The sequence below is a fragment of the Panthera uncia genome, chromosome A2, assembly GCF_023721935.1.
Source record: "Panthera uncia isolate 11264 chromosome A2, Puncia_PCG_1.0, whole genome shotgun sequence".
Classification (NCBI taxonomy): Eukaryota; Metazoa; Chordata; class Mammalia; order Carnivora; family Felidae; genus Panthera; species Panthera uncia.
This window is the reverse complement of record NC_064816.1, coordinates 10,821,912-10,886,405: the sequence shown is the minus strand read 5'-3', so window position 1 is coordinate 10,886,405 and position 64,494 is coordinate 10,821,912. Positions and strand designations below refer to the sequence as shown.

The following is a 64,494-nucleotide window of genomic DNA, read 5'->3' as shown; positions in this document are numbered from 1 at the left end:
TGAATACTGGGCAACGCTGCATGCTGAAACAGCGGAAGGACATTATGAAGGACAGAATGCAGGATTTGCACTGGATTCTACAGGGAACAAGGACATGAGATTGCAATCACTTGACGGGTCTCCAGAGCACCCCTCCCTGCTTCTCACCTGCTCTGCTTGGCTGTTGATGATGACCAGGTGAGCACCCTTCTCTGTACAGTGATCCTTGGCTTTGAACCAGCTCAGTTCTTGTGTGGAAAATTGATAGCAGGAGCCCTGAAATGCCGTCCAGTTTTCATGGCAGGGCTCGCAGGAGGATTCTGGAGAAGGGGAGGGACATCAGCTCTGTTGAGGCTACAGGCTGCACTGGCCTCCAGAGGTGAAATGATCCAAACCTGTTCATCTGTGCCTCTTTGCCAAAATGAGCACAGTAGCTTCCCATGTGTTCATGCAAGAGCCGGGCCTTGCCAGATGGCAGAGTGATACATGCAGGGGGCCTCACACTTTATGTTGACATCCACCTTGGCAGAGGATCGATTAAAACAACCCAACACCCGCTCGCGTGTTATAAGAACCACTACCATCAGCAGTGCTGAAGACAACAGCAGTCCTCTTCCAACTCCCATTTCCCCCCACCCAGCCCACCCTGCCTCCTTACCGTTGCCTGCCCGCACAGCTTCTGTTTGCCGGAACACCTCTCCCCACACGATGTCCCGCTCGTGCCCAGCATCTGCCAGACCCTGCACAACTAAGAGGCCCACAGAGAAAGGCAGATCAAGACCTGGTGGTGCGTGTGGGAAGGAAGCCCTCTGTTTCATTCAGTACTCACATTGGATGTCCATTTGCTTGAGGTCTTCCTGCATCTTGTTGGAGAACAGCAGTACTAGGAGAGACACGTGCTGATGTGCTCTAGACCTTTCAGCACCCGGTTCTTTTCCCACTCCCCAAACTGCAGGCTAAGACGAGGAGGGCAGGTTCCCTCTAAAATCGTGAAGTCCAGTGATGCAGTCCAGTCACCCCCTTACTGACCCATCTCTGCCCCAGCCCTGTAGGGCCTGCTTCTCAAGACTTGGTCCATGTGATTACCCATTTCCCACTGGCTCACCACCTTACCCTCAGCCAGGACCACACCTAGGATGAGGTCGAACAGAAGCAGCATCAGAGTCATTGCCAGGCAGAAAAACTTCCAGGGGTCATCCTGGGGCAGCCTTTGGTTCCTCTGTGCTGCGGGGAATGCGGCAAGTATGAGGCAGTGCACATGGTCTGCCAGGATCATGCCAGGAATGTGGAGGGATGAGGGATGGGCCTGAACCATGCCCTGGAGTGGAAAGCAAGGAGCAGTCGCTGGTACTGAGGGCACCTACTCCTGCCCTGGGCCTCTTGACTCACCCGGTTTCCCCCGGATGGGCGGATATTTTCCTTCCATGGTGTGAGGTCTTGTGCGTGTGTTCACCTGTGGCCGCAGCTCCTTCTGGTCTAGCTACCCACAGCCCTTCTGGTTATTGTTGAAGACACGCCCATCCTATACTAGGAAATGCCACCCCCCACGTAAACCATCAGATGTTTCCTTCCTGGCTCAGTAAGGCCCCCAAGGTCTCTAGATGGCTTATCACCAATTCACGCCACCGGGAGATGGCATTAGCATCTTGGAAAAGGTGTTCTGTCCCAAGTATTCTCTGCAGCTGTCATTTCTCTCTCGGTTCAGGGGACAGTAGCCGCCCCAGAAGTCTGCTTCGAAGTTTGTGGTGCATTTGCACCTTTAGGCTTCTGGTTCCATTTGTTTCAAAAAATCCCCCATTTTCTCAGAGATAAAATTGTAGTAATTTCAGCACTGGAGTTACGTTTATGCTCTCTCAGAGCACACAGCCACTCCTTTCCCACACGTTGGCTTTGTGACATTACATCTTAAATGGAGAATGCGATGGGGTAAGAAGAGGCAAGCTCATGTTGATGGAGAGGCTTCTATTTACCAAACCCACTGTTAGGAAACGTTCGTACATCGTGCCATTTCACGTGTCTTTTTCTCTCTGAGTGCCATTATGATTTTTCTCCTTTTCTTTGGTTTTCAGCAGGTTGCCTAGAGTGTGTGTGTGTGTGTGTGTGTCTCCATATGCTGTTTGGAGTTCACCCAGCTAGGATTTTCTGAGTTCCTTCAATCTGTGCTTTGTTTGTCTTTCATGATTTTTATAAAGTTTTCAGAGCCCCACACCTCCTACTCATTTACTCTGATGACATGTAATACACTCCCCTAACCTATCAACCTCAGTTTCCCTATTTATAAAATGGGAATAAGTTTCCCCCACCGATCAGGGATGTTCTCTGCTTAGAGATCATGGTATCTGGTGATTCACAAGCCTCCCATACATACAGCTACGGGTATTTTGAGAGGCACAGTAATACTCCTAGACTTGGCCAAGCAGGATGCCTACCTGGGTCCTGAACAACAGGGGGGGTCTCAGTTTCAAGAGCATTCCTCAAGGGAAGTCCTCCTCTGCTATCCGGGGTCAGACAAGACTGTCAGTGGCTTCCAGAAAGAACACTCCAGGCCCCCAGGACCACAGTGAGTTCAAGTGGGTCTTGGCCATAGGAAAGAATTGTCTCAAACTTTTCACTCCCCTCTGGTGCCTGTCACCTGCCAGGGACAACCCTGGTCCCCACGTCTATTTTGGGGGGCACTCTTAAACCTCAAACACCACAAAAACACTACATCCATGAGTTTTATTACAGGATGTTCAACTCCAGACTTGAGAACTGCACTCTGGCCAGTGGGAGTGGCTCAGTCAATAAACTCCACACCAGGCATCTATTGAGTCTCTACCAAGTGCCAGCAACTGTTACAGGTGCTGGGGACACAGAGATATATCGCATCCAGTCCCAGACCCAGCAAGGATGAGCCATCGTGCTCTGGGGCAAGGCCGTGAGGGCGACATCTGCTGGTCACCGTGGGAAATGTGGTCCCTGGCGCTGGAAGGGTGATGAAATAGGCCTTCTCTGGGCTGATAGCAGAGGGAGGGGAATTCCTGCCAGAGGGACGGAAACCAGTAATGTAGAGAATGGGACACTGTGTGGTTGGGTTACGTCCACATGCTGGGAGAGCTTGGGGGAGATAAGCTATGGGCCTGAAAGCTGGGCAATGGGGTTTGGAATGGATCCTGCAAAGGACAGGACATGCCCCTGCACTGTCTTGGAGAAGGGCCCTAAGGCCCACCTGTCCCCACCTGTTATGTTTGACCACTGGTAGTGACTAGGTGAGCACCCCCCTGTGCAAGGGAGACTTGCCTGACTCCAGAAAAGTTGTCTGAGGAGAAGTAGTAGCAGGAGCCCCCAAACACAGGCCAGGCATTCGTCTGGGCTCACAGGTGGATTCTGGAGAAAGGGCAGGTTCCCCTAAGGGCTGAATATTGGACATGTCTCCTTCAATTCTACCACCCTCATTTTGCATCTCTAGGCTAAAATGAGATGGGAGCATTTTCAATTTCTTGAATGTACCAGACTCTCACCCCAGGTCCCACCACATCCCTCATGCCTCCCTCCCATCTGCCTCAACTAACTGGTCTCAGATCACCTGCCACCTCCTCCAGGAAGCCTTTCGTGATTACCCCACTCCTGGCTGGGTCTGGTGCCTCTCTGACTCCTCGCTTCCCCGGAGATCCCCTATCATACAGTCTTGTCCTTACCTGGTTATGGGTCGCTGTCTCCCATGACACTGTGACATCATGAGGGCAGGGACAGTGCCTCACTGGTTCCATGCTGTGTTCCCAACATCAAAAATGATTCCTGCACATAGTAAATGTTCAATAAAAATGCATTAAAGAAAACAGTGAAGGAAGGCATGCAGTGAGTGTTGTGAGACCCCACAGTGCAGGCGGCAAAGGAGGGACGGGCCATCTGAGCTGAACTCGGAAGGATGAAAAGTCTCCCGCACACGGTGCCAGGGACGGAACAGCAGGCAGAGGAACCAGCAGAGCCAAGGCATGGAGAAGTGTCCAGAAGGAGCTCAGAGGAGGCTGGGGAGTCAGACTGGAGCCAAAATGTGAAGGGACTTGGAGGCACTGCAGGACCGACCCTCTAGGGCCCAGGAGGAGAGAGTGGGCTGGAAGGAGGTGCCAGCCTGGACTGAGGTCCAGCCAACACTCTCCTCTAAGCTCTATCCCACTGGGACAGCAGAAGAGCCAGAATGTGGGGGGAATCTGGGGGATTTTCTGGCACAACTCAAATCGGGAAAGGCATCAGAGAAACACACGGTCAACCTAGAAATGAGCTCAGGACGAAGAAGAAATCTCTTTTACTGCTGCTTCTGGATGGCCAGAGAGGTCAGGATACCAGGCTAACATCGCACACGGGAGTCAATACCAAGCCCCAGGAGGAGTGGAGACCAAGGTCTCAGTTCAGCTGCATGTTGCAGCCCTGCCTGGAGAGGGCGCTGTGGCCCCGGACAAGTGGTTTGGCCTCTCTGGGCCTCACCTGCTCTTCTGTGAAATGGGGCTGAATGAGGATAACAGACAGCAAGTGTGCAGAGCTTGGCACCTAGTAGGTGCTTGGTCGACATGAGCCCCTCTCCCCGCTCAGCGCCCATTTCAAATGTTTTCTTGAACGATGGGCACCCTGCTTTCGTTTGTCTCACAGGTATTTCCTGCGCACCTGCTGTGTGCCCGGCATGAGTGTGTGGCCACCGGAGATAAATGACCAGTAACCAAAGTCGCTTTGAGCCACAGCCTTGCAGCTCTGCTCAGCCGTTCTCCAGGACAGGCCCGTGCATTTCTGGGTCTCGCCACCGGGTCTGAGCAGGGGTGACCGAGGAGCATTGTTCAAGTGGCTCTGTCCCCCAGACGACCATCAGCCCTTGCTGGTGTCAGTCTTTGCTCACAGCTGCAGACGGAGAGGTGGCTCAGACCCAGCCTGTCCCCAAGAGTAGCGCCCTGCACCTGCTTCCCTCCACCGCACCGCGCCCTGTGTCTGCCACCTGAGCCCAGACACAAGTACAGGACGGCGCCCTCTAGTGTTGGTGGTGAGTTCACTGTCAGTGGCTTTCCTTCCTGGCTCCTTGTACCTCGATGGCTCTCAGGGAGGTCGGGGGGCTGTGGCGTCCTGGGAGTCGGGTGTATCATCATGGCATTTATCTCCCAGATTTGAATGACCTCAGCGCCCGCTTATCTCCCCCTCCTGTCCAGTTGCTCTTAGAGGTGGAGCTCGGGTCCAGTCACTTTCCATCTGTAGCACAAACCAGGGACACCGTGAGTGTTTATAGGACAAAACTCCCACTGCGGATTGCCCAGTGAAGTCAAGCTGAAGAAGTCTTCAAATCCTTGGTCATCGTCTTGCTTAAGAAGTCCCCCCTCATCCCCTCACGGTGCATGGGGGGAGGAAGCCTCATGCTTGATCTGCTCTTTGATAACTGGGTAAAGTCGGAACAGGGCACACCAGCTGCTTAGTTTGATAAGCATGTCCGGCCTCGGTACCCAAAGACTGTGCACGAGGTAACTCTTATCTCCAGCTCAGAGGAAGTCCAGCCCCAGCCAGCATGTGTCCAACAGCTGTGTATGCAATGCCTGAGCCCTTCGCCAGGGAGCCCACCGTGACTGACATACCTGCTCCTGTGAACATTACAGTAGAAGGGCGAGGGTGCATGATGGATAACTGAATGGAGACGAGAGGGTGAGGAGTTTGAGGGAAGGAAGGCGGTTGGCTGTAGGAGCCCAAAAACCAATCCACAGAGAGTAGGGAGGGTAGAGGTGGGCATAGGGGAGCGGGTTCGTGGATAAAGTGACATTTCAGCTGCAACATTTGTTCCAGGGGCAGAATGAGAGGAAAGGTACACCAGGCAGAAGGAGCAGCGTGTCCAAAGGACCTGAGGCAAAAAGATCATTGTCCATCCAAGGAACAGAGTAAGGCCAACATGACATAGTCTTGGGCAGCAAGAGGGGTGAGTGGCTCAAAATGGCCTAAAATGGCAGGTGGGGATCAGATTACTGAGTACATTACCCCATAACCCCAACAGGCATTAGACGACACACAGTTTACAAGAGGGAGACTGGCTGTGATGTCAGTGAATTTCAGATAAATTGGGGAATAGCCATTCACACCTCAGGGGGACCTTGCAGCACACGGACTTCCCATAGGGTTGTAGTGAGAGGCTAGTTTGTTCTCTCAGCCAGTTTTATTGAACACCTATTAGGTGCCCGGCTGGGGGGACACAATGCTAAGCAAGTTCAGATTGGTCCTGCCTCTCAGGGCTGCCAGTATAGTGGGGAAGGAGGGGCGGTGTTGGCCAGGTAATACCCATAACTGCAGTGAGCCTGCTGCAGAAGTAGAATTGTCAGCCGCCCTCGGAGCTCTGGACACCCCCACCCGCATGGTCAGCAGCGCAGAGCGATCACAGCGGCCACGCTCGGCAGCAGGTGCTTTGCACGCTTGGGTTCTGCTGCCCGGGGCCCCAGTGTGCATGTTGTAGCATTCGGCTCTTTGCAGCTCTGGGAATCCTGTGGCTTGGGGGAAGAGAATGTCACCTCAGTTGCCACTTCTGTCTCTTGATGTTAATCAAATGGCCAGCTTTGGGCTTGAGTCTAAGTCGGAAAACTATCTGGGGACCAGTTCTCCAGAGGGGGGTGAATCCCTGGCCCTGTCTCCACCTTAGCCCTGGGCTGTGCATCAGATCTCATCTGCCTGCAGTGCTGTGGCTGATCCACAGGGACTCTTTAATTTCCACAAATGAAGTGGAGGGTGGGGAATTGTGAGCCAACTTTTAATGAGTCCTTAAGTGTCACTGAAAATCCCATGGCTTGTTCACTAACAAAACTTGGAATTGGTTTCTAGGGATTATTATGCCAGCAGTTTGGCAGATTGTGCTGGGTGCATGTGCCATTGGGCTCCTTAATGCCAGTCATGTCTATGATACTTTTAATCTATCTGTGTTCTCAAGGAAGCATGCCAAGGAGCCCCGACTGAAGGCACAGAGAATGTTGGGGTGGGGCTGGAGATGGCCAGTTTAGATGAATTCCAGTTGCTGGTTAAGGAGATCCCCTGACATCACCTCTGTTGAATTCCCTGGGAACTTGTTTTCCTTTGTTTTCTTCTTGTTCTATAATTTCTTGATTTCATTTGTTAAACAGAGATGGGGCGCCTGGGTGACTCAGTCAGCTGAGCATCCACCTTCGGTTCAGGTCATGATCTCGGGGTTTGTGGGTTTGAGCCCTGCTTGGGGCTCTGTGCTGACAGCTCAGAGCCTGGAGCCTGTTTCAGATTCGGTGTCTCCCTCTCTCTCTGCCCCTCCCTCCCCATGCTCGCTCGCTCTCTCTCTCTCTCTCTCTCTCTCTCTCAAAAATAAATAAACATTAAAAAAATAAGAAATAAAATAAAATAAAAATGAAAAACAGAGACCAGCTGACCACCAGTGCAAATTGTTCATTTGTCTTCAGGTTCTTAAACACAGAGTAACAGGCAAGAGGATACTTGTGTATTAACATGGATAGCTTCCTGCTTTAGGGCACAGACTCCCATCAGACTGCCATGGGTTCAAATCCTGACCTTGCCACTTTCTGGCTGTGTAAACTTGGTGAAGTAAATTTGACCTCTCTGAGCCTTCTACTGCAGGTGGGAAAGGAAAGCTTAATGGCACCTGTCTCATAGTCCTCAATGAATGTTGGGGAGTGTCAGCACAAAATGAACAAACCTTTTAGAATCTCTACAAGTTAAGAGAGTTTTCTTCGAGCCCAAGTTAGGACAGCTGTCTGGGAAACACAACCTTCACAGAGAGTGCTCCTGAGAATGAACAGTTATTCCAGGGTTGCATCCTTTTTTGTATCTTGCAAAGGCCCAAAAGATTATGGATTATACATTAGCACTAAATGCAGTGCACAGCACATAGGCAGGAATCATGAGTTTTATTGTAAAGGAACACAGGGAACAGGAACATTGATCGATGTCTCAAGGACAAGATGGTTTTCCTTTAAGCCACTCATTCACGAAGCAGATGCACAATGTGTGACTGTGGGCCATAAATCAGGCAAAGTTTATGTACAGTGATGCTGACTTACAAAGAAATCAAGGGGTGCCTGAGTGGCTCAGTGGGTTGAGCGTCCAACTCGTGATTGGGGCTCAGGTCATGATATCACGGTTTGTGAGATGGAACCCCATGTCGGACTCTGTGCTGATAACTCAGAGCCTGCTTTGATTCTCTCTCTCTTTGCCCCTCCCCTGCTCGTGCACTCTCTCTCTCTCTTCCAAAATAAATAAACATCTTAAAAAAAGAAAGAAAGAAATCAAAAATGGCTTCCCTTGCATGTCAGGCCTAAGAGAGTTTTTCTCCCATCAAGAATATTGTTTTATCATTTATTAGAGTCCTGTAGGTATCTGAGCCAACCAACCACCCCATGTCTTGAGGACTCATCCATTCACTTATTCAACCAACATTGACTGAGTGCTTTCTCTGTTGCAGGCTAGGGAACTCAAGCACAGAACAAGCCAGATGAGGTCCCTGCCCTCCTGGCATCTATCTTGAAGTGGGAAGAACATAATTCACAAGAATAGGAGCAAATAATCAAAGAGTTACACATTTATATTCATGTCTTAAAGGGAATGAAAAGCATGCTGTGATCTTAAAGCACTGTGTTCTAGGCATTGAACTGAATGCCTCCCGTGTTTATGAGATTGTTGCTCTCCACATCTGATGAGTGACTGAGACTTGCAGGTCCCAGGAGAGGAAGATTTTTCTCATGACTAAAGTCCAAAAAGGAAATGGTCCACCCAGGGGGAAAGGAGGGCTTCAAATAGAGGTCTGGAACACCCACCATGTGAGTGGGGAAATGACTCCCCCATTAGACATGGAAGGAGTGACAGTCTCCTAAATTCCTTTCTGACTGGATGGAGATTCAGTTGTCAGGGACAGAAATGTAAATTTTAGCCAGATAAATAAATAAATAAATAAACCCCCCAAAAACCCAAAAAACCAGAAATTCATTGACTCCTGTCCGAGGACATGCAAAGATTGGGGGAGGCGACCTCAGGACTCTGATCATGGCATCACAGCTCTCTTCTTTGAAATTTCCACATGTGGTTTTATTTCTTTCTGTCTTTGGACAGATAAGCCTCATTCCAATTACTCTAGATGGTGGAGCCCACAGAGGGGAAAGAGGGCTTCTCTCTCCCACCACCCACATGCTTTTGTTTTAGGGCAAAAACCAGTACTTACTGTTCCTTCTCTTGTGGAATAGCCACACCTAATTTATTTTTTTTTAAGGAATAAAAATTTATTGAGAATTCCTGGGATGGTGGTTAGCCCTTCCCAACCTAGAGGGAGGAAACAACACTGTAGGAAATCACTCAGAAATTACACTGTCCCAACACCTTTGGCCAACATAGGAAGGAGCAAAACTCATTCTCTCAAAAATTGGTCAGGCTCTGTTCATCCAAGAAGGGTTGGGTGGATAGATGCAGAAGGGACCATCACATGATACTGGGGGTAGCATGGGGGTGTGCTAGACCCCAAGCCTCATCAAGGATAAGAAATGAGCCTGGTGACCAGAAACTCCACCCCCCAGAGAAGAAGTGGATCGTTTTTGAGGAGGCAGCTTGGGGTCCAGCCACACCTAAAGGTTTTGAGACTTGTGTAGTAGGTGTGAATGAGTGAGGTAACCTTTGACAAAATTACATTCCCCTCACCCCCAACCCCTGGCCACCACAAATCTATTCCTTTTCTATGACTTCATGTTTTTTTACATTTCGTGTATGAGTGAGGTCATATACAACATTTGCCTTTCCCTGACTTATTTTACTAAGCATAATGCCTTCAAGGTCATTTATGTTGTGATAGAAGACAGGACTTCCTTCTTTTTATGGCTGAGTAATATTCCATCATATATGATGAGGGAACATAAGGCAAACTGAGGGCAAAGTACAAGCTAGCACACTGCCCCCACCACCACCACCACCGGGAATATGTGTGACACTCCTGGCTACCCAAGAGCAAAGGAAAGGGGTTCATGTGCTTGCCGTGGTGATGTGGGAAACTAAGGCAAATGAAAAATCAAATTTCCTTACCACCTACAGCCCATTGACAAGTCTTTGAAACGGGCAAAGTGACCTCCCTCTAGGAGCTCAGCTGCCTCTATGATGACACTTTGCTGGGGCAAAAGGGAATCTTGGCTTAACATTATCCTGACCCCCCAGGATCCTGTGAGTCTCCTTTAACATATAAAAATTCCTTTGCTAACCTCCTTTATTTTTCATCCCCAAGTATATGTTGGCAACCATACTCCAAGCTTATGGCCCCCTGATACACATCTGAAGGGTCTCATGACTGAGGTTTTACTAAACAATAATAAATGGTGTTTCGGTAGCAACAGCTAGCCCCTCAAGGTCCTAGAAACCTTGCTTCCAAAATTCCTTAGAGACTTACTCTATCCCTGATGCCCTCCCAACCTGAAGGTATATAACCAGTTACCCGTCACAACCCCAGTGCAGCTCTTTCTGCCCACGGGTTCTGTAAATGTGCTTTAATAAAATCACCTTTTTGCACCAAAGGTGTCTTCAAGAATTCTTTCTTGGCCATTGGCTCTGGACACCCACCATCACCCCAAAACCCCATCAGTATACATGGGAATATATGTACACTCCACTACACATTATATCTAGGTTGTTTCAGTGTCCTGGCCACTGTGAGTGATGAAGCAATGACCACACAGGTTCAGATGTCATTATGTGATCGTGATTTCACTTCCTCCAGATAAATTCCCAGAAGCAAGATTTCTGGATCACCTGGTAGTTCTAGTTTTAATATCTTAAGGAACCTCCATACTGTTTTCCAGAGTGACTGCAGCGATTTCCAATCCCGCCAAGGGTGCACAAGGGTTCTCCTTTGTCCACATCCTCGAGAGTCACTGTGATCTCTTACCTTTTTGACAATAGCCTTTCTAACATGTGTGAGGTGACATTTCAATGTGGTTTTTAAATTAATTTATTTTTTTTTAATTTTTTAATATTTATTTATTTTTCAGCAAGAAAGAGACACAGAGCACAAGCAGGGGAGGGGCAGAGAGAGAGGGAGACACAGAATCCAAAGCAGGCTCTAGGCTCTGAGCTGTCAGCACAGAGCCCAACGCAGGGCTCCAACCCACGAACCGTGAGATCAAGACCTGAGCCGAAGTCGGACGCTTAACCGACGGAGCCACCCAGGCGCCCTTAATTTATTTTTTAAATTGATGTATAGTTGACATACAGAGTTACAATCGGTTCAGGCATACGGCATGGTGATAGGACAAGTCTGTACATCAATGTGGTTCTGGTTTGCATTCCCCTGTTGATTAGTGATGATGAGAATCTTTTCATGTACCTACTGAGCAGCATCTTCAGGTCTGGGAGGTGTGGGGAGAGAGCGAATGCATGGTCCTCAGCCTCCAGCCTGGCTCCAGGATTCTCTGAACCCTCAAACCCCACCAGATCCGAAGTCTGCCTCCCCCTTCCAGCCCAGATATCTGACACCCAAGGATCAGGGGGAATTGGCCCAGCCCCCACCACTCACTGTCCCAGACCGGGTCTCTCCACCCCGTCCTCTGCTTGGCCTGTGTTCCCCATTCAGGAAGCCAGAAACTTCCCCCAGTGAGCTCAGCTGCACTGCCAGTAGCTGACACGGGGGAGCTTGGGGGTGGTAAGGCCGGCCTCAGGGGGAGGAGGACAGCCTTGCTGCCACTGCCAGGGGCCAGATCCAGGTCTGCTGGCCTGTGAGCTGCTCTTCTGTTTCTAGAAGTTCTCCTCTCCTCCCTTAGTCTTCTCATTAGTGCTTCCAGACACTTCCCCAAGCCCATCCTCTACCCTCCACACACCATGATGCCCTTCTTCCTACAGGTGGCCATGGTGTATGAATAAGAACACCATTCCGTGTGCCAGTCCTTGAAGTAAACACTGCCCTTGAGTCTTCTCGGAAACTGCTTCCAGCAGCCTCTGAGGTGGGTTCATCTAGAGTCCCCACCACACAAATGATGAAACTGAGGCTCAGAGTTTAGTTCCCTCACCCACAGCCAAGTCCTCTCTTCAGGGGCATAGCTGGGATTTGAACCAGCTGCGCCTGACCTCAGGGCCTGTGTTCTCACTGTCACGCTGCCTGCCTCCGTTCTGACCCGTGTTCTGACCCTGTTCACTCCCCGCTCTTTGTTAGGGAAGCTCTCAATCCTGCTGGGTCCGGCTCCAACTTCCAGGGGTGGATCACAGGAAGTACCTCCCAAGCTGGGGATCAAGAGGAGGGTACAGCTCCCCCCTGCCTCCCACCCCATCCTGACAGCAGTCAGGCTGTCCCAACCCGATGGCCATCTTTTCTTCCCCCAATCTCTCCCCCAGCTTGGTGGGCTCCTTCATTTGTGGGAGGGACACTGGGGGCACCTGGGTCACTCCAGTCAACCTGGGTCCCAGCAGGCCAGTCTTTTCTCCTTTGTTGGAATAATGCTGAGGAAAGTGACCATCAGAGGATCAGAGTCTCTGTCAGGCAAAGAACAAAGGAATTTGTTCCCATCATCCTGAGGGAAATTCATTCAAGGGAGGACAGGCAGCAGAGAAGAGTTGCCTGTTCCCCACAGATACACTCTCACCAGAGGATTTCCAGGTTCGCCCTCTGACTCACTAGGTAGTGAATTTTCTGATGCTCATTTTCTTCCTGATAAGGCAGAAGAGATGGGCACATCCACCTGGCCTCCTTCTGCCTGGATGCTGGATCCTAGACTAAAGCATGACTTATGGAAATGATTTAAAATTCTCCACACACAACTGAGCCTTCCATACAAAGGAATGTTAGGGGCAGAGGCTAATGGGGTCAAAGGAGAAGAGCCATAAACCTATAATCCAGCTTGTCTGGGTGGAGTAAAGGTGTACATTGACCAAGTCTTATCTCACTTGTTTCCTGCAGCCTGGCTGGAGGTGATGAGGGAGTATGAAGCAGGCTGAGGGCAAAATACAGGCTGGCATACACACTCCCAGGTGGGATCTATGTGATATTCCTCAGACACTCCCGGCTACCCAAGAACAAAGGAAAGGGGTTTAAGTGCTTACCATGGTGCTGGGAAAACTAAGGCAAATGAAAAACTAAACTCCCTTACTGCCTACAGCCCATTGACAAGTCCTTGAAACCAGCAAAGTGACCTCCCTCTAGGAGTTCAGCTGCCTCGATGATGACACTTTGCTGGGGGCAAAAGAGAACCTCCGTTTAACATTATCCCAACCTCAATGATCCTGTAAGTCAACTTCCTTTATCTCAACTGCCCCAGGATATATGCTGGCAATCATACTCCAAGCTTATGGCCCCTGATATACATATAAAGGGTCTCATGACTGAGGTTGTATTAAATGGTAATTGGTGGCACTTCCCTAGCAACAGCTAGGTCCTGGAAAGGTTGCTTCCAAAATTCCTTAGAGACTTACTCTATCCCTGACCCCCTCCCAACCAGAGGGTATATAATGAGGTACCCATCAGGACCCGAATGCAGCTCTTCCTGCCCATGGGTCCTGTCCCCCATGCTTTAATAAAATCACCTTTTTTGCACCAAAGAAGTCTTCCAGAATTCTTTCTTGGCCGTCAGCTCCAGACCCCATGAGCCCCCCATCACCCCGAAACCTCATTAGAGGTTTGGCTCCCTGGGCCAGGAGCTTCAGTGCAGCCCTCAGACACAGCAGGTGCCCTGAGCTGCCCCCACTACTCTCAGTCATTCTCCTTTGTCCTTGAAAGGAAACTGCTGCCGCCCTTCAGACCTCCCACATTTCTCTTCTTTCCCGAATCAGCACAGAGACAGAGCTGTAGATGGTTTATCATGAAATAAAATGTGGGAAAGAGAATCTAGGCATCTAGGTGAGAAGGGAATAGCGGTAAGCTGCCTCCCCAAAAGTGATCTTCTTTCCAAGGTCATGGACACTCCCTGGGCTGCTCCCGGGCGCCATGCTTCCTGTCCTCGTGTCAGTTTAGCCTCCAATGTCCTATAGCCTCCTCCCAAATGTGGTCATTCTTGAGATTCCTTTAGAGTTAATGGAAAGGTCACTTCCCAACACTTTTATTTACTTTTCATTTAAATTTTGAAGTTAAGAATTGGATTCAACAGGAAGGGAAAAGAAAAATCAGGATTGTTGAGTGGTTTCTATTTCCTATGGTCCTGGGGCTATCAGAGCTTTATAACCCTCTTTGAGGCTCCTAAGCTAGGGTTCTGCTGGCACTTAAATCCCAATGTCACTGTGTTTAAAATTAGTTTTCTTGGGGCACCTGGGTGGCTCAGTCGGTTGAGTGTCTGACTTCGGCTCAGGTCATGATCTCGCAGTCTGTGAGTTCAAGCCCCAGCCTGTTTCAGATTCTGTGTCTCCCTCTCTCTCTGCCCCTCCCCCACTCATGCCCTGTCTCTCTCTCTCTCTGTCAAAAATAAATAAACATTAAAAAAATTTTTTTAAAAATTAGTTTTCTTTCCTTAATGCCATTCTGCCTGGCCAACCTTAAAAATGACATCTTTAAAATAGAGAGACCAACCAAAAAACAGATTCTTAACTATGGAGAACAAACTGGTAGCCACCAGAGGGGATTAAGGAGTGCACTTGCGATGAGCACGGAAACAAGTGTTGAATCACTGTATTGCACACCTGAAAGTAATATAACACTGTATGGTAAGTATAGTGGAATTGAAAACAATTTTTTAATGTTCATTTATTTAGGAGAGAGCACAAGTTGGGGAGAGACAGAGAGAGAGGGAGCCCATCTGAAGTGGGCTCTGTGCTGACAGCAGAGGGCCCAATGCAGGGCTCGAACTCACAAATCTCAAGATCATGACCTGAGCTGACCTCGGAAGCTCAACCCACTGAGCCACCCAGGTGCCCCCCTTCCAAAATTAATTTTTAAATGACCTCTTCAAAGAAACCTGTGAGAATCACATGACCACATTTTTATACTGACCTTCAATTCTTATACTCATGCATAAATATTTACACACTAGTTACAGAAGTATGTTGATATTACATACATGCCCTATGCTTCTCTGTAGACATCATAACTTTTTACCATCTACATAATATTGGCTCATCATCCACCCTTGACCTATCCAAAAGGTATATATGGGAAAAAGAAAAGAATTTTAAAAGAATACACAGTGGATAGAAAATATGAAAAGTCGGGGCAATAAACTTTTTAAAATATTTATTTATTTTTGAGAGAGAGAGAGAGAGCACAAGCAGGGAGGAGCAGAGAGAGAGGGAGACACAGAATCGGAAGCAGGCTCCAGGCTCTGAGCTGTCAGCACAGAGCCCGAGGTGGGGCTCAAACCCATAGACCGCAAAATCATGATGTGAGCTGAAGCCAGATGCTCAACCAACTGAGCCACCCAGGCACCCCAGTGGCAATAAACTTCTAATGTAAGAATTACTCCTAATGTATGAGTAAATGTAATTGGGTTAGAATCACCAGTTAAAACAGAGTTTTTAGATTTGATTTAAATAAGAAACAAATGTCTTGGGGTTCCTGGCTGGCTCAGTCAGTGGAGCATGCGACTCTTGATCTCAGGGTTGTGAGTGCAAGTCCCATGTTGGGTGTAGAGATTCCTTAAAAATAAAATCTTAAAAAAAAAAAAGAAAGAAATGTCTTACAGTGCGGTGTATACAAGACACTCAACTAAAACATAAGAATACGGAAAGGTTTAGAAAAAAGGGAATGGAAAGTGACTACTCACTAGGAACAGGGTTTTCTTTTAAGGTGATGAAAATGTTCTGGAACTAGATACAAGCAATAGTTGTTCAACATGGTGAACTTGCTGAGTGCCACAGAACCGTTCATTTCAAAATTGTTAATTTTATATGAATATCACCTCATATTTTAGAAAATAGACAAAAGATATAGCCAACAAATATTAAACCTGGGGTGGCAATCCTATCATCAATATCTGATACAATTAAAGGGAAAAGTATCTTATGTCACAAAGATGCTATTTTTAAGGGGTCAAAAAGATTGTCAGTAGACATAAACTCATCATACGTAAAGCAGTAAATGGTAATCCACAGTGGCATCAATTCCAATACTTGGAGCTTTTTTTGTCTTAAAAATTGACAACTAAAGCAGACAAGACTCAGACTAAGGAATCTATTATCTAAATACTGCATCTTTGAACTATGGAACACCTGTGTGGCTCAGTTGGTTAAGTGTCTGACTCTTGGTCGAGGCTCAGGTCATGATCTCACCTTTCCTGAATTCGAGCCCCAAATGAGGCTCTGCGCTGAGGGTGGAGTCTGCTCGACTCTCTCTCCCTCCCTCTTTCTCTCTGCCCCTCCCCCACTCATGCTCAAGCTCTAAATGAATGAATGAATGAATGAATGAATAAAAACTTGTTTTTAAAAAAAGTTTGAGCTATAAAATAGAGAGAGAAATGTACACCCAGGGAGGGAAAGACTCATTTTCTTCAAGCACATGGGGAATATTTCTAGAAATTAATCATGTATTTGGCCCAAAAAACACTCAATGAATTCCAAAGTAATCTCTTTATGTGTTCAACTGCATTGCAGTAAGATTAAATGACAAAAAAAAAAAAAAAAAAAAAAAACAGCTTTAAAAAGGCACTTGTCTGCAGACCAAGTCAATGAAGCCACTTTTTGGATCAGCAAAGGAGCAGGTCTGGAGTGAAAATGAAGAATTTGGTTTAGACACAGTGAGTCTGAGATGGCTCATAACTTCCAAGTGGGGATGATCACTGAGTTGCCATCCATTTACCAGAGTTTTATTGAATTAATCAATGTCTCTGTTCTCTGTCCCAAAGCACACTGGAAATGGCAAACATCCTGTTACTACACTCTGTTAGTTTCACTTAAAATTTTGCTTCAGGGGTACCTGGGTAGGTCAGTTGGTTAAGCGGCCAACTTCAGCTTAGATCTCATGGTTCATGAGTTTGAGCCCTGCATCAGGCTCTGTGCTGACAGTGCAGAGCCTGCTTGGGATTTTCTCTCTCTCCCTCTCTCTCTCTGCCCCTCCCCCACTTGTGTGAGTGCACTCTTTCTCTCAAAATAAATAAATAAACTTTAAAAATAAAAAAACCCAAAAGTTTGCTTCATTAGGAAATAATCCAGATTTACTAGTTTTCTTGGTGCCCTGAGGGTTTCGTTTTTATTTGGTTTCCTTTCTCTTTTCCATATCTTTGTATTTGATATTATATTACATTTAAATATTTATTTTGGTTTAGTAACACATGAACCTGATTAAAAATAAATCAGAGTGGGTGAATGAATAGATAATACATCCTACAACGGAATATTATTCCGCACTAAAAACAAGCAAGCCATCTAGTCAAGAAAAGACACGAAGGAAGTTTAAATGCCTTTTACTAAGTACAAGAAGCCAGCATGAAAAGTCTACATACAATATGATTCCAACTGCCGTACATCCTGGAAAAGGCAAAACTACGGAAAAAGCAAAAATATCAGTAGTTGCCAGGGGCTGAAGGGAGGAAGAAATGAAGAGGCAGAGCACAGGGGTGTTTTAAGGCAGTAAACTACTCCGTATGATACTATAATAATGGATACATGTCATTATTGTAATAGGTCAACTTATAAGATATCAGAAAGCTTATTGTATATAAGTTCGGCTTAAACTCACCTTTCATGAATAATTGAGATAAAAGCTTATGTAGTTCCCTATTAGGATTATCGGAAATTACTAACCGCCCTATCTCGCTTCCGTAACTTCGCCTGCTTGCTAAATGGATAACTTAGGTTACAAAACGCTCCCCTATCCCTTCTACCAACATCTGGCCTAGGCAAAGACCAACATGTAAAAAGTCTCCAACTCACTGCCTCATGGTATCTTAGGTGTCTAACTATGATTGGTCATTTTAAACCCTCTTAGGACAAAGAACTTTAAATTGATAGGTTCCCACCAAAACTAAGGTCTGTATGTCACAATACAATTGGCTACCATGAAATGTTGTAAATTGTAATTGGTAACTAAATAATGATGTATTCTGACTTGCTAAAATCCATATAAGCTCACTGCTACCTTTGTTCGGGGCCATTCTCTGCACTTTTCTCCTTAAGATCAGGAGATCAGGTTTGGCCCGGCCGTGAATAAAATCTTGCCCCGCTTCTATTCGGCGTCTGGTGGTGTTTTTCGACAGCACCCTGTTTCAATTATCCATTTGTCAAAATCCACCGAATACACAACACCAAGATAATAATGATGTGTCAATGTAGGTCCCTCCTTTGGAACAAATGTAGCACTCTGATGTGAGATATGATGGTGGGGAAGGCTGTGTGTGTAAGGAGCAGGGGGTATATGGAAGGAGGGCTGGCAGGCAGTCTGGAGACCCCTTACCAGTTGTTGAATTTAGAGACTATTGGGAAAATTTAGAGTTTTAGTATGCTTTTCTTTGTTTTATTCTCTATCTGTTCATTGGAGATCTGGAGTGACCATAGATTTGATTTTGGGAGAATGCGCAATCAGCATGGGCGCGTGCCTGTGGTCAGCTGGAAAGGCTATCAAGGTCTTGTGCTCACACACCCTTCACCCCACCCCCACCCCTACTCCCACCCCTCCACCCCACCCCTACTCCCACCCCTCCACCCCACCCCACCCCTACTCCCACCCCTCCACCGCTCCCTGCGTTCCGCAGGTCCCGAGCGCCCCCTGCTGGCTGTCAGTGGCGCTCTAGCAGAGGAGACCACACAGCTCTAGTCCTGGGAATCCGCCAGGGGGCGTGTATAGGGTCGGGGTGGATCCCAAGCCAGGGGGAGCTGGCGGGTCACTGGGGGCCCGCGCTCAGCGGCTCCACCCGCAGCCAAAGCCCGCCCTCGGCGCGCAGGATGAGCTCCGGCTTCCTGCGCGGCTCCTCCTTGTCGGGCAGGACCCGAAAGCGCAGCAGCGTGAGCGCCAGGACCACCTTTATCTCGGTCAGGGCGAACGTCTGCCCGATGCAGTTCCTGCGGGCGGCAGTGGGCACTCACTCGCTAGGGACCCCAGCAGGTCCCGTCGCGCCCCGAACCTGGCCCGGGACCGCCAGCCCCGCCCGCAGGGATACCGGAGGGGACTAACCGTGCCCGGGACCCCCATACGGGGGTCCCTGAGCTTGGCTCAGATCCCAGCCCTGAGCTCCCAGACAGAGGGAAGGGGCTCTGAGCACACCGCGGAGCCCTCCTTGGACCCAGCCACCCCGCACTGCCCAGGCCTTTACCCCCAACCTCTGGAGGAGGGGAGAGAAGGAGAACCATCCTCAACACCCCCTTTCCCGCCCCCACAGCCACGTCTGGGATCTCAGGCCCAGGCCCCTGCCCTCAGCACCTCATCCCCTCCTCAGATGCCCGCTGCGCTCACCTGGGCCCCGCGGAGAAGGGAATAAAAGCCAGGGAAGACCTTTCCTTGATGTTTTCTGGGTCAAAGCGGAAAGGATTGTATACCTGGGGGCGGAGAGAGGTGGGACTGTTGGATGGGGTTTCCCAGGACAGCCGGCTTTGGAGACACAGATGTGCTTTTCATGGAGGGAGCGATTTGCCAGGTCAGAACCCTAAGCCCTCCCTTAGGTCCCGCTAGGGAAGTGGCCAAGGATGAGGGTGGGTGGAGGGGAGGGAGGGGGAGGCAGCACCTCAGGGTCTGGCCACACGGATGGATTGTGGTGGGTCCCGAAAATACTAACGAGGCAGATAACACCTGTGGGAGGGGAGGGGCCAGTCAGGAAGGGTTTCACCCTGCCTGATGGGTCCCTCCTCCTGCCCACGAGGCTCCTCCCCCTGGTGTTGTGGGCACCTTTGGGGATGACCCGGCCATCTGGGAGCACGACGTCCTGGGTACAGCAGCGGGAGACGACTGTGACCGGGGGGTGCAACCGCAGACTCTCCTTGATGCACATGGTCAGGAAAGGCAACTGGGCCAGGTCGTCCCTAAGGACCCCTCCCCCCCGCCCCCGCAACAGTTATCCAGGGAGCAAAAACAGAGACCCTTACCCCCCACCCCCACCCCCGTTCTCTACTGCCCCATGAGATCATCTCTCCCTGTAACAAAATAAATTCCAGATGGATCAAATATCTCCAAACCCATTAAGTTGTGCGCCTTAAAGATGTACAGCTTTTTAATGTGTCCATCACACCTCGATAAAGTGATATTTGGAAAAGAAGGGCAGTGTCACAGAAATAGGAGAGGAAATTTAGCTGGGTATTTTTAGAAGGTTTTCTGTGCAAAGCACAACACCCAAAATCCAACAATAAAAAGGTTTACGATTTTGCATAAAAATTAAATATTGTTTACTGCAAGAGAGCAAAATCAAAAGGCAATGAGTAGGAAACAAAAGAAACAGATCCAATGTTTTATTTCTCATGGTATTAGAGATCCTAGCTAATGCAATTAGACAAGAAAAAAAGAGAGTAAGGCAATCTGAAATGTGGGGGTAAGTGTGTCATTGTTGGCAGATAGTGATTCTATGCTTAGAATACACCAGAAATCTTTTATAAACCTTGAAGATCCAGTAAGGGGGAGTGGGGGTGAATTCTTTTTCTTTAATCCCCTTCAATTTGTGTGGTGATGTAAATTTTAATGATATAGTTAACTGGCTCAAAACTGGAAAATTATAAAACACCATTCTTACGACTCAACTCACTCATTTCCCATCCCAAAATAACCTCATGCCTAGGTTATTTTTTTTTTTAATGTATCCTTCCAGAGCTACTTTTTTGCATTAAAAAAAAAAATTATACAGTAGCATACTATATACTATACACACTGCTCTTTATCTTTTTCAGGCAACAGCACAGCAATCTCTTCTTGTATATTTCCTGGGACTTTTGTCAAAAATAAGGGCTTCCTTATTCTGGAGCTATAAGATAATTTCCCACAGTTTTCTCTAAAGCATTTAAGGCACTTTTATTTTTTATTTTAAATTTGATTCCATCCTGGGGCACCTGCGTGGCTCAGTAGGTTAAGCATCCAACTTCGGCTCAGGTCACGATCTCATGGTTTGTGAGTTTGAGCCCCACACCAGGCTCTGTGCTGACAACTCAGAGCCTAGAGCCTGCTTCAGATTCTGTGTCTCCCTCTCCTCTCTGCTTCTCCCCCACTCATGCTCTCTCTTTCTCTCTCTCTCTCAAAAATAAATAAACATTAAAAATTTTTAAATATTTGATTCCATCCTGATGTTGTCATGTTACAATACATGAGAAGCAGGTTGAATTAACTTTTTTCTGGATAGCTCCCCAGTTGTTCCAAAAGCTTTTATTAAAAACATGTTTTTGGATACAAGACTCCATACTTAGTATTTACTATGTTCACTGGCACAAAATGTATATGCATATGAAAAAAATTGTTTTTCTATGTTGAAATAACAACTAATTAGAAAAAATAAAGGAAGAAGAAGAAGAAGAAGAAGAAGAAGAAATAAATACCTGGATTAAACTTAGATATGAAATCTCTATATTCCAAATGAATTTATAAATTTCTCTCAATCCCAATAAAAGATATGATTCACCATAGCAATGAAAGTATCTTAGGGTTGTGGTGCCTGGGTGGCTCAGTCATTTAAGTGTCCATCTTTGGCTGAGGTCATGATCTCAGTGCTCGTGAGTTCAAGTCCCACATCAGGCTCTCTGCTGTCAGCACAGAGCTCACTTCAGATCCTCTGCCTCCCCCTCCCCCACTAGAGCATGCACTTGCTCACTCTCTCTCTCTCTCTCTCTCTCTCAAAAATAAACATTAAAAAATATATCTTAGGGTTAATTTAACCAAAAATGTATAAGATCTCTAAGAAAAATTTTGGACTTTATTAAAAGACTAAAGAGTATTTCAGTATCCAAAAATGGGGTATTTCTTCCACATTCTAGAATGGTATGCATTCATATTATGAAGTAATCTGTTTTCCACAAGTCAATCATATATTCAAGTCAACCTATAGAATATGTTCAATTCAAATGAAAATCTACCTGGTAGTTTTAAGAACTTGATAAACTTAATCCAAAACGTTTCCAAAAGAATAGAAGATCATGAAGTGCTAGGTCATTTTAAAAATGAAATATTAAAGAGGCACCTGGGTGGCTTGGTCGGTTAAACGGCCAATTTCAGCTCAGGTCATGATCTCACGGTTTATGAGTTTGAGCCCCACATCAGGCTCTGTGCTGACAGTTTAGAGCCTGGATCCTGCTTCAGATTTTGTGTCTCCCTCTCTGTCCCTTCCTTGCTCTCTCTCTCTCTCTCTCTCTCTCTCAAAAATAAACACTAAAGAAAAAATATTTAGTGAAATATTAAAGAAGAGGAACTCACTCTACCAGGTATTAAGACTTATTACAGGGGCGCCTGGGTGGCTCAGTCGGTTAAGCGGCCGACCTCGGCTCAGGTCATGATCTCACGGTCCGTGAGTTTGAGCCCCGCATCGGGCTCTGTGCTGGCAGCTCAGAGCCTGCAGCCTGTTTCAGATTCTGTGTCTCCCTCTCTCTGACCCTCCCCCATTCATGCTCTGTCTCTCTCTGTCTCAAAAATAAATAAACATTAAAAAAAATTTTAAAGAAGAAAAGACTTATTACAAAGATGCAGTGATAAAACAAACAAACACACAAACAAACAAAAAACAGTGTGGCATTGCTGCAAAAATAGGAAAATAGACCCATGGAACAGGAGAGACAAGTAAGTGAAGCCCTAACATCTGGTAAGAAAAGCCCACAAAACCCTAACATAAGGCTAGACAGTATGACTGTAAAAGAAAATTTGGACAAATCTGTCTCCATAACAATTAACTAGAAGTGCCCCTCAAAAGTCAAAAGGCAATCTTTAAATGAGTTATTGTAAGTAAATATGAAAAAAAGAGAAAAACTCAAAGAGAAAAATAAAGATGAGTACTAATCACATAACAAGAAATACAAATGGCTTATCAATGTATGCAGAAGAATGATCAGAATGAACATTTTATTTTTATTTATTTTTTTAGAGGGGAGGCAGGGGACAGTGTGGAAGAGTGGCAAAGGGGGAGATTGAGAGAGAGAGAGAGAGAGAGAGAGAGAGAGAATCTCAAGCAGGCTCCACACTCAGCACAGAGCTCAGTGCGGGTCTCAGTCCCATGACCCTGGGATCATGACCTGAGCTGAAATCAAGAGTCAGATGTTCAACTGACTGAGCCACCCAGGCACCCCTGAATAGACATTTTTTTTAAAGAGACACACAAATGATGAATAAGTACATGAAAAGATGCTCAAAATCATTAATTATCAGGGAAATCCAAGTCAAAATCACAAGGAAAAATCACCTCACACCTCACAGCTGTTAGCACGGCTATTACCAAAAAGACAAGAAATAACAAATGCTGATGAGGATGTGGAGAAAAAGGAACCCTGGGCACTGTTGGTGGGGTTTTAAATTCATGCAGCCACTGTGGAAAATAGTACGAAGTTTCCTCAAAAAAATTAAAAACTACAACTATCATGCTATCCAGCAATCTCACTTCTGGGTAGTCATCCAAAGAAGATGAAAACACTAACTCAAAAAGATATACGTAAACTTATGTTCATTGCAACATTATTTATGATAGCCAAGGTTATGAAAAACAACTGTGTCCATCAATAGGTGAATGGATAAAGAAAATGTGATATATACATGCAGTGGAATATTACTCAGCCATAAAAAGACATCTTGCCATTTGAGACAACATGGAGGGATCTTAAGGGCATTGTGCTAAATGAAATAAGTCAGAAAGAGAAAGACAAGCACTGTATGATCTAACTTATGTGTAGAATCTGAAGAAATGAACAAACAACAACAAAAACAATCTCCTAGATACAAAGAATAGGTTGGTTGTTGTGAGGGGTGGGGGTGGGGGTGTAGGTAAGCAAATGGGTGAAGGATAACTTTCAGTTATAAAATAATTAAGTCATAGGGATGTAATGTATAGCATTACATAGTTACTGTATTTTAGTTAATAATACTGTATTGGCTATAGTTGACTATAATTAATAATACTGTGGTTAATACTGCTGTATTGCATATTTGGAAGTCGCTAAGAGAGTAGATCTTAAAAGTTCTCATCACAAGAAAAAAAATTCTATAATTATGTATGGTGAAAAATGTCAGCAAACTAATTGTGGTGATCATTTTGTAATATATACAAATACCAACTCACTTTTTGTACACCTGAAACTAATATGATGTATATAAATGATACCTCAGTATTTAAAATGTTGGGAGTAGCCCCCAAAATGTGCAAAAGATGTTCAACCCCTTATTTAAATAAATATTCATTAAAAGAGGAAATATGAAAAATTGGCAAAGATTTAAAATTCAATACAATAATTCTATAGGTATGGGAAAGGTGGTAACATCAAATTCAGCTGATAGGAACAGATCTGAAATAGCTATTAAAATGACAAAAACTGAAACTGTCTTTGACTCAGCGATTGTCCTTCTGGAAATTTGCAGTGGAGAGACCTTTACATGTGTAAGCGTGGCCCAGTGTTCACAGATTCTGACTTATTGTTTGTTTTAGTAAAAAAGTAGAAACAATCCAAATATCCATCAATGGGAGATGTTAAGAGAAATTACAGTACAGCCATATGTTAGAATATCACACAGCAATCAAAACAGGAGGAAGTAGGGGGCATCTGGGTGGTTCAGTTGGTTGAGCGTCCAACTCTTGATTTCAGCTCAGGTCATGATCCTAGGCTTGTGGGATCAAGCATTGGGCTCTGTGCTGAGCATGGAGCCTGCTTGAGATTCTCTCTCTCACCCTCTTCCTTACTCCTCTTTCCTGCTTGCATGCTCTCTCTCTCACAAATAAAAAATTGTTTTTAATTTTTAAAGGAGGAATATGGGGGACACCTAAGTGGCTCAGTCAGTTAAGCCTCCAACTCTTGGTCTCAGCCCAGGGCATAATCTCACAATTCATGGGTCAAAGTCCCACATTGGGCTCTGCATGGGCAATGGGCATTGGCTCTGCATTGGGCTCTGCTTGGGATTCTTTCTCTGCCCCTCCTCTGCTTGCACTTTCCATCTCTATCACTGAATGAATGAATGAATGAATGCGGGGAATAGGGTTCACAAGTCCTATCACACACTGTAGGATGAAAGGAAAATCAGAACAGAGACTCTGGAAAGCAATTCAACAATGTCTACTCTAATTGAGAACACTAACATAAGTGTCCTTAACAAAGGGGTGAACCAAGTAAACCACTGAAAGCTTTGCAGCACACAGAGAGAAGGAGCTATAAGACACACTTTTGAGTGAATGGAACAAGTTACAAACAGTATGTATATGGAAATGCAAAATGTGTTAATGGACAAAAAGATTATATAGATGATAGATGATAGATAGGTGATATAGGTGATAGATGATGGATAATAGATGATAGATAATGATAGATAATAGATTATAGCTAAATAGATGATAGATAGATTGATAGATGATAGATGATATAGATGATAGATAGATGGATGATACATAGATAGATGATAGATAGTTATTGATAGATAATAGATAGATAGATAGATAGATAGATAATTATGGAAAGAGACATAGCAAATCAATGAGTCTAAAAGTTTAAAAACCGCTCAGGAGACAGAAAGGGGATTAAGTTGGCAGGGGAGGATGTTAATGATAACCATAGTCTCCTTTGTAACGTCTCAGAACAAGAAGAACTTGTTCTCATCATTGCCTTTGTAATTCAAAACTATTTTTCAAAAACTCATATTCTGGGAAAAGGAAGAGATCTCAAGGATAGGTTGTTAATGTGTAGACCTTAATTCCCACTTGGAAGGGGAGAGGAGATAGTTTTCATATAAATGTGGGTATAAAGATAGATGTCTTCTGGAAGGATACACAGAAAATCACTGACAAGTGTTCCTCCTAGGGCAAGGATTTTTTTAAAAGTTCATTTCTACTCTAAACTCTGTTTTATATAGTCTTTTTTTTTTTTTTACCAAGTGTATAATTTTGTTTGAAGTCTTGTTGAAAAAGCTTAAAAATATTTCCCTACCTCACAGGACTGCTGTGCTGAGCAAAGGCTTGGAATGGAAAATATTACGTAAAAAATGCCTGTCCAGTCCAATGCCTCTTCAACATCCCCCAGACCCTGGCCTGTCCCAGGCCTCAGAATCCTTTTCCTGGTCCCCATGCAACAGCTTGTCCTCTCCAGTATGTTTCCCACACTAGCCCTAGAAAGATCTTCCTGGGGGGTGCCTGGGTGGTTCAGTTTGTTGAGTGTCGGATTTCATCTCAGGTCATGATCTCAAGGTTCAAGTGATGGAGTCTTATGTCGGGCTCTCCAGTAAGCATGGAGCTTACTTAAGTCTCTCTCTCTCTCTCTCCCTGTCTCCCTCCTTCCCTCTCTCTTCTCCCTCTCCCTCTTCCATTCCTCCCCTCCTCTTCCCTTTTGTCCACCCTGTCCTCTTGAATTAACTGCACCCCAACTGTACTCAAGGTTCAAGTGATGGAGTCCTATGTCGGGCTCTCCAGTAAGCATGGAGCCTACTTAAGTTTCTCTCTCTCTCTCTCTCTCTCTCTCTCTCTCTCCCTGTCTCCCTCCTTCCCTCTCTTTTCTCCCTCTCCCTCTTCCATTCCTCCCCTCCTCTTCCCTTCTGTCCACCCTGTCCTCTTGAATTAACTGCACCCCAACTATACTCAAACACCTACTGATCATCACTCAGGGTCTCAGCTGAGGCACTCTCTCTACTCTTATCCTTGCCTCTCTTACTCTCCATCCTAGCCCTGCCCAGGGGGTGGACCCAGGGTGTCCTGACCTGAGTCTATTCCCCCACCAGGCTGGAGCTCCAGGACACAGAATGGGCTGGTAGAATTGGAGATGGCACACAACTGGGGACAGAAAGACAGCACGGCAGTGTTCTCTGAATGGGGACAGGATGAATGAAGGTGTTCCTGGACAAGAATTGAATGATTTCAATCCCTAGGTGTCCCCCATGAATCCTGGACTGAACGGTATTGAAGGAATTAGGAGGCAAGAGACAAGCAAACACTCAGGGAGTGAAGATATTGGGGGGGCGGAGAGAGTGTGATTTAGGAGAGAAAAGTAAGGGAGTGGAGTGGAAGTTCACTTACAGAATATGTACTAAGTGGTATCATCTGCCTTCATAATTGTCAATAATTCTCTTAGCAGCCCAGATCTTTCTGTCACTTTCCCCTGCTCTCCAGGCTAGGTACCAGACCGCTGCCTCTGGATTCTGCTCCTAGTCTCTCTAAGCAATAATGACACAATCAACAAAAAGTTCTTTCCACTTTCCCAGCAGGGGAGCAGAGCCAATGAGAGGGGTTCCAGAACAGGACATGAGGACCTGCACTCACCATTCAATCTCTTTAGGCTCACGGTCCCTCAGGAGCTCTTGCACCTCCTGCCGACAGCGCTCCTGATACTCTGGGTGCTTCGCAAGGTTGTACAGGACCCAGGAGAGACCACTGGCCGTGGTGTCATGGCCTGAGAGGCAGCCAGACAGGCTTGGGTCTGTGGGCTTGTTCAGCACCAGAGGGCGGACAGCGCCCTTCGTTAGGGCCCCCAGGGAGGATGGGGAAGATGGGGTGGGATGGGGTGGTCCAGGGCCCACCTGCCAAGTCCCTGGGATTGGACAGACTCCTACCCCCTGCAGTCCCACACTGGGATGCTTACCCCCAAACATGAAGGTGTCAGCTTCAGCTCGGATATCCTCATCTGACAATTGTTTTCCATCTTTGTCCTGGAGAGAGTATAAGACCACTCCACCCCACCCACCCACACACACAGCAAGTCATATCCACTCTGAGAGCTCATAAGCCTAACTTGAGACAATCTCTGAAGCTCCATTATCCATCCAGAAACTATTACCAGAGGCCCCACCCCACAGGCCTTCTCCTCCGTGGCCTCTTTGCCTCCTGTTTTGTCCCTGGTGAGAGGGATCAGTGATCCATGAATATCTTCATGTTTCTACATGATGAGGACTTACTGGAAAGAAGTTATTGGCCACCTGGATTACAGGAGACTGAATGACAACTTCCCTTGGAAGTTGGAAATGAGCATTGCTCCAGAGCCATTTGCTCTCATTCTAGGATAGTAAATCCAGAGATTCCTTATCTCCCCTGGTGATAAGCCAACAGAACCTGTAGACTTTGCCTTCTCGGTGAAGACAATTGGTTTATACTCCACAACACTTTTCTCTACTTCTCTCTCTCTTTCTCACATACACAGAAGGAGAAGGAGAAGGAGGAGAAAGAAAAGGAGGAGGGAGGAAGGGAGGAGGAGGGGGAAGGGGAGGGGAGGAGGACAAAACATAGGCAGACGAGGAGGAGAAGAAGAAGAAGGGGCAGATGTATCAGCAGTCCTATATAAGTTCCAAGATTCATAATGTAGAGGTACCTCTCCTATGATGGAAGCATGGTTGGTTGCATGTACAGATAAAAGCATCATGTAGCTCTCAGAAGAATTTTAGAATGAGGAACCATGGCTACAATTCTACTATGGCCACCCTTATTTCATTTCTGTGAGTAACAAATGGGCTTCTCTGGATTCTAATATACAAATAAATAAATACACACGCGCACACACACACACACGCATACACACACACACACGCACGCACGACTACCTTATTAAGTAGAGTAAAATCTCAGGCCCTTCACAGTTGCAGACTTACAGTCCCCTGCAGGTTATATTCCATAAAGTCATCTCTAAAACATATCCCTAATCCATCCCTCCTTTCCTCAAACACCACCCATGACTCCCCAGTGCCCTCTGGATCAAGTCTAAGTCTTCAATTTGAAATCTGAAATCAAGGTCCGTTCTACCATTTGAATCCAGATCCCAGAGAAACCCACCTTGGTCAGCAGGAGCACATCAATGAAGTCCAAAGTCTTGGCCTTAGCCTTGGCCTTGAGGAAGTCATCAACACCCTCATCGGGGAGAGTGCGGCGCCGTTCCTGGATGACAGCATCTGTGAAGTTGTGCACCAGGCGGCAGGCTCTGCGGAAGCGTTGCCCATCTGAAGTGAGGTAGTACAGGAAGTCCATGTGCATGAAGATCTGCTGGTGCCGTTTTGCCACAAGGGCACTGAGCTCTAAGATGGCAGCAATATATTCACTAGGCTTCCTGCAGGATGAGGGCATGAAGGAAAGTAACAACTTAGCTCACCTGAAGGCTGAGAAAATGCCTGCTACCAGCAGCTGGGAGATATGGCCCATCAGAAAACTGAGTATCCAGGAACTGATGGCCCCACAGATACATGGTGGGGATGATCCAGGACACATGACCCTCCAGACTTTCTTCTCTCCCTGATTCCCATTTCTGTGAGCTGCCTCCATGAACCCAGAACCCAGCTGACACATTATGCATCTCTCCTCTCTCTCCATACAGCTCAGACTTCATCTTCTCCCATTTGGTCAATGGACCCAATCCCCTCTCTAATCTTGCATCCAATTTCACACCATCCATTGTCTACACATCAGTTGGTCTTCTCCAGACTCAGATGTCCAAGAACAGCTTTGCTCATGACCCTCACCTGCTCAAACCTCAGATAAAGTTCATACCCTTTTGCCTGGCTTTTGAATGTCCTTAAGATATAGCTCCTGCCAACCCTTCCAATCTCATTCCCAAGGTGGCTCCTTACTGTGGCACATGCTTTACTCATCCTAGTCCCTTGGCCTTTGTCAAACATTTCTGCTTACCTGAAAGGATCACTCTTTCTCTTTCCCTTCCTTGTCCTTCTTTGTCCAACTCTGATCCGTCTCCTCCAGGAAGTCCCTTCTGATTGCCCTGGTCATCCCTCCCCTCCCCATCTACTCCCTTGGATCTACAGTTCATGTTCCCAGGTCCTGAGCAAGCACTCACTCCTGGCAATTGCTGTCAAAACTGAAGACACATTTCTGCAGACTGTCCAGGGTCATGAGGCTGATGTGCTCAAACATGTCCAGACGGGTGCTGCCCTCTGAGACCAGGCGTTTCCACTTGGCCTGGGCAGAGAAGAAGGAAGAGCTGGGGCTGGGACCTGCCTCCTCTGAACCCCTCTCCAACACCAACCACCAAGAGGGGATCCACCAGATCCAGGCTCCTTGTCCTCCACCCCAGGCACCCATCCCCAGGGAGGACCAGGATTGGGTGGGAGTACAAACTCTTACTATTAAGACCCCATGGCTGAGAGTCAGAAGACCTGAGTTCAAATCCTGACTCTGCCTCCTACACCCCTGTGTGCCCTTGGTCAACTCACTGCTGCCTTCTGGACTCCACCTGTCAAAGCTTCAGTAACAGTTAATATGACTTGTTCTGTTGTCAGACAAACCACATTGGAATCCCAGCTCCACTCATTAGCTCACTTGCTAGCTGTGTGAATGCAGGCAAGCTCCCTAACTTCTCTGAACCTATTTTCACCACCTGTAATGAGGTAATAATAATCATCTTTACCTCATATGGTTGTGAAAATCAAATTAGACAATATATGTCATGGAATGTACACATAGATTCTGGTGTATAGTAAGTGCTTGAGAAATGTTAGCTTTCATCATCTTAATTGTCATAAATTAAGAAAAAATTCCCCTGTGTTGAAAGAGGCGATTCATGGGCCCCGAGCACCCCTCCACCTTTTTGCTGGGTATGCCCAAAAAAGGCAAGGCTCTGATATTCTTTACTTAGGCATTTCTCAGAGTTGCATTTTCAGCAAACACCCTTAAGGAATAAGGTAATATTTCCCCCACACAAATGTCAGGTTTGCTTTTAATTACCAGAAGTCATAGAGTCCCTGAACCTGGTATGCCTCTCCTGTAATGCAACTTACTGCATAAGTATTGAAGCCCACCTATGTTATCCTCACAGGATTTGGTGACTTAGAGAAAGAATGCAAACCAAGAAGTACGTGTGCTTGCTGTGCTATGAGTAATAAATTGTTCTTTGTCTCTGACACAGGAGTCTCGTGTCTTCTGGCACAATCCACAAAACCATAACAATCTCACTCCTTAGCTTGCAAGTGTGAAAATAATCCCAGACCCTTCACAAAACGCCCACTTCCAATTCTTCACTTCCTTATATCCACATCTTTTCAATGTGATTTTTCAGCAACTCCCATTAAAAGGTGGATGCTCTTTCACCACCTTTTGATTCTATAATGGCCTTTTGACTTGCTTTGGCCAGTCGACCATAGCAAAAATGACAAGGTGATCATCTTAAACCTAGATCTCAAGAGGCATTGAAGCCTCCTCTCAGTCTCCTGGAACCCTGCCTCAGCCATGGGAACAAGCCTGAGATGCTTTCTGGAGGGAGAGAATCACATTAAAGAAAGTTCAGTTGTCCAAGCTGAGACCACCCTAGATCAGCCTGCAGCCAGCCACTCCTCAAACATGTAAGAGGGCTGAGCCCAGATCTGCAAAGTACATACCTGACCCAGAGCTGATCACAGGCACATGTGATCCCATCCATGTCCAGAAGACCAACTGACTCACAGACAGGTTAGAAATAATAAACCCTTATTGTTTCAGACCAATGAGTTTGGAAGTGGTTCGTTAATTCAGCATAACTACTATGCAACCTTCATGGATAACCAAGTGGGTCTTCTTTGTAAGGGAAACATTGAAATTAACACCTTCTGAGCACCTGCTATGTGCCAGGGACATGAATACATTACATTATCTTGACTACCCTGCAAAGTGGGGACCATTATTCCCATTATATAGCTGAGAAAATTGAGGCTCAGAGAGGAAGAGCAATGGCCTCAAAGCTGTCTAGGAGAGCCAGAATTCCAGACAAGATATCTCAGAGCCTCCATCGCCCCCAAGACTTCAGCTGGGACCCTGGGTTCAAAAGACTCACATGCATGACATTTACACTGTCATTGAAAATCTTCACATAGTGCTTCAGGATGTTGAAGTGGAAGGCGGGTGTCAGCATGCGGCGATGGCTGCTCCATTTGTCACCAGCACTCAGCAAGAGCCCATCCCCTAGTAGAGGCAGCCGCAAGAAGTGGGCAAAGGCACTGCCTCCCCCTGGGTCCCCAAGGTTGTCCCCAGTCCCCTTCACCCACAGTTACTCACCCAGCCAGGGCTTCAAGAAGCTGTAGAAGACCGCGTCCTTGGGTGCAATGGCAGCTGACACGAATGAGGACCATCAGGGGTCATGGGGAGGGGGAGGGGAGGGGTTTGGGTTGGGGGAGTAGAGGGCCCACAGCCAGGGGAATTCATACTCCCTCCAAGACCAGCTTAGCAGGAATGGGGACAAGAGCGGAGGAAACAGAGTGGGGAGGTGAGGGGGCACCATACCAGGCTGCAGCACAGAGCAGAGCAAAGGCAGAGCCCATGGACACACCCCTATGTACTTAGATGCTCTCTAAAATGTGGCACAACGCATGTTGTGCCAGTCCAACATGTTCGAAACACATGAGCACAAATCAGCACTCCACAAAATGCCTTTACAGGGACCTAGGACATCGCATCTGTCCCAGAACTCTCTGACATCTCCTGACATGGCCCCAACACACGTTAACATGCCCTGGCATGAAACAACATGTATAACACACACTGACCTGATGCAGCATCCTCTGACATGGACCCAGAGACAATCTGACACGACCTCAGTCTGTCTCACAGATAGTCCCAGGCAGGACTTAAATACGATCCCACTAATGTCCCAGGCAGAGACCAGGTATGACCCAGCCATATCCTAAGACCTGCCCTGGACAAGGCTCACATAAGGCCTCAGCATTTCTCAGAAGGACTCGAGGTTCCAGACCTCAGACAAACTCCAAACATGGTCCAGACACAACCCACAGGAGAACCAGACAATCTCAAATAGCATCCTAGACAAAAACAGACAGACTCCCCACATGCCTTGAATATCCTTGACCACAGGTGAGCCCCAGACATGACTAAGGCCATCTTCATGGTTACCATGTACCATATGCCAGGTATAACCAGGTATAAAGTATATTGGCAGTAACCAGAACACAGGTGGAAACATAAACGTGACCAGACCTGGCCATACAGCAGATATCGCACAATCACACCCTAGGTGTGAGCAGACGTGACCAGAGATCTGGCATGTGGGGTCCAGGCAAGACAGAGGCAGTGGCGTCCCCACAACTGCATCTGGGTCACCCACCACGCTGTCGGCAGCACAGAGACTTCAGCAGTGAGCAAGCCATGGCCGTGGGGTGTCTACCTGGAGCAAAGAGCACAGGCTTGATGCAGGTGGGGTGGAAGATTCGGATGACTGCATGCCAGGGACCCACCCACCAGCAGCACACATCCCCATAGGTGCTTGCCAGGTTTTGTGTGTACAGAAGACCTTCCTCTGAGCTCTGAATCTGAAGAGAAACAAAAAGGACCCCATTCACAGTCTTTCTAGATGGCCAGATGGAAGCACCCTGCAGAGCAAAGACCCAGACCTGAGCCCTGTGCATCCTTTCCAGCAGCTCAGTCTCCTCCCGGAATCCTTCCCCAGACCCTTGGTAAAACAACTGGGGGTCTTTGGTTACAGGAACAAAAAGGGTCTTTCCCCCATTTGGATCCCAAACACCACATTCACCTGGCTTCTCCTCTCTCCTCATTTTTCATATAAGAAAACTGAGGCTCTGAATGATGAAGTCATTTGCCCCCAGTCTCCCAGATGGTAAGTGACCTGCCTGAGATCTGAGCCCAAGTCCATCAGAATTCCAGGACCTGACTTCTTAGCCATCAAACTGCTTTGAGCCCCAAAACAATAGCTCTGAGAACCTACACTTGCCAAGACTGGGTAATCAGAGCCACAGTGATTAAATGAGAAACTGACCCTGGGATGCAGTCCAAGAAAATTAAAGGGAGTTTTGCAACTTTTCCCCTGGAACTGTTGGGAATAAGCTCGCTTTCCCATGGGGGTTGAGTTTCTTTACCAGAATGAAAGTGAAGCCATCACAGAGGAAAACAGAACCGAAACAATGAAGACAGATTATTGATGATGTTATTTGAGACCTGGATCCAGCCATGCCTGAAGACAATGCTCCCTGGACTTCACTGTAAATAGATTTCCTTTCTTTGATTAGACCACATAGGGTTGAGTTTTCACCACTCACAACTGAAAAACACCTTGGCAGCCAGAGAGAGCTGGGTGCCTTCCCAGAGTCACCCAGAATTTGGGCGTTAAAGCTAAGGTTTCTGTTGGATGCTGCTTATTCCCCTGCTCAGCCTGGCCTGTCTGGAAGTACAAGAAACAGAAGCAAGTGAAGGGAGCTAGGCTGGGGTAGAGTCCCATCAAGGAGACTCCTGGGCCCTCAAGCAGAAGAGCAATGAACTTGGAGCAGACAAGATTGTAGAATAGGGTGGAAGGAACCAACCCACCAGAGGTGGGTGTCACAGAAAAGGCAGCGCAGGTATTCTGCCAACACTTGTTGCTCTGGGGATGGAGATGGGTGGGACTGAGGCCAGCCCTGGCAGGGGACCTCAGATGCTATCGATGTCCATCGCACCACTCTGCCCTCTGCTTTAAAAAAATTTCTGCTTGTCATTCCATACCCAGTTCCAATAATTCCTCCTCTAGGAAGTCTTCCAGCCTGCCCCAGCAGAGGCCTTGATTCATCTCTGGGATGACACAGCCATGTCCCTCTGGCCAATTCCTTACCTCACCAGGTCAAGGACCTCTCTGTCAACCCATCTCCTCAAGATTGAGGGTTCCTCCAGGACTGAGCCTTGGATTGAGGGCTCTTGGGGTCCCAGTGGTGCCCAGGACACCAGGGTTAGGGTGGGGGATTAGACAGAAGTGGAAGAAGGAGACAGTGAGATGGGGATTGACAAACACAAGAAGGGAAGAGGAAGATGGCTGAGAGAGAAGGGGGAAGTGAGGCCAGTGACCTGCTGGTGTTGCGTGAAGCTTCGAGAAAGAGGGGGTGACAGCCATGGGTTGTGTCACAGCCCATCACCACAAGCTCTGCATGAGTACCTGAGGCATTGGTGATAGTCCGGATCATGTCAGGGTGGCACAAAGTGATAAGGGGTATGGTGGGGCCCAGCCACGTCACAAACCCCTTCGAGTAGGCGGCCACCAGCTGAGTTAAGACCCTCAAGCCCTGCTCTGTGGGGTGGACCTACAAGCAAAACAGGGGCCATCACCTCCACAGAAGGAGCCACGGCAAGTTCCCCTGCAACCTCTGCAGTGGTCAGTGTGTCCAGACTCCGCATAGATGGAGAAGATCTCTGTTTCTTCCTGCTCCTTCCCTTGGGGGCAGAGGGATCCCGGAAGACTCTCCATGTCCCAAGGGTCCCTCCCAGGACACAGGGAGAAGACATGCTCTCTGCCCCCAGAGAGGCCAACCTTGGCTTGAGAAGTCAGATCTTTCTTCTCCTGGGAGTCATTCCAATCTCAGGGAGGTGCCCACGGGAACAGCAGGGTGGCCTCACGTTTTGTACTGGGGCTCCTTCCCATGTCCTGTCATGTCCTGGCCAGTCCACACAGCCACCCCGTTCCCCAGATGGTGAAGGTGTGCAGACCTTCCAGCTCTGACAGACCCCAGGACACAGGTGTGAGCTCTGCCCATCAGTCAGGAGGGCAGCTCCCACCTACGTCCTCTTCTGCGCGCCAGCTTGCATGGTGCATCCCATCTGTCTGTCTGTCTATCTACCTCTACCTATGAACCTATGGACTATCTATGAACCTATCCCCTGAACCTATGGACTCCCCCATCAGCCGTGCCTTTTACAAATGAAGAAACCCAGGCCGCGTCCCCCAAAAGGAGAAGGAGGGGGGCTTGCCTCCCAGTGAGGCATCCTCTCCAGTCCCACGGGAAGCCCCATCCCGGCCTGACAAATACTTCCAGGTGCTCCAGACAGGTGAATACAAGTCATTTTCACTTTAGTGACTGTTCCCTGCTCCCTAAGAACACTGAGGCATTTGAGGAGATTGGCCCAGAGAGGGAGAGTGACTCAGCTGAGGTCACACAGCAAGAGGGACTGGAGGAGAGAAGAGTGACCAAGACCAGCCTCCATGGCCAAGCCCTGGAGCAGGGAGTGGAAACAGTAACTTTATAACATTCCTGCTGCCCCCAGGGTTTGTTAAGAACATTCCCAGACCCAGCATCTCAGGCAAACTTCACAATGAGCTTGGAATGCCCTCATTCCAAACTTGGCCATAATGAGCAGTAAAATAGCAGGAAGTCCTTCCCCCAGCTGTGGTCCTCATGCTGGGCAGTTAAGGAGAGCTGTGCTCCTCCCTCAGCCTGTCTGGGGATGAGAAGGGTTAGCCGCTCATCCCTTTGACCTTGAACATGGCAGGTAATGGCAAGCTCACCACCTATGTCATCAAACACTTACCTGAGTGCCTACTGTATGCCAGCTCCTGGGCTGGACAATGTAGTATCTGATCCCCAGAGCAACTATCCAGGTAAAGAGGTGGAAAATAAGGAACTGGACAATTAATTCTTTAAGTATGAGCAGACCCAGGTCAAAGGTCCCTGCAGGTGGGGAGTCAAAGAAAGCTTCTGTAAGGGGAAGTGAGTGGTTAACTTTATTCAGGTTGGGCAATGGGCCCATTGGGACATCTCAGCAGGGGAGTGTAGACTGAGAGGAAGCTTTCCTGGGGAGGGGTGTGGGTGGAGAGCTAGACCCCTGTGAGTCGAGGTGGGGAGGTCATAGGTAATTCCTGTAGGTAAGTGAGCAGACACAAGGGAATGGGCCAGGTAGGGAGCGGACCCTGGACAGTGCCCCTGAGAAGGTCCCTGGGGTAGCCACGGACACTGGGAATGCCAAGGGACCCTGCTCTGTGCAGCCCGCCCTGGGAGCCCTTCAGAGGGACATTAATGTGGGGAAGAGAGGCAGGAAATGGATCCCAAACAGGCTAGGGGTGCGAAGATGAAGATGTGGAAATGGCCTGGGATGAACGAGTGATTAAAGAACGGCTCCCTAGCCTTCCTCATTCTCTGCTGTCCCAGACCCCAGCCCCACCCCAGGTCCCCGTTCCCCACCCCTGGGAAAGTGCATCCACCCCGCTGCCCCAGGCCCGTCCTGCCACCCACACTCACCAGTCCGAGGTGACCCCAAAACCAGTTCCGCTTCGGGGGCTGCGGGAAACACCGGAGGCGGCAGCACGTGTCATAGAAGCTGTAGCTCCAGGCCAGGACGCGAGCCAAGAGCCAGGAAACCCCCACCAGCAGCAGGAGCAGCCATGGGGAGGCTGCCACCTGCCCGAGTCCCAGCCAGGACAGGCTCAGCATCCTGGAGGCAGAGGGGACAGATTTTCCTGAGGCCGAGGAAATGGGCCCAAGGGTGAGCTCTCTGGACTCTTCAGGAGCAGAGGGAGAGCCCCTCCCCCACACCGGGATGGAAGGGTCAGAGACTGAGAGGGGTAGGCATGGTGAGTGCTCAGCACTGGGCAAACGGTGATTCAGAGAGAGGAGGAGGACCTAGAGAATTCCAGAGGGAGAGGCAGAGTGAGTGAGAGGGAGAAAAAGAAAGACAGAGACATAGAGAGATAGCTAACCACCCACCAGTAGCCACTCTGCTCCCAGCGGCTCTCTGGAGCCACCCCACCCTTGGGCAGCATCCTTTGCTACCCAGGATCAACCCCCAGCCAGGTACCTTCAGACCACAGCAGCTTATCCACACAGCCTCCTCTCCCCTCCTCTTGGAAAGTCTTTGTCCCTGGAGCCTGACCTAGGGGACACTGGCAGTGACCAGGCTAAACCAGCCAGTCCCTGCCTGCCTGCTTACCTCCTCCCCACCTGGCAGTGGCCCAACTAGTAGGTGGGGGAGGGGGACTTCCGTGTTATAAAGAGAGAATGGGTTCTCAGAACTCAGCATCCCCCACGTGGGGGTGGGGGATCCGTTGATGGTTGGGCAAAGGTGACTCCTGGCCCCCAAGCTAACAGCCACCCCTGCCCTTTCAAGGCCAGCAGGGCACAGCAGGGAAAAGCTTGAACGTGAGAGTTCAGGTGCCATGGGGGCAGGGTCCAGCCAAGCCTAGTCCCAAAACATCTCTGGGGCTCCTCTCCATGTATGAGGCAGGTCAGAGGCATGCACCATTTCCCAGGGCAGAATCAGGAAGCCTCGGGCCTCCGGGCTGCACAGCCTGGCAGGAGTTCAAGTCCTGCCTCCAAGCAGCCTAGGGCCTGGGCTGACACAAGACCGCAGGGGGCAGGAACAAAAAGCCCTTCTGGCTGGGGGTTACTTGCATCAGACTCAGGGGGTAAAGGGCCCAGTGGGAAGAAGGCACCTGGAGGTGAGGGGGTGAGGCTGCAGGAGGCCAGGAGAGGGAGGGGGGCCCAGACAGAGCTGGGAGACCCTGCACGCAGTTCAGCCCCCTCCTGGCTGTGACCTTAGGCTGTGCCGGCCCTCTCTAGGCTCAGTCTTGCCATCTGGGAAATGGGATGTCAGATGAGGGCCTGAGAGGGGGACAGAAGACGGTTCCACAGGAAGGTAGGAAAGATCAGGGACCCCTAAAAAGATAAGTTGCCAAGAAAGAGCTCGTGACTAGTGTGTGTGCTGCTCTGTGCCAGCGTTCCACGTAAAGTAAACCTCCTGTTTGCAGAAGACTGTCTGTAAAGTGTGTCTACTATGTGCTGGGTACCGCAAAAAGTGTGCCTACAGTGTGTTGGGAACTCTACATGAAGTGTGCCTACCTCGAGCCAGGTACGTCGTATAAAGTACACCCACTGTGCGCCCCTTCTGTTTGACACAAATCCTGTCAACCTTATGCCAGGTGTTGACCGAAAGCATGCCTACATGTGCTGGGAACCCTCTATAAGGCATGCCTACTAAGTGCTAGGTGCTCTACATAAAGCACACCTACTGTGTGTTGGGTGTTCCATGGAAAGTATACCTACTGTGTGCCCGGTGCCCTCTTAGAGCTCTCCTACTGTGTGGCAGGTGCTTTACATAAAATAAGCATACTCTGTGCAAAGCACTTTACATAAAACATGCCTACTGTGTGCCATGTACTCTTTGCTGTGTACTCTGCAAACACCTTGACTACTGTGTGGCAGGTGCTCGACATTAAGCATGCCCACTGAGTGCCAGGCACTGTGCATAAAATGCTCCTTCTGTGTGCCAGGTACTCTATGTAAAGTAAACCTATTGTGCACCACGTGTTCTGCCAATGAGATAATGCAACATCTCCGCCCCCTCTCCCCCACACCTGCCAACTCTCTGGGCCAGTGCCCTGGAATCAGAGAGAGAGAGATCCAGGCGATGACATCCATAGGACGGAAGATGCCTATTTAACAGAAGAGCAAACTCTGGCCCAAGAGCCAGAAGGCCCAAAGATGCCTATTTAACAGAAGAGCAAACAGAAGAGGCTCAGAGAAAGCAAGCCTCTGGCCCAAGTTGCAGAGCTGGGAGGATCCCAGGTCTGTCACACTCCTAAGCCCAGGCCAAGCTTGGCAAAGCTAATGAGCAGGGGACAGGCAAAGAGTCGTCCTGACACGGGAAGAGTGCTGGGAAGACCCCAAACCTCCCTCTCCCTCTGGCCAGGGGGTCCAGGTGGCTGGTCCTAAAGCCATCAGTGGGATGGGTTGCACCCTCTTCCCACCCCACCCCCAGATTTCCTCCCCCTCCGTGGAGGCAGCCCTCCCCTGCTGGCAGGCCCATCCATATCAGGGCCAGGAGGCAAGGTCAGAGTACACTGATCCAGGCAGAATCCTGGACACACAAAGAGAAAGAGCACCCAGTGCCTAGAGTGGCTCAGCTCACTGTGCACCTACTGTGTGCCAGGAATGGGCAGGCAGCTACAGCAGGAATGGCATTTGTCCACATGAGCCACGATCCCGTTTTAAGCCCTGTAGATACATTAACCACGTTTTTCTCCCTATTGTACAGCTGTCCCAAGTCACACAGCCGGTGGAGCCAGCCTGGGCACCGGGGCAGCCCCCACTTCCCACTAGGCGCCCTGACGCACTCGGCCATGCTCCTTCCCCTCTGCAGATGGGCATTTCGTTAGCGCCACCTCCTAAGATAGCAGGAATAATTTTAAAAGCCGATGCACATAAAACACATAGGACAGAAGAAGGGCGGGCTTACTAAATGCCAGTCACTGTTCTCGCTGCTGTTGTTGTGGTGCAATTATTCAACAGCCCCACAATTCACGAGCCCGTTTTGACAGAGGAGGAACCAGAGATTGAGACAGGTGAAGCAATTGCTACAGCCCCACAGCTAATGAGGTGAATATGACAGCACAGATGGCAGCAGAGCCTAGAACATAGTACATGCTCATTAAATACCTGGGGATGAAAGAAAGGTTTGCAGCCATGAGTTCTAAGGATCGGTTACTCAGTGTGGTCCTCAGACCTCCACCGTAGGCATCACCTGAGAGCTTGCAGGAGATTCAGAATCTCGCACCCCGGCCCAGAAATATTGACTCCAAACTGCGTCTAAGTAGATCCTCAGGAAAAGTGTACATGCCTTCAAGCTTTAAGAAATGTTGCTTTAAGACCTCTGAGTCCAGGTTCTGCAGAGAAAGTGGGGAGTGGAAAGGCTTCACTTCTCTGATTCCCACTTTTATCTTGTTTTGTTTCAGTCATAACGTAAGGAGAAAAAAAATCTAAATCTCCAGGGGTTGTTCACACAACCACATGTCTACTGACCATCTGTTGTGTGGGGGGCACACAATTTTAGGCACCGGGAACACAGACTCCACTGTCAAGGGCCTTGCATCCGGTGGGGAGATGGGCGGTGATCCAGTAAATGATCAAGAACATAACAGACCGTGATAAGGGATGTGCCGGGGGGAGGGTCCCACCTTCAGCCTGGCATCAGGGTGAGCAGAGACCTGGAGGAAGAGGGAGAGTCACCAGGGGCAAGCGTGGGGCGGGATACCCATGCTGCACAAAAAGGCAGGTGGCTTGTTGTTCTTTTGACACGGGGGCTAAGAGCACACACATGCAAGATCACACAAGTGACCAAGACCAAGGCAGCTGGCAAAATCCGGCCCCATACTGAAGCTATAAGGAGGTGTTGAACTTTGATGTGCCATACCAAGGACTAAAACCCCAGAGGGCCTCTGGGCAATGGCCCCCAGCCAGACACAAAAATGCAGAGGTTGATCCCCCACAAAGGTCAACCCCCATCCCCCAACCCACAACCCCCAGTGATCAAGAATGCAGAGACTATTGGACCGGGGCTCCCCTGACTCTTGAGACAGGAAGCCTCAGGTGTGGACATTCTGCTCTGAGCCAGAGAAGGATCAGAGCGTCCCCAGTGGTCTCTCATCCAACAAGGAATGTCTCAGCTGCCAAATGGCACAAGCCTGGCTTATGCAATGGCCCCCAGCCACACACAGAAAGGCAGAGGTTGACCCCCCCTCCAGACGTCAACCCCCATCCACACCCAGAGCCAGGAAGTGGACAAGTGTGTGTCAGACCAGAGGTGGCAGTCACTCTGTGTGTGAGTCACCAGCTTTGGGCACAGCCTATCACCCCTCTGAGCCTCAGTCTTCATGTCTGTAAAGTGAGCTTGGTAAACCCTCACAGGGCAATGCAAGCATTCTATCAGACCCCATCAGGGAGAGTAGGGGAAAGGGCCTTTCAAAGTGACATGTGAAGGAAATGTTTCCATTTGTGACTACATGGGAGGACAGATGGACCTTGAGGGCATTATGCTAAGTGAAATAAACCAAACAGAGAAAAACAAGTACCATATGATCTCACTTATATGTATTCTTTTAAAAAAATGAACTCAGAAATAGGGAACACACCGCTGGTGGACAGAAGGGTGTAGGCAATGGGTGAAATGGGTGAAGGAGGTCAAAAGGTACAAATTTCTAGTTATAAAATAAATCAGTCCTAGGGATGCAATGCAAAGCTTCGTGACTATAGTTAATAACACTGTATTGTATATTTGAAAGTTGCAAAGAGAGTAGATCTTAAAAGCTCTCATCACGAGAATAAAAACAGTCTATAGCTACGTGTGGAGATGGGTCTTCACTACACTTATCGCGGTCATCGTTTTGCAATATATACACATGTGGAATCATGCTGTGCACCTGAAACTAATATAATGTTATATGCCGATCATACCTCAATTAAAAAATTGGCATATGAGTAATGAGCTCGTCTACGGCTAAAGCTTCTGAATATGTGTGTGGATCTGTGTGTGTGCATGTGTGCATATGCACTGAGAAAATTCCAGAAGAATCCACACATCACAGTGGAAGTGGAGAAAGTGGAAGTCGAGTCTTTATCCTTCTCACGTGCTACTAGTCTCACGCTTTCTCTCTCCCACACTGTGTTGCTATACTTTTTATCACGAAAACACAAATTTCAGAAACAAGGATTGTCACAGTGGGGGAAGGGGCACATGGTTGCTGCACAGAACAGGTGAGCAGTTTTTCTTTTGTGACACCATGAGACACCTCTCCCAGGAGTCAGCCTGGGGTCTCTCTACACCAAGCATGGAGGCTGCCTGGTGGCTGGAGTCTCTCTTTTCCTTTCCTCGGCCTTTGGGAAGGAACAGGTTCCGGATTCAGCCCAACAGAGTTCGGATCCCAGCCCTGCTCCTCGCTGGCTGTGTGACCTTGGACAAGTCACTTGTCCTCTCCGCGCTTCATGCCCTCCTCAGTAAGATGGAAAGGGGAACTTACACCTCCCAGGTAGTTTGTTCTTCAACAACAACAACAGCAACAACAAAAAAAACAGTACCAGAGACTCTATGCCAGTGATGGTGCTTCAACCCGAGACCCAGGATGAACAAAACAGATAAGGTCTCTGGATGGTGGTGCTCATGTCTGATGGGAGAAGCCGATGGGAAACAAGACCAAGTCAGATGGTGGGTGGTAATGAAGGAAATTAACAGAATGAGAACCAGCAAGTGACCAAGGAGGCAATCGGGGAGGGCTGCCCTGTGGAGGTGACCTCTGAGCAGAAACCTGAGTGACATGGAAGAGTGAACAGTGAATAACGATCGCTCTTTGCCCCTAAAGCCACAGCAGGACTGTAAACACCCGGCACACAGCGAGGTAATCAAATGGCTTGAAAACTCTGTCATTCCTCCTTCCTTCCTCAGACATGCTGAGGTAAACAAAGACAATAGAGGCAATTTCACTCAGTATCCATCTGTGAGGGAAGCAGGAACCAGCCCTGTAGGGAGATCCACGGTGGTGACATGTGGCCCAACACTCAAGCTGGAAATGGTTGTTCCATTTCAGTCGCTGTAATAAAGATCAGGAAACCCAACCAGCCCCCAAAGCATGTCAAGGGCCAGACCCATAAGCTGGAGTTTCCAGCTTCTTGGCATAAGGACCAGGAGAGCAAAGAAGCTGGCTTTGGAAAAAGAAGGCTGAAGGGAAACTTCAGGAAAGTCCTGGGGCCCCAAAATAGCTGCATCAACTTCCCCTGCACAGGACTTTTGGGGTGGTGCCAGCTCTGGAAAGTAGTCAGGCCACCCCCACCACTCCAGCAGTGGGGGTCGCCATCAACAGAGATCATCCCTGGAGGGTAAAAGGCTATTTCTCATGCAAAATCCAAGGAGGAGGGCCCCAAGGATGTCACAGAAAAACAAAAACAAAAACAGAAGGGCGTGCAAGGGAACAGGCAGGATTTTGCCCCCCTCCCATTCTGATGTCTGCTTAGCCAGCAGACAAGGGAGTCACCCTGGTGCAGAGGAACTGTTGAACCCCCCTCTGCGGAGACATGTGGAGTAGACACCAACCCAGGTCAAGACACCGGGCTACCACAGGAGCCTTTGGCCACCTCCCTACAGCCTCTTGGGGTCAAATGAGAATATGGCGTTGGGTCAGTGGTGGGCACCTGCAGGCAATCCGAGGAGATTAGAGAAATGGCGTCCATTCTCTGCCGAAGGCTACCTCCACTCTCCGTGACAGTTAAGCTCTCTGGATTCCAGAAATAGTTACTCTTTGGCCCCATCAACCTGGCAGTGGTGGCGGCTCTCAGCTGATGCTAGCCCCAGGACGCTGCACTAGCCTCCACGGTTTCCCTTGGCCCTGCCCATAGCTTTGTAAAGGGTTCCGTCTTCCAGTCACCCTTATTTAACCACTTAAGGTCCCTGCCCATTACAGGGTTTAGCGACTTCAAGATACACACAGTCACACCCTTACACACACACACACACACACACACACACACACCAATGCATCCACGCGTGCACACAGTGGCACGCTTACACACACACACTCACCGTGCACACACAAACACACATGCACACAGATTTACACACATGCTCCCATCCATGCACCCAATTACGTGGATACACTCACATACACACACCCTCGCACATGCATACACACAGTAGCACGAACGCACACACAGTCACACATACACTTAGACACAGACAGGCTCACACACATGTTGAATGGAGACCAGAGGCCAGGCCAGAGCCTGTTGTCCCCAAAATTTCCAGCAGAGGGCGCCGCCCACACACCCAAGAAAGGAAAGAGACCCAGAGCAGTTAGTGACAGCAGGCTCGTGTCCTTTAGAATCAATACACGCAGGTGCAGCAGAGTCCTGGGGATCGATGGGCTTCATGCCTCTCCTCATCCCTCTCTCATTAATTCACCATCACAGTCCTTAGCAGAAACTCAAAGCCTGTTTGTAGAGCAAGAGGAGACATTGAACACAGGTACGGCTCACTCTTTGGAGGAGTTAGCTGCATGGTGGAGGGAAGAAATGGTTCATTACTGGGAAAGTGGGTCAAGGGAAGGGACTTTTTAAGACTGAGGAAACAACAACATTTTCTGTGTTCCAATGGGAATTACCTAATAGAGTTCAGGATACATGATCAATATACAAGAATGTATACAGAAGATATTCTACCTAGAATATAGAACATAGAAATTCTATTTCTATATTCCAGGGATTAGAAAACTATGGTCCATGGACCAATCTGGCCTGTGGCCTGTTTTCGTATGGTCTATAAGCTAAGAGGTGTTTTTATATTTTAAGAGGACTGTAGGGGGCACCTGGGGGGCTCAGCCGGTTAAACATCCAACTTTGCTCAGGTCATGATCTCACGGTCTGTGAGTTCAAGCCCTGCATCAGGCTCTGTGCTGACAGCTCAGAGCCTGGAACCTGCTTCAGATTCCGTGTCTCCCTCTCTCTCTCTCTGCCCCTCCCCTGCTCACACTCTGTCTCTGTCTCTGTCTCTCCCTCTCTCAAAAATAAGACGATGGTAAAAGGAGACGAGGGGCAAGAAGAAGAGGAGATCCTGAATGGGATGTGCAAAGCCTAAAATGTTTACCATATGGTCCTTTGCAGAAAAGGAATGCCAAATCTGCTGGATAGAACCAATAAACAATTGGAACAATATTTTCATATACCCATTTTAAAGTATTATGCACCAGAAAAAGTGAAATACTGAGGTATAAATCTAACAAAATGTGTTCCAGATTTCTATGAAGAAAATTTTAAAACACTTGTGGAAGAAACCCAAGAAGGCCCAAATTCATGGAGAGATAAGCAATATTCATGGATTGAAAGACTCCACCTTGTGAAGATATTAAGGCTCTGGAAAAAAAAATTTTGGTTTATTTATTTATTCGGTGTGCGGAGGCGGGGGGAGGGGGGGGGGGCAGAGGAAGAAGGAGAGAGAATCCCAAGCAGGCTCCGCGCTGTCAGTGCAGAGCCCAACATGGGGCTCGAACCCACGAAACTTGAGATCATGACCTAAGCAGAAACCAAGAGTTGGACGCTTAACCCACTGAGCCACTCAAGCACCCCAATAGGAAAAGTAATTTTAGTTAAGAACTCGGCAAGAAAAACATGTTATTTTCAGCTTAGAATATACTAAATATTTATTCATTTAAGGTTGCAATGTTCCTTTCTTATCTTGCAGTCACTAGGCCTCCTGGGCCCCCCCATCTGTGGGCCCAGAAAGGTTTTGAGGCCCTGGACTCAGTAGCCCAGGGCAGGTACTCCTACAGCCTGAGAGGAGGGAGTCCGGGAGCGGCCGCTGTCCCAGGTGCTGAAGGAGGCCCTTCCACTCCCATCCCCCACCCCACCTTCTTTTCTCTCTTGGGGCCCTCGTGACCTCCACCTCTGGAAACACGTAAGCAAAAATGAAGTCCGGATCATGCCTCTTTAGACGGATTTTTTTTTTTTTTTAGTTCCTAGCTTCAAGGCCAGCTTGGCATCAAAGGCCCCTGAAGTTACTCAGAGGTAACTAGGGATATTCACAACTAACTGGATCTTCTTCTTTTCTTTTTCTTTTGATTTAAACATTCGTTATTGTAATTTTTTTATAATTTACATCCAAATTAGTTAGCATATGGTGCGACAATGATTTCAGGAGTAGATTCCTTAGTGCCCCTTACCCATTTAGCCCATCCCCCCCTCCCACAACCCCTCCAGTAACCCTGTTTGTTCTCCCTATTTAAGAGTCTCTTCTGTTTTGTCCCCCTCCCTATTTTTATATTATTTTTGTTTCCCCTCCCTTATGTTCACCTGTTTTGTCTCTTAAAGTCCTCATATGAGTGAAGTCATATGATATTTGTCTTTCTCCGACTGATTAATTTCACTTAGCATAATACTTCCATCCACGTAGTTGCAAATGGCAAGATTTCATTCTTTTTGATTGCTGAGTAATACTCCATTGTGTATATATACATATATATACCACATCTTCTCTATCCATTCATCCATCAATGGACATGTGGGCTCTTTCCATACTTTGGCTATTGTCGATAGCGCTGCTATAAACATTGGGGTGCATGTGCCCCTTTGACATAGCACACCTGCATCCCTTACATAAATACCCAGTAGTGCAATTGCTGGGTTGTACGGTAGTTCTATTTTTGGTTTTTTGAGGAACCTCCATACTGTTTTCCAGTGCAGCTGCACCAGCTTGCGAGCCCAACTAACTAGATCTTCTAATGATAATTTTCTTCACAGAAGATTGTCACATTTCCCAATACTTAAATTTAACTTTTGTGACTACAGCCTTTTAAATGTTAGAATGCGATGCAAAAAGAAGAGAGTACTTACCACCTACTGATTGAGTGATGTTGCACATGTTTGCTTATTCAGTCTCTCCATCAGGGTAACAAGGTGGCTATAACTGTATGGTAACAGAACTCAGCCTCAGAGAGACCAACAATTTCCCCCCACCCAAACAGCTAGTGAATAGCAGACTGTGATTGTGACCTTGTCAGTAAAACTCCAAGGTGCCGTGGATCCAGGGTCATCTGAACCTAATTGCATCTAGTTATCTGCCCCACCTTCCTTGAAGAGTAGTCTTACCTCCTTGATCCAGGATGCAGCTGCAGGTCCCCACATCACCCCAAGACGCAGCAAAGAAGAAAGGGGAAACTGGACAGAGAGAGTGTCTACCTTTCCTTAAGGAGAGCTTCTAGAATTACCAGGTACTCTTTGACTTTTCCTATGGGACAGGGTATAGTCATTTAGCCAATCTAGTTTCAAGAAAAGCTTTCAAATGCAATCTGTATTTCAGCCTGCCACGCACCTAACCTAAAAACTAAGGGTTATAGGAAGGCAAAACTGAATATGAGGATACACAGTGAGCAGTCTCCAGCACAGTCCATCCTGTTGACAAAACATCCAGTGTGTACCCCTCTCTCTAAATCAGGAACATCCCTGGGGGAGTCAATCTCAAAGGCCACCTGCTACATCCATGTAGCCCAAATTCCAGGATCTCTGGGGGATGTGCTGTCCCCTCCCTTAAGCCCTGATGTGAGCTTTTGTGGTCCAGAAATCTATACACTTAAAGGCAATCATCGCCCTGAATACATTCAACAGTAGAGTGATAACTGGATCATCACCATTTAAAATTCCACCTGAGGGGTGCCTGGGGGGCTCAGTTGGTTAAAGGTCCTACCCTTGATTTTGACTCAAGTCATGATCTCACAGTCGTGAGACTGAGCCCCATGTTGAGCCCTGAGCTGGATGTGAAGCCTGCTTAAGATTCTCTCTTTCCCTGGTCCTCTGCCCCTCCCACATTTGCACTGGTTCTCTCTCTCTCTCTCTCTCTCTCTCTCACACACACACACACACACACAAACTAAAATGAAATGGATAAAATTCCAACTGAAACTTCGTGTTCCATTAATGGCAAGCTAGGTTATTGGGATTAACCTTTCAATTTAAAAAAACACAACTCTCATATCTGGATACTTTTCCAATCACTTGTTTTTTAAGTTTACTGATTTATTTGAGAGAGACAGAGACAGTGCAAGTGGGGGATGGTCAGAGAGAGAGAGAGAGGGAGAGAGAGAATCCCAAGCAGGCTCCACGCTGCCAGCACAGAGCCCCATGCAGCCCTCAAACCCGCGAAACTGAGACCACGACCTGAGCCAAAACCAAGAGTCGGACGCCTAACCAACTGAGCCACCCAGGTGCCCCCTTTTCCAATTTCTTAAATGCATAAATGACCTGAAAAGACAGTAAAGAATTACAAAGATGCCACTCAAGGGGCACCTGGGTGACTCAGTCAGTTGGGCGTCTGACTTCGGCTCAGGTCATGATCTCACAGCTCATGCGTTCAAGCCCTGCATCGGGCTCTGCTGACAGCTCAGAGCCAGGAGCCTGCTTCCGATTCTGTCTCCCTCTTTCTCTGCCTGTCCCCCGCTTGTGCTCTGTCTCTCTCTGTCTCTCAACAATGAATAAATGTGGGGAAAAATTGTAACAAAGATGCCACTCAAATGAAAAAAGAAGCCTGGGGGCTCCTGGGTGGCTCAGTCAGTTGAGCATCTGACTTCGGCTCAGGTCATGATCTCACCGTCTGTGAGTTCGAGCCCCGTGTCAGGCTCTGTGCTGACAGCTCAGAGCCTGAGCCTGTTTCAGATTCTGTGTCTCCCTCTCTGTCTGACCCTCCCCCACTCATGCTCTGTCTCTCTCTCTCTGTCAAAAATAAATAAACATTAAAAAAAGGAAAAGAAAAAAGAAACCTGGAGTTAAAGGAGCATGAATTATACTTTTGCGCTGGAGCGAGTCAGGGAAGTGTGAAACTGTTTTGACGGCCTCACGGCCAGGGGAGAAAAATCAAAGCCTAGAGTGACATGGGAAAGAAAAGTTGTAAGAAGATCCTCCTTACATAGGTGGAAGCCTCCAGGAGCTACACTGCTCAAGGGGAGAACACACCGGTAGAGGGGACTGCAAGTGTGACCTCTGCTGGAATTTAAACTGCCTTAGTGATCTTGGCACCACAAGCCTTGAACTCCATTGAACATCATCCTTGGCCAGCAAGGCTCAAAGAATGCCTCCTAGAGAAAGCTACCTTCTCCAAATTCTACACATGTTATTTCAAATATAATAACGGATACTCAAGCAAAGATAAACAGGCACACGAGACCACTAACCCTACCAGTGTAAACTAGCAAAAACAACAGACCACATAACGGATACAATGATGGCAATGATCAGACACACAGGAGAAAGCATCTATGTTTGTTTCAGTGAACACAGTGACCATGGAAACGTAGTGAAGGATTCTGGGGTAAGAAAAGTTTGGGTATATTAGATAGGAACAGAGGTCAGCGTGGCCAGAGAGTAGTGCCACTATGGGTTCTCCACTGTGACCCAGAGCTTCAAACATGCCCCTCAGTCAGTCTTTAACGGTGGTCCCTCTCCTACTCAAACCCCTCCCATGGCTCCCTATTGCCTACAGGATGAAAGCCCTTATTGGGGTCTGGGAGAACCCGCAATCAGCATGGGGGTGGGGGTGGGGGGCCGTGGTCAGCTGGAAAGGCTGTCAGGGTCTTGCACTCACACACCAGCCTCCCCTCCACCCCACCCCTCGCCCTGGCCCTCGCCCTCCCACTGCGTTCCCGCAGGTCCCGAGCGCCCCCTGCTGGCTGTCAGTGGCGCTCTAGCAGAGGAGACCACACAGCTCTATCCTGGGAATCCGCCAGGGGGCGTGTGTAGGGTCGGGGTGGATCCCAAGCCAGGGGGAGCTGGCGGGTCACTGGGGGCCCGCGCTCAGCGGCTCCACCCGCAGCCAAAGCCCGCCCTCGGCGCGCAAGATGATCTCCGGCTTCCTGCGCGGCTCCTCCTTGTCGGGCAGGACCCGAAAGCGCAGCAGCGTGAGCGCCAGGACCACCTTTATCTCGGTCAGGGCGAACGTCTGCCCGATGCAGTTCCTGCGGGCGGCAGTGGGCACTCACTCGCTAGGGACCCCAGCAGGTCCCGTCGCGCCCCGAACCTGGCCCGGGACCGCCAGCCCCGCCCGCAGGGATACCGGAGGGGACTAACCGTGCCCGGGACCCCCATACGGGGGTCCCTGAGCTTGGCTCAGATCCCAGCCCTGAGCTCCCAGACAGAGGGAAGGGGCTCTGAGCACACCGCGGAGCCCTCCTTGGACCCAGCCACCCCGCACTGCCCAGGCCTTTACCCCCAACCTCTGGAGGAGGGGAGAGAAGGAGAACCATCCTCAACACCCCCTTTCCCGCCCCCACAGCCACGTCTGGGATCTCAGGCCCAGGCCCCTGCCCTCAGCACCTCATCCCCTCCTCAGATGCCCGCTGCGCTCACCTGGGCCCCGCGGAGAAGGGAATAAAAGCCAGGGAAGACCTTTCCTTGATGTTTTCTGGGTCAAAGCGGAAAGGATTGTATACCTGGGGGCGGAGAGAGGCGGGACTGTTGGATGGGGTTTCCCAGGACAGCCGGCTTTGGAGACACAGGTGTGCTTTTCATGGAGGGAGCGATTTGCCAGGTCAGAACCCTAAGCCCTCCCTTAGGCCCCGCTAGGGAAGTGGCCAAGGATGAGGGTGGGTGGAGGGGAGGGAGGGGGAGGCAGCACCTCAGGGTCTGGCCACACGGATGGATTGTGGTGGGTCCCGAAAATACTAACGAGGCAGACAACACCTGTGGGAGGGGAGGGGCCAGTCAGGAAGGGTTTCACCCTGCCGGATGGGCCCCTCCTCCTGCCCACGAGGCTCCTCCCCCTGGTGTTGTGGGCACCTTTGGGGATGACCCGGCCATCTGGGAGCACGACGTCCTGGGTACAGCAGCGGGAGACGACTGTGACCGGGGGGTGCAACCGCAGACTCTCCTTGATGCACATGGTCAGGAAAGGCAACTGGGCCAGGTCGTCCCTAAGGAAGCAGCCAACGATTAGCCAGGGATCGAATCAGACTCCCGCAGACCTCCAGCTGCTCCCCGGATTCTGTGTCTCCCTCTCTCTCTCTGCCCCTCCCTGTTCTCTCTCTCTCTCTCTCTCAAAAATAAATATTAAAAAAAAATTTTAAGTATTTCTGAACAAAGCCCAACATTCACACAGTACCTTTAAAAGTTAGAAAGTCTAAAGTTATACAATTTATTTAAAAAGGAAAAAAAATCTCTTTGCTGGACTTACCAAGTTATTTGAACAAATAAAAGGCACCCTCCTAGGTTGAATACCTAATATAACGGTGTGGATTCTTTCTAAGTTAATTAATGTATTCAATGCACCCAATTAAAATCTAGTTGGTGTTTTTGGAGCTTAGCAATCTTATTCAGTTTGAAAAACTTAAAGTTCAAAATCTATGTCGATTTAAAAGACCAAAGAAAGAGAATCCATTCACCTGATATTAAGACCCATTACAAACGTATGGTGATAATTAAAAAATTAAATTAAATTAAATTAAATTAAATTAAATTAAAAGGCAGCAAAGCACTGTTGCAAGAACAGGAAAACAGACCCACAGAACAAGATAGAGAGCTCAGAGACAAGTACGTGAATAGGTGAAAACGTAGCATCCAGTAAAGGAGGCCCCGCAACCCCCAGACAAGGAATGGTTCAGACACAGACACAGACACCCCCACAGTCTCACCACTACACACACCAAAAGACTGAATCATCATGCACTCCACATATAAGATGGGGTCTTCCCTTACACGTGAAAGGTAAAGAAATAAGGGTAAAAGAAGATATAATATAGAAGACAACTTTGTGACCGATGAGTAGGAAAGAATTCTTAAAACCCCAAAACATAAACCAGAAGACAAAAAAAGAAAAGGAAAGGAAAGAAAGAAAGAAAGAAAGAAAGAAAGAAAGAAAGAAAGAAAGAAAAGGAAAGAAAAGAAGAAAAGAAAAAAGAAAAAAGAAAAGAAAAAATATGCACAGAATTAAGGATTTCTGTCTAACAAAGCACTCCATTCTATGGAACAATTAACATTCAGATGAGAGATTCACAGAAGATAGTTGCAATAAATATATTGATCTAGAAGAATATCTTGAATAGACAAGGAATTCCTACCAATCAACAAGAGAGACGGCAGGCGACTCAAAAGAGTAGACAAAGGACATGGTCTAGAAATTCATGGGAGGTCAAACTCAGAGATTTAAAACAGGAAGAGATGGGGCTCCTAGGTGGCTCAGTCGGTTGAGCATATGACTTCGGTTTACATCATGATCTCGAGGTCCATGAGTTCGAGTTCCGCGTTGGGCTCTGTGCTGAGAGCTCAGAGCCTGAAGCCTGCTTTGGATTCTGTGTCTCCCTCTCTCTCTGCCCCTCCCCTGCTTGTGTTCTCTCTCAAAACTAAATAAATAGCCATTGAAAAGAAATAACTAAATAAAACATGAAGAGATGCTCCAAGTCGCCGATTACCAGAGAAATGGAAATTATATAGCAATGGGATGTTACCTCATATGTATTCGAGGTGAGAATTAACAAGGTGGGTGATGGTAAAGCCCGGCTGAGGCACCGGGGTGAGGGGACCCCACACACTGACAGTAAAGGTATGGACAGGAGCCACCACTCTGCAAGGCATTGGCATGGTCAAGGAAAGGCGATGTGTGTTTCATGACCCAGCAAGTTGGCTCTCAGCATAGAACCTGGAGAGATTCTCAGACAGGTAGATAAAGACATGAACACCAAGAGGTTCATTGCGGTCATGAGATGGAAACCTCCTGGATATTTAGGTCCAAGGCACTAGAGAGGAACTTTCCATATGACAGTCCAAAGCAACAATCTAAATGTACATAGAACCATGGATGTCTGACAAAGTCATAGTGCTATGTTTCTGAGAAAGATAAGAACCAGCAGCAGATCTGTGATATAACACATATCTGTGAATTTTTAAATTTGTTTTAATGTTTATTTATTTTTTGAGCGAGAGAGACAGCATGAGCAGGGAAGGGGAAGAGAGGGAGAGGGAGACAGAGAATCCAAAGCAGGCTCTAGGCTCTGAGCTGTCAGCACAGAGCCCAAGGTGGGGCTCAAATTCATGAATCACGAGATCATGACCTGAGCCAAAATCAAGAGTCGGACATCCAACCAACTGAGCCACCCAGGTGTCCCATAAACAAAATATTTTTAATAAATAAATCCATTACAAGAAAACAAACAAGTTTTACAGTTTAGCATTAGAATGGGAAGGGCCTTTCCAAGCATTAAAAAAAAAAAAAAACAGAAGCTATAAAAAAAAGTTAATAAACGTGACTCCAAATAAATGAACAAAAACTAAAATAAAGTCAAAAGTCAATCCAGGAAAGAATTTTTGCATAACAGAAAAAGAACTAATTTTCTTTATATGTAAAGAGTCCTCACAAATCAATTTTAAAATGAAGAACAGAAAAAACTCAAAGTAAAAAGGGCAAATTATGCAAATTGAAGCTTCACAGAAAAAGAAATATGCATGGTTCATAAACATGTGAAAATCGTGCTCAGTTTTACCCATTCTTAAAGTTATATTCATTAGGATAATGAAGTATTATATTCACCTACCAGATTGGCAAGAGTTTTAGAATTTCATTATGCACACTGTCAGCAAAGATGCGAGAAAATTGTCACTCAAAATCTGTCTAGAGGAGTGGATTTGTCAAGAGCGATTACATTGTGAAAACTCAAATGGTCTTTGATTCAGCAATTCCACACCCAGAAACTTGTTCTGGAGAGACATCCTCACATGGGAGCAAAAATCAGTGTGTACATGGATGTTTGCTACATCATGTTTATTACAGCATAAGGCTCCAAACTATACAAATGACCCTCTGTAGGGGAATGTTTACATAATTATGGTACATCCATATGATGGAATACTACACAGTTATCAAAAGGAGGAAATACAGATCACTAGTCCTATCAAACACTGCAGGGTAAATTGGTACAGAGGTGCTGAAAGGCAATTCAGCAATATCTGTCATAACTGCAAAGCATCACATAAACGTCCCCAACAGAGGGGTGAGCTGAATAAAGTGTGCGATTTACAATTAGAGAGGAGTCTAAAACAACTGTTGAGAGAAAAGAGAAAAGAACAAGTAACCAAATGCGTGTGTGTTTCTATTAAAACCATTATAAGTACAGAAATACATAGCTACAAGACCTTCTGAAAAGTCTGAAAGGACATATGACAAATTGATGTCCCTGGAGACCCCGCAGGAGACAGGGGATTGATTAGGCTTGGGGGGACAGCAACAAAGGTGGACCTAACCTTCTCCGTAGTGTTGCATTTTGTGCAAGGAAAAGAAAAAAAAGGACTTCTTCCCATTATGGATTTTGTAATTCAAAATTAATTTCCCAAAACTTACGTCTGGAGGGGAAAGGAAAAGATCTTGAAGTTATATTGTCAGTGTGCATGCCTGAATGCTCTGTGTGTTCTCTCAGCCGTGGAGAGAAAAGACTATGCACAAAATGAGAGAGACTGTGGGCACATAGGTGTGGGCAGAGATGATCATTGGAAGCACACCAGAGGTCATCAAAGGTGGGGATGGGATTGGGGTGATGGATAAGGCAGAGGCTTGTGTGAGGTAAGGAAAGTATTTATCCCTGTGCTCATTTTGCAATATATACGTATATCAAACCCTCGTGGTGTATACCTTGTGTTGTATACACAGTATTTTATGTCAACTATATCTCAATAGAACCGAGACTGAAAAAAGGCAAAGGCTTATTATATCCATTGTAAAGCATTTCACACCATTTGAATTGGTACCAAGTGCACTAAGTGTTTGAAGTTGAGAGACACACAAAAACACTTCTCCACTTCACACAACTGCCGTACTGAGCCCAGCCTTGAAGTTGAAGGCACTACATTGAAGTCCTTGAAGTTGAAGGACTGAAGTGTTCAGTCCAACATCTCCTCCCCATCCTTCAGCCCTTGGCCCCAAATCTCCCTAGGACCCCCAGGCTCCACCTCATCTCCTCCAGTTTGCAGATATGTTTAATTCGAATATCTGACTTGTCTCTCCCCTGCTCAAACATCTCCCATGGCTCCCCACTGCCTTCCTATATTAGTCACGAATCTCCCTTCAAGAAAGAACTTGATGTCCAGCTCCAAGGAGTGCAGTCGGCTGACAGCCTCCAGTTAGAGGGTCTCTGGGCTCTGCAGCAGCATTCAAGACAAGGCCACACTTTCTTGGGCAGGTCCCAGCCACTGAGAGAGCATGGTGGGCCCCTACTTTCTGATCACTTCTGCCCAATGTGAGACTCCCTCCCTGAGAGCAGTATCCCTGCGCACTTTTCTCTTTTATCCAATACTGGCTTCCCAGACGACTTGAACTGACACCTTTGGAAAATCTTCACGTGGTTTCCAAAGCAAACCAAGAAGGGCTTCCATTACCAACTACCAGATCCAGCCTCACTGGGAGCCTCTCAGATGAATCACACTGTAAATTTCACAAGGATCCAGCCACATTTACTTCCTCCCAAACACGCCAGGCCCACCGCTGCATGCCTTCATCAGGGCCTTTGTACAAGCTGTCCGTAAGGCTTGGAGCACTGTCCACTACCCATTCCCAGAGGGCTGAATTCATATTTGCTTCTTTGCTACCCAGCCCCACCCCCTTCTTTCCTCCATGATCCAGCCTTGTCCAAGTAGGACTTGAATGGGACTGGACATGGAGTTGAGAAGGGCCGGCAGTGTAGACATGTTTACTGAACCAAGCAATGGGTAACTGTTTTACCCTCAAGGACCACTTGTGAATCCCTGGAATAGATAGTAGGTGGGAATTAGATATAAGAGCAAAAATTAAGAGTAAGGGTCTTTGGGGGAAATGTGCAACTTCAGGCAGAAAAGCAAGGGAGAGAAGTTCATTTACTCAACACACGCTGGATGGCATCTGTTCTACACACATTGTCACGGTTCTCCAAGCAGCCCTTGGAGGAGAGATTCCCTGACCTGTCCTGCCCCCATTTACAGAGGAGAAAAGTGGTATTCAGAAAAGGGAATTGGTTTTATTCAAGTCACATAGGAAGCAAGCAGGGCAATAAATGTGGACACTCCAATCTTTCTGTTGCATAAGTCTGCTTTCCCCTGCTCTCCAGGCTGGGTACCATACCCTTGCCTCTGGGTTCTGCTCCTAGTCTCTCTAAGCAATAATGACACAATCAACAAAAAGTTCTTTCCCCTTCTCCAGCAGGGGAGCAGAGCCAATGAGAAGGGTTCCAGAACAGGACATGAGGACCTGCACTCACCATTCAATCTCTTTAGGCTCACGGTCCCTCAGGAGCTCTTGCACCTCCTGCCGACAGCGCTCCTGATACTCTGGGTGCTTCGCAAGGTTGTACAGGACCCAGGAGAGACCACTGGCCGTGGTGTCATGGCCTGAGAGGCAGCCAGACAGGCTTGGGTCTGTGGGCTTGTTCAGCACCAGAGGGCGGACAGCGCCCTTCGTTAGGGCCCTCAGGGAGGATGGGGAAGATGGGGTGGGATGGGGTGGTCCAGGGCCCACCTGCCAAGTCCCTGGGATTGGACAGACTCCTACCCCCTGCAGTCCCACACTGGGATGCTTACCCCCAAACATGAAGGTGTCAGCTTCAGCTCGGATATCCTCATGGGACAGTTCCTTCCCATCTTCATCCTGCAGAAAGGGCACGACCTCCTGAATCACACCAGCTCGGAGGGCACCTGAGTCTCGCCTGAAACAGTCCCTCAGGCTCCATCACCAAAGCAGGATTCGTCCCTCATCATCTCTAGAGCCCTATCCCACAGGTCTCCCTGTCTCCAGCTTTCTTCTCCCAAGCAGCCTTCTACAAAGTCATGTCTAAAACATATCCCTGACCTGTCTCTCCCTTCCTCAAGCACCTTCCGTGGCTCCTCAGTACCCGCTGGGTCAAGTCCAAGTTCTCCCATCTGACATTTGGAGTCAATGTCCATTCTAACTCTTGAATTCTGATCCCAGGGAAGCCCACCTTGGCCAGCAGGAGCACATCAATGAAGTCCAAAGTCTTGGCCTTAGCCTTGGCCTTGAGGAAGTCATGGGAGACCTCAGTAATGAGGGAGCAGCGCCGCTCCTGGATGATGGCATCTGTGAAGTTGTGCACCAGGTCACAAGCCCTGCGGAAGCGCCGCCCATCAGGGGTGAGGTAGTACAGCAAGTCCGGGTGCAGGAAGATCTGCCTCTGCCGTTTCACCACAAGGGCACTGAGCTCCAAGATGGCAGCAATATATTCACTGGGGCTCCTGAAGGGTCAGGCCATAGAGAACAGCTCCTTAACCCACATGAGGCCCTTGGAGTGCCTTCCAACCACAACCTCAGAAGCATGTCCCTGCAAAACAGAGTGTCCTCCAGACATGCTTCTCTCTCCACCTGCCATCTCTGTAAATGGAATCATGGCCCAGACCCTGGGAAGACCTTGGGTATCAACTCATCTCTCTTCTGTCCTACACAGTATCTGCCCCTGCCCATTCCTCCTTAATTTCCCCCAAATCTGCCCCATTTTCGCCACCACATTCAAGCTGCCTCCTCCTCAAATTCTGTGTCTAGGTGACAGTTGGTCCTCTCTAGAGTCCGACGTCCAAGACCAGCTTTGACCACGGCCTTCATCTGCTCAAACACCTTCCACCTTCTATCCCTGGAAACCTAAGGATAAAGCTCAGACCCCTTTGCTTCACTTTTGAATATCCTTAAGATTAGCCCCCCTGACAACCCTCCAATCTCATTCCCAAGGTGGCACATGCTTTATTCATCCTAGTCCTGTTGGCCTTTATCAAGCATTTTTGCTTACCTGAAACCTTACCTTTCTCTTTCCCTTCCTTGTCCTTCTTTGTCTCACTCTGATCCATCTCCTCCAGGAAGTCCCTTCTGACCACCCTGGCCAGCCCTCCCTTCTCCATCTACTCCCTTGGGTCTACAGTTCATGTTCCCAGGTCCTGAGCAAACACTCACTCCTGGCAATTGCTGTCAAAACTGAAGACACATTTCTGCAGACTGTCCAGGGTCATGAGGCTGATGTGCTCAAACATGTCCAATCGGGTGCTGCCCTCTGAGACTAGGCGCTTCCACTTGGCCTGGACAGAGAAAGGGGCAAATCTGGGGCTGGGACCTACCTCCCCTGAGCTCCCCCTCAGTCCCAATCACCAGGATGGACTCCCCAAAACCCAGGCTCCTGGTCCTCCACCCCAGGCACCCATCTCCAGGGAGGACCAGGCTTGGGTGGGAATAGAAACTCTTACTATTAAGACCCAATGGCTGGGGGTCAGGAGACCTGAGTTCAAATCCTGGCTCTGCTTCCTACACCCCTGTGTGCCCTTGGTCAACTCACTGCTGCCCACTGGACTCCACCTGTCAAAGCTTCAGTAACAGTTAAGATGACTTGCTCTGTTGTCAGACAAACCAGGTTGGAATCCCAACTCCATTTATTAGCTCACTTGCTAGCTGTGTGAACGGGAGCATGCTCCCTAACCTCTCTGAGCCTCAGTTTCATCACCTGTAATGAGACAATAATCATCATCTCTGCCTTATATGGTTATGGAAATTAAATAAGACAACGTGTGCAATAGAACTGGTGCATGAGGGGCAGTGGGGAGGCTCAGTCGGTTACGTGTGCAACTTGGGCTCAGGTCATGATCTCATGGTTCCTGATATACACCAAGAGCTAAGTAATCATTACCTATCACCCTCATCTTCGTCATTATCATAGAGGTAGGCGACTGCTGCAAAAATGTCTCCATTTCTTCATCCCTCCCTCTACCTTCACCCTTTGCAATGAGGTTTGGCAGATCTTCCATTAGGAGGTAAAACCTCTTTCTCCAGCTCTTGAATTGGAGCTGGATGTGGGACTTGCTTCCGCCAACAGAAGAAGGTGGAGGTCCTGGTTGCCTGTTCTGAAACTAGGCTTCAAGAGGTACTGCATGTTTCTGCTTGTTCTCTTGGAGCCCAGGGTCCACCAAGCGATCAAGCCTAGGCCAGCCTACTGGAAGATGAGGGACAAATGCAGGAGGCTGGTTGTCTCACCAAGGCCATCCTAGACTAGCCAACCATTAGCCAAGCCCCAAATATGTGGCAGAGCTGAGCCTGGAAAAGCAGAGCTGTCTCCCAAACCCAGCCATGGCCACAGACACGTGAGTGATTCCAGCCAAAATAAGAACTATTCCCCTGACTCATCATCTTGCGAGCAATAAAACACAAATTCTTTCAACCTCATGAGTTTTAAGGTGCAGTTCAGTGAAGAAAGAGCTACTAGACAATCTTCATCATTAGTGTCTCAAGTTTCACGGAGTTTCAGTGAGGCAGATTAGAAGCTAACACCTTCCGAGCACCTACAATGTGCCAGGACCATGATTCCATTACATCATCTTGACCACCCTTTAAGAAGGGCTTATAATCCCCATTTGACACATGGGGAAACTGATGCTTGGAGAAGAAATAGAATGGCCCGAAAGTCATCTAGCAAAGCCAGGACTCCAGGCCACTCCCCTTTTCCCAAGGCTCCAGCCGGGACCCTGGGTTTCAACTCACATGCATGATGTCTGCACTTTTGTTGAAAATCTTCACATAGGATTTCAAGATTTCAAAGTGGAAGGCAGGTGTCAGCAAACGACGGTGGTGGCTCCACTTGTCACCGGCAGTCAGCAGGAGCCCATCCCCTAGTAGAGGCAGCCACAAGGAGTAGGCAAGGGCAGTGCTTTCCCCTGAGACCCCAAGGTTGTCCCCAACCTCCTTCACCTAACAGTTACTCACCCAGCCAGGGCCTCAGAAAGCTGTAGAAAAACTTGTCCCTGGGCACGATGGTGGCTGGCAGGAGAGACAGATCATCAGGGGCCATAGAAAAGAGGCAGGGATGGGCTTTGGGTTGGGGGCTGGAGGATCCAAGCCAGGGGAATGCATACCCCCTCCAACCTCCATAGTGGGAATTGTATAGGGCAGAGTGGGGAGGTGAGGGGGGACAAGACCAGGCTGCAGCACAGAGCAGAGCAAAGGCAGAGCCCATGGACCTACCCCTAGGTACTTAGATGCTCCCTAAAACATGGCACAACACACCTAACATGCCTTGACATGGCTCCTTGCCGGTCCGACATGTTCAAAACACCCAAGCACAAATCAGCACTCCACAAAATGACTTTACAGGGACCTAGGACATCACACCTGTCCCAGAACCCTCTGACATCTCCTGGGACTTCTGACATGGTCCCAACACATGGTAACGTACCCTGACACGAAACAACATGCATAACACACACTGGCCTCATGCAGCAGGCCATCCTCTGAATGGACCCAAAGACAATCTGACACGACCTCAGTGTGTCTCATAGACGGTCCCTGGCAGGACTTAAATATGGTCCCACTAATGTCCCAGACATGGCCCAGGTGTGACCTAGCCTTTCTCAGGACTCTCTTCCATCCCATAGTTATCATTAAGTGCTTAGGCTCAGGGGCTCCTCTGTCCTTAAGAGACCAAACAATGTTGCCACCCTCAGATGCTGAGCTCCCCCCCACCACAAAGAGCTGCCACTGCTCCCTCGTGCCTCTAGACCAGCTCCCCACAACACTCTGTGGATCTTCCCCCCACAACAGTCTGGCCATCTCCCTACCCTAAATCCCCTTCCAACTAAAGGTCCCTCCTACCAGAGGCAGTTAGGGCAGCCAAGAACACACAGAAGAAGTAAGAGAAAGGCTTTGGCATGCTATGTGATCTTCAGAAGTTATTAAGCCTCCTTGAGCCTCTGTTTCCTCACCCAGGAAATGCCCCCATAGCAGAGATGCCAGTGAATGGACATCTGTGGTATCTGCCTGTCCATCCCCTTCTGGAACCAACACCTCGCTCCTCTTCCTCCTTCAGTCCAAGTAGCTAGGGAGGGTGGCCATGCCACTCCATCCTCCGTTCCAGAGCTGCACATATGACCCTAACCCTTAACAATCAAGTTGCCGTGACTAGAGGAAGAATTGGTCCCTGTGACCCAAGCCAGGCCAATTTAAGAGAATCCTGCAACTATTTCTGGGTCTGCAGAGAATGAGCTCACATTTCCATGGGGGTTGACCTTCTTAGACTCATCTTTGTCAGCATGAGAGTGAAGCTGTCACCAAGGAACACCGAACTTCAAGATAAAGACAGATTCCCAATGGCACTGTTTGAAGACTGGATCCAACCATGCCTGAAGACAACATTCCTTCAGCTTTTCAGTCAATAGATTCCCTTTCTTCTCTTAGACCAACATTGCTGAATTTCTACCACTCAAAACTGAAAAGGACTGGAAACCAGAGAGAGCCAGGGACCTGCCCAGAGTCGCCCAGCAGGTTAATGGCAGGTCTCCATCAATACTACCCACTTTCCTGCTCAACCTGGTCTGTCCAGAGGTGCAAAGAACTGGGAACAGGGACAAAGGAGTGGCTGTGTCGGGTGCTCCTGGGAGAGATACCTGGGGCCTGGAGCAGGGGGGCAACGAACTTGGGGTGGACGAACCGCAGAAGTGGGTAGAAGGGCCCCATCCACCAGAGGTGAACATCACGGAAGCTGTGGCTCAGACTCTCCATGAACCTCAAGCCTTCTTCATTGCTCTTTACCTGGGGATGGCAGGGTGGAGGAGGAAGACCAGGTCAGGCAGCAGCCCCAGAAGCTTACAACTTCCCACTGCATCCCCCCTTCTGCCTGCATTATTAGTCTACACCTCTACATCTCACTAAGTCAGCTTCCCATGTTGGTCTGTTTGTCTCTTTTTGTGTGTCTATCTATGTGCCTCTCCCTCTCCCTTCACTCTCACAATCTTCATCTGTTTCTTTAGGTAGGTGATAGACAGCCAGATGATAATAGCTAGATGATGGAGAGCTACATGATGATGATAGATAGATGAGAGATAGATAGATAGATAGATAGAGATAGAGAGATAGATAGAGATAGATAGATGATAGAGAGATAGATACATAGAGAGAGAGAGAGAAAGAGTGAGAGAGACAGAGAGAAGAGGGATGACAGATAAATGGGAAGATGGTTGTATGCATGCATGGACAGATGGACAGACAGACAGATAGATGGATGGATGGATGGACAGACCGATGGATGGATGCACGCATGGATGGATGGATAGATGGATGCATGCATGCATGGACGAACAGATGGATGGATGGATGCATAGATGCATGGATGGATGGACGCTTGGATGGATGGGTGGATGGATGGACAGACATATGGATGCATGCATGCATGCATGCATGGGTGGATGGATGAAGAGAGAAAGGAAAGAGATGAGAGATGGATGGGTAGATGATAGATGATATGTGTTTGTGTATGTTTCTTTTACATTCTTTGTATGTCCTCTCTGACTCCCTCACTTTTTCTCTGTATCTCTCTCTTTCTTCACCTCTATTTCTCTCTCTATCTCTCCCACTCCCCATGGCTGTGTCTCTTAACCTGCACACCCTCCATGGCTCCCCAGAACCATCAGAATAAACCCCCAGCCCCCACACAGTCCTGCAGCCCCACTGGCTCTGCTGTCCCCTCCACCTTCTCCCTTCCTCTCACCAGCATTGCTCTTTATGCACTCAACTCATGGTTGCTCAAAACCCCAGTGCTCACAGGGCAGTGGGGTGGCTCAGTTGGTTAAGCATCTGACTCTTGATTTTGGCATGGGTCATGATCTCATGGTTCGTGAGTTCAAGAGCTGCACTGACAGTGTGGAGCCTGCTTGGGATTCTCTCTCCCACTCTCTCCCTCTGCCCCTCCCCCACTCATGCGTGTTCTCTCTCTCTCTCTCTCTCTCTCTCTCTAAAAATAAATAAACTTTAAAAAAAACAGGTGTTTGCTCTGTCCCCGCCAGGCCTTTGAGTGGGCTATTCCTCTCCACAGTATATACTTGCTCTTCTTTTCTTAAAAAATTCCTACCCATCAGACCAGACCCCCTTCCAAACAACTCCTTCTCTAAGAAGCCTTCCAGCCTACCCAAACAGCAGATGCCTTGCTTCCCCTCTGAGTTCCCCTTACCCCTGTCTCTCCGTCAGACCCACTCTGACCACACAGGATTGAGGGTGTCTCTAGTTCTACATCCCCAAGATTGGGGTTCCCCCAAGACATTACCTGGGACTGAGCCTCCCCAAGGACACTCCTGAAGCAGTGTCCAGAAGAAAGCAATGACCAAGGTCACCCAAGAGCAGAAAGGACCTTGGAATCCACAGGGACCTCACAGAAGCCTGGCAGGGAGGGGTATGTGGCCCTCAGATGCTGCCACAGTGCCCATGGCCACATATTCCAGATGGGTACCTGTGGCATGATGACAGAGCAGGCAATGCCACGGTGGCAAGAAATGATGGGAGCCCAAGCAGATCATAAACCCTGCGAGTAGGCAGCCACCAGCTGAATTAACACCCTCAAGCCCTGCTCTGTGGGGTGGACCTACAAGCAAGACAGGGGCCATCACCTCCACAGAAGGAGCCACGGCAAGTTCCCCTGCAACCTCTGCAGTGGTCAGTGTGTCCAAACTCTGCATAGATGGAAGGGATCTCTGTTTCTTCCTGCTCCTTCCCATGGGGAGAGAGGGATCCCAGAAGACTCTCCATCTCCCAAGGGTCCCTCCCAGGACACAGGGAGAAGACATGCTCTCTGCCCCCAGAGAGGCCAACCTTGGCTTGAGAAGTCAGATCTTTCTTCTCCTGGGAGTCGTTCCAATCTCAGGGAGGTGCCCACGGGAACAGGGTGGCCTCACGTTTTGTACTGGGGCTCGTTCCCATGTCCTGTCATGTCATGGCCAGTCCACACAGCGCCCCCGCTCTCCAGATGGTGAAGGTATGCAGACCTTCCACCTCTGACAGACCCCAGGACACAGGTGTGAGCTCTGCCCATCAGTCAGGAGGGCAGCTCCCACCTACGTCCTCTTCTGCGCGCCAGCTTGCATGGTGCATCCCATCGGTCTGTCTGTCTGTATATCTACCTCTACCTATGAACCTATGGACTATCTATGAACCTATCCCCTGAACCTATGGACTCTCCCATCAGCCGTGCCTTTTACAAATGAAGAAACCCAGGCCGCGTCCCCCAAAAGGAGAAGGAGGGGGGCTTGCCTCCCAGTGAGGCATCCTCTCCACTCCCACGGGAAGCCCCATCCCGGCCTGACAAATACTTCCAGGTGCTCCAGCCAGGTGAATACAAGTCATTTTCACTTTTGTGACTGTTCCCTGCTCCCTAAGAACCCTGAGGCATTTGAGGAGATTGGCCCAGAGAGGGAGAGTGACTCAGCTGAGGTCACACAGCAAGAGGGACTGGAGGAGAGAAGAGTGACCAAGACCAGCCTCCATGGCCAAGCCCTCATAGGAGGTGTAGGAACTGTAATTTTATAACATTCCTGCTACCTCCATAACTTGCTGAGAAATTGCCAACAACCAGAATATCAAGTAACATTCAGGACAAGTTTAGGACATCCTGTTGTGTAATGAGCTGGTTTGTAGGAGGGCAGGGGTGGAGCTGGCCCCTGTCCCTTTGGCATTGGATGACCAAGGGAGGTGATGGTAAGTTCATCCAAACCTAGAACAAGGCCTCCACCATGACATTATCAAACAGTTATTAAGTGCCAACTGTATGTCAGCTCCTGAGCCGGGCATTATAGATATCAATCTATCCCCAGTG

General features: G+C 48.3%; 3 protein-coding genes across 14 annotated transcripts in view; all 3 read right to left on the bottom strand.

The window, feature by feature from the left end:
- Nucleotides 1-1,661, bottom strand: part of LOC125929166 (C-type lectin domain family 4 member G-like) — a 4,773-nt gene extending 3,112 nt beyond the window's left edge. Inside the window, exons 1-5 of one of the 2 annotated variants that reach the window (XM_049640106.1) lie at nt 1,369-1,661; nt 1,093-1,203; nt 809-862; nt 638-727; nt 148-299 (exon numbers count right to left, since the gene is read on the bottom strand). In XM_049640106.1, coding sequence (XP_049496063.1) covers nt 148-299; nt 638-727; nt 809-862; nt 1,093-1,203; nt 1,369-1,405 — 444 coding nt within the window. In that variant the 5' untranslated portion in view covers nt 1,406-1,661. The other variant, XM_049640105.1, reaches the window with a different exon arrangement.
- Nucleotides 1,662-18,541: 16,880 nt separating this feature from the next.
- Nucleotides 18,542-37,560, bottom strand: LOC125929163 (cytochrome P450 4F3). 11 transcript variants are annotated; one of them, XM_049640102.1, is made up of 13 exons: nt 37,334-37,389; nt 36,869-37,061; nt 34,795-34,939; nt 31,920-31,973; nt 31,699-31,826; nt 29,731-29,852; nt 28,722-28,992; nt 27,541-27,607; nt 27,222-27,351; nt 19,706-19,839; nt 19,545-19,609; nt 19,277-19,359; nt 18,542-18,885 (listed from the first exon to the last, which is right to left on the bottom strand). In XM_049640102.1, the coding sequence occupies exons 1-13, from the start codon at nt 37,387-37,389 to the stop codon at nt 18,708-18,710; spliced, it is 1,626 nt and encodes a 541-aa protein (XP_049496059.1). In that variant the 3' UTR covers nt 18,542-18,707. The 11 variants fall into 11 exon arrangements, with proteins under 11 accessions (XP_049496059.1, XP_049496050.1, XP_049496051.1 ...); XM_049640094.1 differs by lacking the exons at nt 34,795-34,939; nt 37,334-37,389 and adding exons at nt 33,043-33,187; nt 33,752-33,872 and having other exon boundaries at nt 18,543-18,885; nt 36,869-37,031; XM_049640101.1 differs by lacking the exon at nt 34,795-34,939 and adding an exon at nt 33,043-33,187 and having other exon boundaries at nt 18,544-18,885.
- Nucleotides 37,561-49,273: 11,713 nt separating this feature from the next.
- LOC125929165 (cytochrome P450 4F3-like) overlaps nt 49,274-64,494 on the bottom strand; it is a 17,297-nt gene continuing 2,076 nt past the window's right edge. Inside the window, exons 3-13 of the mRNA XM_049640103.1 lie at nt 61,301-61,445; nt 59,625-59,678; nt 59,403-59,530; nt 57,831-57,952; nt 56,854-57,124; nt 56,456-56,522; nt 56,137-56,266; nt 50,702-50,835; nt 50,541-50,605; nt 50,273-50,355; nt 49,274-49,881 (exon numbers count right to left, since the gene is read on the bottom strand). Of these exons, the coding sequence (XP_049496060.1) occupies nt 49,704-49,881; nt 50,273-50,355; nt 50,541-50,605; nt 50,702-50,835; nt 56,137-56,266; nt 56,456-56,522; nt 56,854-57,124; nt 57,831-57,952; nt 59,403-59,530; nt 59,625-59,678; nt 61,301-61,445 (1,377 nt within the window). The 3' untranslated portion in view covers nt 49,274-49,703. The remainder of the gene's footprint in view (nt 49,882-50,272; nt 50,356-50,540; nt 50,606-50,701; nt 50,836-56,136; nt 56,267-56,455; nt 56,523-56,853; nt 57,125-57,830; nt 57,953-59,402; nt 59,531-59,624; nt 59,679-61,300; nt 61,446-64,494) is intronic.

What these genes read in the sequence shown, in the direction of transcription:
- LOC125929163 (XM_049640102.1), bottom strand. Translation starts at nt 37,389, where the DNA reads ATGCTGCCCAAGGGTGGGGTGGCTCCAGAGAGCCGCTGGGAGCAGAGT. An exon ending in TTTGACAGCAATTGCCAGGA is followed by an intron (nt 28,993 to 29,730) that starts GTGAGTGCTTGC and finishes CTCATCCTGCAG; the next exon opens with GAAGCCTAGTGAATATATTG. An exon ending in CCGTGTGGCCAGACCCTGAG is followed by an intron (nt 19,360 to 19,544) that starts GTGCTGCCTCCC and finishes CTCCGCCCCCAG; the next exon opens with GTATACAATCCTTTCCGCTT.